Genomic DNA, 65,043 nt, shown 5'->3' on the forward strand with positions numbered 1-65,043 from the left:
AGCTGCGGTCACTGCTTCTATGACAAACTCACCGTGGTGCCAGGTGCAATCTGCAGCCTGGAAACTGAGCATTGCATCGAGTTGTACGTATGTAGTACAGTGTACAGTGGCCTCCCCCAGTGCCCAGTACCCAGTGCCCTATACAATGGCTATGTTCAAGGCCCACTGCCCACTGCCCACTGCCCTGTAACCTGTGACTCTAGATCTACATGTACCACTGCAGGGGCAATGTCGGAGGGTAATTTAGTGTGGTACAGTCAGCCATCTGAAGTACAATTCACTCGTGTGGGAGGGGTGACTGAGGCGAAGTTTTTGGGAAATTAGAGCCCAAATCAGTGCATTTTATTGATTCACAGGGTACTTGGGGCAAATAGTGGTACGTACGGTCAATACCGTAGTGACCGTACCGTGTCCGACACCCCTGCACTGCTATACCTAATGCTAGTGTTGAAAGGAGCGTATATAACAAACGAGCGATCAGTTCCACTAACGAGCAAGCTATCGAGCGAGCTAACGAGTTTCATTGATGTGGCAAATATGATTTTTTGAATATAGTTTTTTCCAAGTTTGATTTTTTCAGCTGGTTCAAAATAATTATCACCGCCGGCATGTATTTGGGGTTGCTGCTGCTTCACTTCGGACTGCTGTTTGGTGTCGAGATGTCTTTTCAGCGCCGTCGTTGAGTACAGTAAGATCGGGCGCCGAAGAACGCAGGGGCTCGAGCGCAGCCTAGGAAAGTTCTTAAATTTTTGATTCTAGCCAGACCGTTCTTATTCACACGCGCGCGGCGAGTCGAGTGACGTCATGACGTTTGTCATGTACATGTAGTGCAATGTAGTACTTCTAAACTAGTGGGTGTCGTAAATGGGAATGACTGTACATGTAGCAGTTACTGTTTACACGTGTACATGACATGTACTCACCTCCCATACATTATTATTATGTACAGGTGTTGTGGCGAGCTCAAAGCCGATCAGTTAAATACTGCACTCATGTGGAAATTCCAAATTTTAAAAGTGTTCTTAAATCTGATAATTCTAGCCTGGACTGTTCTTAAATTTTGCCGGTTTTCCAGCCTGGGTGTTCTTCGGCGAGGTGTTCTTCGGCGCCCGATCTTACTGTAGCCTTTGTAAGAACAGACCGTTTTGCAAAGATTGCAAGTAGCCCTGGTCTTCGCTGCATCGCGGGAGAAAACTTCCAAACGACTGAGCGTAACTTTCACTCGAATGGAGAGGTGACTGAAGTATATCCTGCAACAGGTCAGCAGATGCGGAACAAGACATCAGTAGAGTCCACCAAAGCTGCAACGACAACTGAAACAACTCAAGTGTCATGCAGGCATACAGTCACTGTAACTGCGAGCGATTTTCACTTTGCGCGGGACTGGACTCTCGATCGACCAGGGAGTCGTAAAGTATTTTACGACTCCCCGGTCGACATGTACTGCCATGTGTACGGAGTACGGTGTACGGTGTTCGTTAGTGCAAACGAGCTGGCCGCACAAACGAGCCGAGTTTCTGGCGAGCGAGCTAACGAGTACCCGGTGAGATCGTTTCAACACTATATTAGGTGTAGACAGCAAGCTGTTAGGACCAGTTAGGCCTCATTAGTACAGCTACGGGCTTTAAGTAAGCCGAGCTACCGGCTATGGTGCAAAGGAGGCACCACAGACATTAAGATCGGTCGTTGCTCTAGCGCCAGAGTGCTCTAACTACGAAAGGTAGCGAGCGATGCGTAATGCAGCGTACTGCTGATGTATGTATTTCTTACTGCGTACCCATCTCCCCCGCCCCACGCACATGACAATATGTGGTATTGGATGTTCAACAGTTGCGCGCGTGTGCGTATGTACTGTGTGTGTGTGTGTGTGTGTGTATGTGTGCGTGTGTGTGTACTGTGTGTGCGTGTGTGTGTGTGTGTGTGTGTGTGTGTGTGTGTGTGTGTGCGTGCGTACTGTGCGTGCGTGTGACCTATGTCATGGTGTTGCCCTCCAGGTTGAGTATTATTGCTACCGGACTGGAGCGCTGCTGCTGCTAGCTGTTGGGTTCAGTTGATGTTTGCTCGGTGTTCGCTTGACTTCACGGCACAGTGTGGTGTGATAAGGACTATCTCTGCGTCGTTGAGTGTTGTGTTACGATGGCTTCGTCAACAAGATGCACACTGCTGTTAGTGTTGCACACTGCTGTTAGTACCGGGGCATGTGCACTGCTGGCCAGCCTCATCGTATACCTGCATATCGGTTGTGTGATCAGCTGGAGACTGTACGTATACCTGCATATCATTAGTGTGATCAGCTGGAGACTGTACGTATACCTGCATATCATTAGTGTGATCAGCTGGAGACTGTACGTATACCTGCATATCATTAGTGTGATCAGCTGGAGACTGTACGTATACCTGCATATCATTAGTGTGATCAGCTGGAGACTGTACGTATACCTGCATATCATTAGTGTGATCAGCTGGAGACTGTACGTGTGCATGTACATGCGACTGGTGTGGCTCTACGGCCCAGTGTCTTTCGGACTGTCTGCGGCGGTGACAGGAAGCTGCGTTTGCGAGTATCATCACTCCTCTGCCCACTGCCTGTGATGTCATAACAACATTCAACTCAGCCAGCGGATGGTATTGTCCTTCTTGACAGCCTCCAGCTCAGCCGTCAGATGGCATTACCCATGAACAATGACGTAATTGCCCTTGAACAATGACTTTATTGCCCGTCAGCAATGATGTCATGACTCATGACTACCTTCAGCTCAACCAGCAGTGGCAGGAAGCTGTGTTGGCTAGCAACAGCATGGCAGCATTGCCCTTCACTGCCCCTGAGCAATGACGTCATTGGCATTCTACCGGCGGGAGCTGAGCTGTGCTGACGGATAAGTACGCATCAGTACCATCACCTGGACTATCAGCTGTGTGCCATACTGCTGTTGTGGCTCCACCAATAAATGTACCTTGTACTGTGCCCTACTGCTGTCACTACTCCACCAGTGAAAGTACCTTGCACTTTGCCATATTGCCGTCAAGACTCCACCAGTACATGTGTTAGAGTGTGCCTTTCTGCTGCCGTCACACCTCCACTACTAAGCATACATGTAGCTTACACTGCGTCCCTGCTGCCGTCGTGGCTCCACCGACCGGTACACAGGTTAGTGTGTACCGGTGCTACATGGTGCAGTGCTGCCGTCGTCGTGATGCCACCAGTATGTACGTGTAGTACATGCATTGTAGTAGTTGCATTGCACTGTGTTGTGCCGTTGCAGTGACTCGATCAGTAAGTACGTTACGCTGTGCCTTACCTGGCTGCCGTGGTGATTCCACCAGTGTGTGTAGTAGTTGCATTGCACTGTGTTGTGCCGTTGCAGTGACTCGATCAGTAAGTACGTTACGCTGTGCCTTACCTGGCTGCCATGGTGATTCCACCAGTGTGTGTAGTAGTTGCGTTGCACTGTGTTGTGCAGTTGCAGTGACTCGATCAGTAAGTACGTTACGCTGTGCCTTACCTGGCTGCCGTGGTGACTCCACCAGTGTGTGTAGTAGTTGCGTTGCACTGTGTTGTGCAGTTGCAGTGACTCGATCAGTAAGTGTGTTACGCTGTGCCTTACCTGGCTGCCATGGTGATTCCACCAGTGTGTGTAGTAGTTGCGTTGCACTGTGTTGTGCAGTTGCAGTGACTCGATCAGTAAGTGTGTTACGCTGTGCCTTACCTGGCTGCCGTGGTGACTCCACCAGTGTGTGTAGTAGTTGCGTTGCACTGTGTTGTGCAGTTGCAGTGACTCGATCAGTAAGTACGTTACGCTGTGCCTTACCTGGCTGCCATGGTGATTCCACCAGTGTGTGTAGTAGTTGCGTTGCACTGTGTTGTGCAGTTGCAGTGACTCGATCAGTAAGTGTGTTACGCTGTGCCTTACCTGGCTGCCATGGTGATTCCACCAGTGTGTGTAGTAGTTGCGTTGCACTGTGTTGTGCAGTTGCAGTGACTCGATCAGTAAGTGTGTTACGCTGTGCCTTACCTGGCTGCCGTGGTGACTCCACCAGTGTGTGTAGTAGTTGCGTTGCACTGTGTTGTGCAGTTGCAGTGACTCGATCAGTAAGTACGTTACGCTGTGCCTTACCTAGCTGCCGTCGTGACTCCACCAGTATGTGTAGTAGTAGTTGCATTGCACTGTGTTGTGCCGTTGCAGTGACTCGATCAGTAAGTACGTTACGCTGTGCCTTACCTGGCTGCCGTGGTGACTCCGCCAGTGTGTGTCGTAGATGCATTGCACTGGCGAAGGACTAAAGGGACCGTCACTTAATTTTTGCCGACTACCCGCCAAAAAAATCTTTTCGTTTCACGTGTCACTGACACGTCCGCGGACCGCGAGCGCGTACGACTCGTACTCGCGCTACCTTTCACGTCAAGCAATCTGTTCACGCCACATGGCTGGATAGCGCGTACATGGAAACATGATTGAAGACTTGCAAAATCAATTTTTTTTCCAAGTCCAGGCGCTAGGCCTAGGGCTAGGCAGTACTAATGCCTAATCAATGCCCAGGCAGCTGACTTTATTTTCGGAAAAACACTACTCATTGTAGTAAAAAGTAACAATGAATAGCGATATCATCTACATGTAGGAAGGATCGCTACCCTAACGCGAAGGGGTAATCATGCAGTTTAGGGTCCCAAATTATTTCGCACTTTCCCAGTGTTCAGTGTACTGTCACACGCGTTTTCAGTGTACTTTCACTATGCTTCTTCTTTTCTCGTGTGAAAGTTTTGTTTCCTTTGTCAAAGTTTTGTTTCCTGTGGATTCTGCCTGGCTCACGCATCATCTCTGATGGCTGGGCCGCATACGCGCAGATCAGGAACATCGACGGTGGCGTATACCAGCACGATGTCGTCGTCCACGACGACAACTTTGTTGATCCGGACGACCGAACGATCCACACCAACAACGTGGAAAACATGTGGATGCGGGCCAAGCGCCAGCTGAAGCGCAACTTCGGCACCTCGCGAGAGTTGTTCCCGACGTACCTCTGCGAGTTCGTGAGGAGACAGAGAGTTCGCGCGGAAGACAACACGTTCGGCTCCCTGCTCCGCAGTGTTCACCAGCAGTACCCAGTCTGATCTGTCCTCGGTTTTCATGAAAATAAAGTTCATGATGTGAAAGTACACTGAAAACGCGTGTGACAGTACACTGAACACTGGGAAAGTGCGAAATAATTTGGGACCCTAAACTGCATGATTACCCGCGAAGGAAAGGCCTTGCGCGGCTGCTCTACGAAGTGTTGAAGAAAGACTCATCAAAGTTAGTTGGTGGACGAACAACTCGCTGGCGCCGGAAAACTTGGCCCCCAACGATGGTGTTTGGTGAATCATCAAGCATAATGTCTTGTAGCAGTGTTCACCGAGGAAGGAGAACCGTGGCTCTAGACTAGTCGCTGCTGTTGTCCGTTTCATCCACGTTGGGCGTTAGTTGCACCGCGCCTATTGTGTTTTAGTATTCCATGGACGCACATTAGCATTCAGAGCGATTGTGGAGCCACAATTTACTTCACACAGCGTTGTATTGTCCACGAGCGCAAACTTAATTATCAGCAGGACCTGTTACTCTTCATCCTACATGTAGACTTGGAGTATACACGGCCTTGTCACGACAGCGACAGCTCTACAGATCATGCAGAGTGTTCAAGTGAGAAACATTAATTTCTATTGTTGGTGGACGAATAAATGGCTGGTTCCGAAAAAACGCGGCCTGCACCGATGGTGTTTGGTGGATCATCAAACAGGGTGACCAGCAGTGTTCACCGAGGAAGGAGAATGCACTCGCCACCACTCCGATTCATCCAAGTGGGCGTTAGCTGCGCCGCGCCTATTGTGTTTTAGTATTCCATGGACGCACACTAGCGTTCTCAGCGATTGTGGAGCCACAACATATCTTCATGCGGCGTTGCACTGTCCAAGAGCAGAAACGTCAGCAGTGACCCATCATCATACATGTAGATTTGGAGTATACACACCATGCGCCAATGGGCCTCGGCACAACAGCGGCAGCTCTACGGAGTGTTCAAGTGAGAAACATTTGTTTCGACTTTTGGTGGACGAACAAATCGTCGGTGCCGAAAAACGTGGCCTGCGCCGATGGTGCTTGAAACATCAAGCATGGTATGTGGTGACTGTCAGTGTTGATCGAGGAAGGAGAACACTCAGGCCGTCGACCGTTCATCCATTTTGTTAGCTGCACCAAGCCTATTGTGTCCTTGTATTCCATGGGCACACAATCATGAAGCATGGCGTCTGAGCTGTGTTCACAGAGCGGGGAGATGCTCTTGCTGCTATCTTATCTGTCCTGTGTATTCCCAAGTGCCGAAGGCTCACAACGATGGTGTTGGACAAGTCAGATAAAATAGAGTCAACGTAAGTACGCATGTGTACTCTTACTGACTGAAACATAAGTGGGGTGTAAGAGCTAATTCAAATGGTGTCGCGACATTCTCATGTACGAGGTTAGTGTGTAGTACTTGTTACGTACTGAATTCTGCGACTTTGTTTTGTCTCCATATACTGCATGCATTCACGTTTCACAGTTATCAGTTTGACCCTGAGTTCATGTCTGTTATCCCGTGTCTCCTCTACTTATTTTTGTTTCCACACGGTTCATGGTGTAGTGCGGCACGTGTTCCGTCAGTTTGAACTTCAGCATAAATCGCAACTACTTGTACTTTCAGACATGTCACGTGATTGTTGCCAGGGTTTGAGCCAATCAGAGCGTTTACAGGCAGGGCCTGAACCCCTGATCATGCCTTGCCTGCCAGCTCTACTACGATATTATATGTCACGTACCCGCGCGCGCGCACGCTTCTCCTGCGCTTGGGCTTGCTTTCCCTTGGTAGTTGGAAGTCAGTGGCTGTTTTAGTACTCTTAGATTATGTACAGAAAGTGGTGGACATCACGCAACTGCAGTGTAAATTAAAGGGTGGTTGTCAACTGACAACCGCATAATTTTTCGACATAATAAATAAAAGAATTTTTATCTAAAGAGTGAAAAGCAACTAAATAGAGCGATTGTCGGTTGACAACCCCCCTTTTATTTAGATTATGTATCTGAAGTAAACACAACGTAGAAATATCACAATTGTCTCTTGTGTATTATATCCGTCTGATGTCACCAGATCATCACACGGTGCTGTGACCAAGATACGGATCATGCCGAACGCTGATTCAACTGGACGAATCGCGAGGCTTTTCAGATGCAGGGACACAATGGAAACTGAATGACTTCAGAACAGCACTGAAGCGTTATGTTATCATGCAAGACGCCTTTCTGCGCCGCACAAACACAGGCGGTACTACAGCAGAAGATGTCACTCACTATTCTGCAGGTGCACTGGTGACAGGCGCGTGCAAGTTCACCAGAAGGAAGCGGTCTGATGTTAACTGGAATGCCAGCAGTATGACAGGGTGTGCATTCTGCGGCGGATCTCACCTGGACAAGAGCTGCGCGAAATACACAACAGTAGCACAGCGGAAAGAATAACTGATTGAACAGAAGCGTTGCTTTGTGTGTTTGCGCACAGGGCACCGGTCAACTCAGTGCAAGGCCACCCGCAAGTGTAATGTGTGTTCTCGCATGGGTCACCAATCAGAGTCAACATCATGTCACGATCTGCCCTGAATCTCAACAGAAATCTGACAGCAGTACCAACATAGTAGCTGACCAGCCTGTAGCTGACGAGGTACCAGCATCTAGCGCAACAGCAGCTAGTGCAGCATCAACCAGTATCGCCATTGACCGTAAGATAGTCAGTCGTCTTGATCGGTGCAGATTTCCTCTGGGAGTCTTGACGGGGAGCACCAGAGGACTTCCGCCAGGACTACAGTTTCTGCCTACCACAGTCAGTTTTGTGGTGACTGGCCGGCCACGTCACTCCAAGCACTCAGCTACGCCGATGAGCAGCCATGCCAGCTATCGTTTCTCTAACTGATGCAACTTCCGACTCCTGCACCATCCCAGATCTGTGGGACCTAGACTGTGTTGACATCTAGGATTCAGGCAATCTTACTAACAACGACCTAGCCATTAGGCAATTCATCATTGTTCTACGATTTTGCCTGCCACCAATCGTCATGACCTGCGATACTGAGAAGGCCATTTTACAAATCAGTGCCAACCCAGCATACAGAGATGCGACACGATTTCTGTGGTTCGCCAACTCCGACAGTCCATCAGTCACCCCATCCAGCCTGTTCACGCTCATAAGCAGTCCATTTCTGCTTAGCGCGTCTATACAGCATCATTTGGCACAGCAAGGTGACAAAACAGCTAGCAGTGGCTATTGGTGAGAACATAGGGTCTTCTGGCGTATGGTATAATTATATGAGCAGCATGAGAGTGAAGTAAAAGACTATTAGCTCAAACATTCAGTCTTTTAAGAGTAGGTGTTTCATCACGGAATAGGTTCTGCAGTTCACATACACACTGCAACAATGGACCAGCAGTGTCCAGCATACAATAGAGTCATGTGAATATGTACCGTATGCATACTCACAGCTGCAAGGCCAGCGCCCCGTGGCTGCTTGACTTCTCAATCGATATAAATTTTCACAACAGTAAGACTCTGTGATCAATCAGAGCTGTGCTTCGAAGTAGTCACAAATGCCCCATGATCAGTCACAAAACAAAACTTTGCAACCAGTCACAGCTTCCATGGTGCCCCAAGACCAGTCACCAGAAATGACCGTGGTAAATCTGCAGGGAGTTCCATAATCTGTTCATTGCACAGTTCACTATGCTATGATTCAAGAGGGGGGGGGGGGGGGGGGGGGGGGGGGGGTAGCGTTCCTGCGGATGCGGAAAACTTGGCTGGAACCCGAGTGTCACGTGAACCCTGATTTTTAAGACTTTTATTATTTGTTTTACGATGAGCCTATTATACGCGATACAGGCTCAGAACACACTTTTCATCTAGTTGGCATATCAGGGATATAGGGCGGAGCAGCCCATATCCCCAATTATGACACGCGAGTAATAGTGAAATACGATTGGTGTATTGTGCTGGACTGACTGCGGTAATGTAAAGCTAAAATAAAGCAGTCAGTTTGCCCTTAGCATGGCCTTGTCATGAGGGTGCCACATCCGTGGAAAGGCAACATGCCGGCTAATCTCCCTGAGAAGTTGAGTGGTTATCAGCAGGCGATGACGCTGTGTCGATGATGACCTGTTGATGCCCGACAGGAACCTTGCGAGGAGAGTTATTGGGCCTGACGGGTAGGTAAAGCCAACTTCCACATGAAGTTTGCGGATGGCCGACATGTAGACATGAACAGATCGGGGCTGAAAAGTTCTGAACAACTCGGCAGCAAAATAACACATAAAGTAAAAAGTCATCACCTGGCAATGGATTCCAGTTATGCCCTTGACAGAACTGGAAGTAACGGGTATCGGCGGAAAAATATTTCCGGCTGGTGCCAGTGCCGCTAGCTGCAGCACGGAGTCCGGCAACTGAGAGTTGGCAAGACTGGCTGATCTGGCTCAGCTGCTGCTTCCGGAGCCCTCGATGGTTCAAACACCATCGGCGCAGGCCACGTTTTTCGGCACCGACGATTTGTTCGTCCACCAAAAGTCGAAACAAATGTTTCTCACTTGAACACTCCGTAGAGCTGCCGCTGTTGTGCCGAGGCCCATTGGCGCATGGTGTGTATACTCCAAATCTACATGTATGATGATGGGTCACTGCTGACGTTTCTGCTCTTGGACAGTGCAACGCCGCATGAAGATATGTTGTGGCTCCACAATCGCTGAGAACGCTAGTGTGCGTCCATGGAATACTAAAACACAATAGGCGCGGCGCAGCTAACGCCCACTTGGATGAATCGGAGTGGTGGCGAGTGCATTCTCCTTCCTCGGTGAACACTGCTGGTCACCCTGTTTGATGATCCACCAAACACCATCGGTGCAGGCCGCGTTTTTTCGGAACCAGCCATTTATTCGTCCACCAACAATAGAAATTAATGTTTCTCACTTGAACACTCTGCATGATCTGTAGAGCTGTCGCTGTCGTGACAAGGCCGTGTATACTCCAAGTCTACATGTAGGATGAAGAGTAACAGGTACTGCTGATAATTAAGTTTGCGCTCGTGGACAATACAACGCTGTGTGAAGTAAATTGTGGCTCCACAATCGCTCTGAATGCTAATGTGCGTCCATGGAATACTAAAACACAATAGGCGCGGTGCAACTAACGCCCAACGTGGATGAAACGGACAACAGCAGCGACTAGTCTAGAGCGTTCTCCTTCCTCGGTGAACACTGCTACAAGACATTATGCTTGATGATTCACCAAACACCATCGTTGGGGGCCAAGTTTTCCGGCGCCAGCGAGTTGTTCGTCCACCAACTAACTTTGATGAGTCTTTCTTCAACACTTCGTAGAGCAGCCGCGCAAGGCCTTTCCTTCGCGTTAGGGTAGCGATCCTTCCTACATGTAGATGATATCGCTATTCATTGTTACTTTTTACTACAATGAGTAGTGTTTTTCCGAAAATAAAGTCAGCTGCCTGGGCATTGGTTAGGCATTAGTACTGCCTAGCCCTAGGCCTAGCGCCTGGACTTGGAAAAAAATTGATTTTGCAAGTCTTCAATCATGTTTCCATGTACGCGCTATCCAGCCATGTGGCGTGAACAGATTGCTTGACGTGAAAGGTAGCGCGAGTACGAGTCGTACGCGCTCGCGGTCCGCGGACGTGTCAGTGACACGTGAAACGAAAAGATTTTTTTGGCGGGTAGCCGGCAAAAATTAAGTGACGGTCCCTTTAGTCCTTCGCCATTGCACTGCGGTGTGCCGTTGTCATGACTCGATCAGTAAGTGTGTTACGCTGTGTCTTACCTGGCTGCCGTGGTGACTCCACCAGTATGTGTAGTACATGATTGTATTGCCCTGCGCCATGCCTGTGTCGTGGCTCTACCAGTACGCCGCGCGTGTTGTTGCTCTGTACCTCCCGGTACTACGGTGACAGCAGCAGCAGCAGCGGTGCGTGTGGTACTACTGTACATGCATTGCACACCCTACTGAGTACTGTACATGCATTGCACACCGTCACGCCTGTGTGCCGTGGCTCTCCCAGTACTACCTGTATTATAGCAATAAAAACTGCTTTATGGCAGTTTTCTAAAAAACGTTATTGTGTTCTAGTCCATGGACCCCGTCTAAAAAGTAAGAAATTAACGAAATGTGATAGCTGAAAATTAAAATTTCACACAAAACCTCACAATAATCACAACACTTGAAATGCTGCTTTCAACACTAAACTTGTACTCCACCAACAATTGGCAACATGCATGCATAGGAAAGAGGATCACGAGAGGAAAAGGTCTTCTGCATGTAGCATTTCATTCTGTGTGTGATTATTGTGAGGTTTTGTGTGAAATTTTAATTTTCAGCTATCACATTTCGTTAATTTCTTACTTTTTAGACGGGGTCCATGGACTAGAACACAATAACGTTTTTTAGAAAACTGCCATAAAGCAGTTTTTATTGCTATAATTTCTTTTGTTTTTTCTGTCACCATGTACCAATCAATGGAATGCCCTATATCAATATGTAAATGATGGCCTTCACATCATATCAATACCATATTATACGCATTGATGTGCAAGCCTTTTCTTGCAGAAAATGGCACTAGCATAATGCATATTCTTCTGCATGTGAGCAGTGGTGGTGATACTTTTTTTTATACGGAGGCCATTCTGTGCATCATGCATGTTGCTGTTGCAGAATTTCATGACTCTGTCATAAAATTGTCTTGCCTTTCAGATTTCTCCACCCTCAATCAGATTTATTTGAGAAATGTAGCCATGCGCCAGGTGCGTGTCCCAGATGTTTTTGTTGATTCTGTGTTTATAATGGTTTATAATCATGGTTATCGTGATAAGGTCATCCAGCATCATATTGAAACTGAAATCGTAATCCTGTCGATGTCGATACAACTATTGGAAGTAGTTCAATGACTTCAAACTGTTAGTCCACGATTGTCTAAAACACATCAAAGGAGGAACAATAAACATGTATTAAAATGTAAACGAATACATTGCTGAGTCCAACACCTCGTTCCAACGACTACACTGATCCTGAGGAGAAAAGGGGCAAGGCTATGGTTGGAGGTACTGAGAGATAAACAAGGCACTCCACAATAATAAAATCTTACACATCTTTTGGTGAGTATGAATGATATCCAGTCGAACCTCTTTAGGACGAACACCAAGGGAACGATGGTATTTATTCTGTGAGCTTAACCTATTTTATAACCAGAGAATACAATTATATCTCCAATAGACATACGAATAGATTTCTTCTACAGCGAAAGATTCTAAGCCACACCGACTCATCGACTCGTCTCGTATGAAACAATTGAGTCACTAGAGAGATTCTGCAAAACGAAATGCGTACAAACTTTCGCTCTACATCATGAAGTGCGAAACTTGCAGGGAACGCGAAATGAACTGTCGTAGGAAATTTCGTGAGATCGGGTCATGGTGTACGTGCACTTGGCCCGCGCAAACTACGAAAATGTGCAGAACGCAAAGTTCGTGCAAAAATTCGCACACACTTTCGCAAGGACTGTCGCGAAACTTCGTTCGAATTTTCGTTTTGCAGAACCTCTCTACTGAACCTTTCTTTAGCAACATGACGGCAACTGAGAAAGTACGATACATGTACTCCACATTCTTACAGGTACTACAAACAGATTGCAGATCGCAATTCTTGCTTTGGCGGCACGAAACTTTATTTGGGGCAGTGCAATCTCGGCGGTACTCACAAATCAAACAGCCCAGACTTGAGTAAACAAAATAATCCAATCATGCAAGTACGAGATTTTCACGAGACGAGACTGCACCCATTGGCTTGTTTCGTATGAAACAAACAAGTTACTGAACCTCTCCACAATAGAGATTTCCCCTGATATGCGAATTTATTTTGCAAACTCGGTCAATTGGTACTTGAACCTTTCCCTCCAGATTGGGAACTGCCAACGATAGGATGCCACTGACCAGTGCCTTACTTGTAACGTACCAATGTACAATGAATATGAGTATTTCGACAACACATCTAACAATAAGCCTTACCGTCAAGAAGTTGAACTCGCGTTCTTCGCACACTGTAGACAAGGGCAAAGAGATAAAAATGGATCTAAATCCGAATAAAATCAGCACACGTTTCCGTAAATGAAAGGTGAACATAAGCACATGAATCGAAGGAAACCGGTCAACTAAGAGATCACCTGTCATCGAGTATTCCGTAAAAGGAGGCCTCGCAGCTCGGCAGCAGAAGAGCAAAATTTAGAAAAGAGATCCTGTCAACTTTTCCATTATTAAATTCCGCCCCAAAATCAGCACACTTTTCCTGAATGAAAGAGTCAACACAAGCAGAATCAAAGGCAACTGGTCAACTCACCTATCATTGAGTAATATTCCGCGAAAGGAGGTCTCAGCAGCGCCGAAACGAAATAAGCCAGGCCAGGAGACGAAATATCCGAAACAGTTCATGCAAGAAGCAGTTCCAAAGAAGGAAGTAAAGTTCCTCGCGCATGCACATCCGAACACGGATCCGCGGACTGCATGCATGCACTGAACACAATGTCTGCCGTGCACGTGCACAGCACGCGGCTACCACGCGTTGGTAGATCTAATACCGAGCACCTTACGTAGAGACTTACGTAGCTTAAGTGAAATACCGAGCACCTTACGTAGAAACTTACGTAGCATAGCGATGTCGTTTTTTCTGCCATGTGAACACAATAATAGAAAAGCTGACAGGATCGCTTTTCTAAATTATGCTGTGCCATGTCGTGTCGTCCTCACTCCACACTGTGCTACGCACGGCCTTCCATCAAATGCAAACTGTACACGACGAACACATGTTATCATAATTGTTACAAAGGAGTGTCGCTATCGGTGTGTTTTGCGTACTTCGAAGTAGCAAGTTTGCCGGACTTTTTTTGTAGTGCTTGCGTTCGTATTCAGCAATTTGTGTCGACTCTCTTTCGTTATTAGATTATCTTCTTTTCCTTTACACCACCCGAACTCCCTGCGTCTTTCTGCTTCAATCAAGTTTTCTTCGGGAGGTTCTTTTTCGCCCCCCCCCTTTTTCTTTCTTAGATCTCACAGTTTCTCTCTCTCTCTCTCTCTTTAACCAAGTTTCGGTAGACAGGACAGAAATGGCCAAGTTTCGGTAGACAGGACAGAAATGACCAAGTTTTGGTGGACAGGACAGAACTGGTGGCCAGGTTTACTGCCGGAAAACCCAGCAGGAGATTCTGGGCTTTTCTTTAGGGCGCGTTCAGACTGGCGTGAATAGCCGCCGGAAAGCTGCAGCGTGAATCCGGGAATCGCAATCACACTCAACGTGTATCCCGCTGGAATGGCCAGTACATGTGAAGCTTCGACATTTGAAAAATTTGAGTTGACTCAGTTTGAGTTGGATATCAAAATAAACTAATTCAGTCTGTTGAGATACTGGATCATTGTGCTTTTGCTTGTCGACGGAAAGAATACTATGTCCGGAGTGTTTGGTGCTTGGGTGGCATTCATCCGCTCCGCGATCAGAGTATGCTTCTCGTTCGCAGTAACGTTTTGCCTGCAGAGCGGCCCGCAAAAATCACCACGTACAGCTCCATGAACTCCCTCTCCATTGCTGAGTCGAACAAAGATTTCGGCATGATGGGAGAAGTTGGCAGTCTAGAAGTCAAAACTCAAAAGCATGCAGTCAGACTGCAAGAGTAGAGGCTGAAATAAAACGAAAAGACGGAACATGTGCTGCAAGGATATCAAAAGCGCTCCGCGTGCCGCCGGAATCTGCATTCCACTGGCCTGCAGAGTGGTGGGAAACCTTTTCCGTGTTTACGCTGGCGGGAACGTCACGTGAGCGATTCACCTTGACAACTTTCACATTCCGCTTGTTTTTTACGCCAGTCTGAACGCGCCCTTACTGCCAGAAAACCCAGCAGGTTTGGGGGGTTTCTTTACTGCCGGAAATATCCTGCAGGATGGTTTAGTTGTTTCTTTACTGGGGTATGGTTTGACATGTATGAGTATGGTTGACATGTATGGGTATGGTTGACATGTATGGGTATGGTTGACATGTATGGGTATGGTTGACATGTATGGGTATGGTTTGACATGTATGAGTATGGTTGACATGTATGGGTATGGTTGACATGTAATGGGTATGGTTGACATGTAATGGGTATAGTTGACATGATTGTATGGGTATGGTTGATATGTATGGGTATGGTTGGCATGTGTGGGTGCATACCACAGAAGCTGGAGGGGAGGATTCCCACCCCGCACTGTACCTTTCAAATGGTGCAGAGAATGTACGGCAGTAGGTTGTCGTTATCCTCATAGTTGTGTCATTTCGTGGAGATGAATAATTATGTCATATTTCCGGTGGTGATGGCGAAGACAATGCGCAATTATGAAAACTTAGAGTAGAGGGGGAAGATGTGCATGTTTGGTCGCCTTATCCGAGCAAATCTTATATCACCAGCAAATCCTATATAAATTATAGGACTTGGTTTCCGGCTAAATAATTTTGATAAACAACCTATAAAAAATAAAAACCTACTCAATCTGCGGACAGCATGCTGTTTCGTTTTTTTTTAACTCATCAGCGCAGCACAGAGGAAATGAGGCCGAACCTGATAGCAATGGAAATAAAAATTTCCAATCAGGCCCGAACGTACCTTGCCAGAGTGCTCAAACTGACAAGTCAGTGAGCTCTGCATAACGCAAACAGCAAAGGCACTACCCCACGCAAGAGTGCTCAACTGCTACAAGAGCAGGAGCGAAATACTCAATCTGCGGACAGCATGCTGTTTCGTTCTTTTTGAACTCATCAGCGCAGCACAGAGGAAATGAGGCCGAACCTGATAGCAATGGAAATAAAAATTTCCAATCAGGCCCGAACGTACCTTGCCAGAGTGCTCAAACTGACAAGTCAGTGAGCTCTGCATAACCATGATAACGCAAACAGCAAAGGCACTACCCCACGCAAGAGTGCTCAACTGCTACAAGAGCAATATAAAATAAAAACCAATATAGATTGATGAAAATTTATGAGTTTCATGAGGTGTTTGGAACTGTTTTCAATGCACTCCCATAGGAATTTCAAGCCGATCAGCCACTTTTCCGGGTGAAACTTCCGCCATAGTACAGTTAAAAGCACTACATGTGTCAACCTGTGGAAGTACTCTCCTCAATACATCACACTGTGACATCTATTTCATGTACTTATTCAGTATACCCAGTATTTCTATAGTTACTTGCCCTGCCAGTTCTATCATCATCAGCTGCATCCATCACAACACTCTGGATAATGCAGAACACTCAAAAACCTTTTACTATAGGATCTCTCAAAACCCCAAAAAGTCCTCCCTAAAACGTCTCTGTCAAGCGATAATACTGGCACTCCTGAAAACTTCTGAAGAGAGCCAACTGATGCTGCTCTAACACCTTACAATACAATTTAGGCACACAACTTATCCTGGGCGGTGGCATGGTCATGATCATGGACAAAATATCTTATATATTGGGATGGACAAAGATGGAGAGCCAAGGTTTAATTTATACAATAATTATACAAAAGAGAAAGACCAAGGAACTACAAGTTACGCTGACCGTCGGTCAGTGTCGTGCAATGTTATCGCATGGGCTGATTGTTTAGTAACTGGTGGTGTTAGTGGACAGTATAGCGTAGCTTGTAGTTCCTTGGTCTTTCTCTTTTGTATAAATTATTATATTGGGAGTTGACAATTTAAGAGATATGGATTCCATTGAGGTGGGCCGGTGCTGCGAGGGATCCGAATACGGGTTTTTCCGGAAATTAGTGCTGGTCTTTGATTACTGCCTGTCTGCAACAAGCGCCACATCATTTCAGGGATTTTGTGTGGAAAAGTGTGTTCCCTTACTATCGCCGAAGTCGAACCAACCTCTTCTTCACATTTGTGTGTGGATGTTTATAAAATGAGGAAATTTTAGGGCACGCTAACTACTAAGTGCCTGGGCCAGTATTGCGGAAAATATGGCAACCGGCACTCTATCGATTCTTGAAAACTTGAAAAGCCAAGACCCATCTTTTCTAAGGGGCCAAGAGACAATTCCGTTCTGGATTGCGAAAAAGACGCACAACATAACAATACACAATGCATTCCCATTCTGGATTGCGATTGCAACACACTAAAGCAGGACTATTAACATCCCATTCCTATTCTGGATTGTGATCGAAACACACTACAGCAGGACTATTAACATCCCATTCCCATTCTGGATTGCGATTGAAACACTACAATACAGAGGATTAGCAAGACGAAATTCGCGTTCGCGTTCACTCTCCAGGAAAGTCGAACTCAGTGACGGAATTCGCGTTATGAGAAGGATTAGCAAACAGAATTCGCACATGCATGACGTTGACACGACGTACATTGTGTACAGACAGTACAGCGTGGTAAATGTATGACTGCCCTGACACGAATCCGCGATTCGTGTTCCGACTACTTTTCCGAACGAAAAATGCGACAGTTCGAAAAATGTTTGCGAATGCGAACGCGAATTTCGTCTTGCTAATCCTCCGCAATGTAGCTGCTCTACACAATTGGGGAAAGTCTGACTCTATACTTAATTCATAACGCATACTCTTCTTGAAGTAATAAAAGCCAACTGTGTGACTGAGGCAGTGTTTGAAGGGGAATCTTGAATCCTCCGGAGGTTCAGCCCCGGTTGAGTTGCACAGGCCCCGCACGGAGAGTGACGGGAGCATTACACCTGGGTTGAAAGCTAAACAAACAAACAAATGTATACCCTGTATACCCATACAGGGTTACATGTGTACTGGAGAGCTAAGGAGCAGTCGGCCGGGAACTGGGGTGCATGGGATGTTATCGCCAACAGCATTTTTGTGGGGAAAGCCGCTCTTTGTGTACACAAGACACCGACAATTTGAAAGCATATCAATCTGTAGTACATGCTAGAAACAGAGAACAGCATCAATCACGGCAGGTGTTTTAAAAGCATTCCCAAGTTCTAATGTTTGGGCAGTTGAGACCGGCATCTCAGCGGCTGTATAACATCCAAAACGACAGTCTTTCTCCGTGTTCTAACTCGGACACTGATACTGAGCCCATTATTGGCATTAAAGAAAACGCATAGGAACGATTTGTGAAGCAACTGCCCACGAGTGTAACGATTATGCAGTCAGATACTGAAGTGTGATAACAGGGCTACTGAGGCTACTGAGGGGTCGTTTACATGAGAAAAACAAGCCAGGGCCTCTTCAACCCTCAGGCTTACAATAAGCCCGCCTTGATCTGTCACCCAGTCATTTCAGAGCACGCGCTTACATGGTGAGGCGGGCTTATTCAGCTCGCCCCGATCTGAACTAGCCCTACCCTTGACCCCCGAGCTTATCCAACCCCCAGGACTTATAAGCAAATTTTCCCGTACCTTTCGATTTTGCTTGGTGACTCGACCAGAGAGGATGTCGCCGTGGACAGTGCGTCCCCTTTGTTTCTTCTGATTTTTTTTGTTCAGTGGAAGGCCGGTCCTTCACCTTCCCAAAAATAAGTGACAATCGGAAGGCAGTAGAAGCGTGAGTCGGCATGTCTTGATCCAAATTTCATTATACACGAACATTTACCACTGTGTTCATGAGCGATTTGAAAAGAGAGCCAATAACATGCATGATGAGCTAGGCAAAAAAGCATAGCGTAGGGCCCTGACCTTCCAAGCTCCCTCGTTTGAAATAACACAAATTCAACTCAACATCGTGCGTTTTCAGATCCTCGCAAAGTCACTGCCTGTGTGTGGTCTTCCTGTGCCATGCGAAACTCTTACCAGGCTCATCTGTCCTCTACCTTCACCTTTTCTTGAACAACAAACATAACAATTCAGGAATGTTTTGCCATGAGAAATACAGCTATCTGGAGCTGGAAAAAAGAATAAAATTGTCCTCAGAATTACACACCAGGGAGTCGTCAAATACTTGTAGCACTGTATTTGACGACTTCCTGATACACATGTAAACATGAAGAAGCTCTTTGTCGTAGCACTCTTAATTTTTCAACTGAAATTATGATCCTGCTGTTTTTCTTTGTGGTTGCCATGTCTATTGCTATGACGATGCCGTATCGGCACTTTTTTTCTGTCTCCGCCTTTCAGTACTGTATACTCTCTGATGGCCTGTAGCAGACCTTTTGTGAGGGTGTAGGAGAAATATCTTAATTGTTCCTGTTTTGATAATGATAGCACATCAATATACATTGTGGTCATAATGTGTTGGCATTTGGGCTAGTTTCAACAGTGGCCCAATGCCAATGGTCTGCTCTGTGGGCCATGTGATAAAATTAATTTGTTATCACATGGTTGCTGCGGGCCTTATGGCATATTATTACCCCTCGAGGTTAGCCCTCGGGCCTATGGCCCTCGGGCTAACCTCGAGGGGCAAAGTATGCCATAAGGCCCTCGCAACCATGCGATAACATAATTATACATACTTAGCTATGGCAAATGAAAATGAATTTGAGAAATTGATCACTATAGCCGGTATATTACTATAGCCAGTATATTACTATAGCCGCCAACCTGACTGTACCATCAAAGCTCCTAGTCCTATCAAAAAAGGTGACTCATCCAATTCGTGAAAAATAGGGCTTTCGTGACGTTTCGTCAATAAAATAATGTCCATTTTCGGCCAAGTACCCCCCCCCCCCCCATCTGGCCGGACCACCTGAAATTCCAATGCTACAGCCCAGGCCACACTTACCTGTATCATGTGTATGGCATAATGATAATGACACCAACAACTACGACAACAGCAGCAACAGCAGCAACATTCATCGCTGAACAAGAAACGTCACCAAAACTGTATTGCTTTCTACAGCACAGGAAGCACTTACCCGAGCAAGGATGTCCGGACAGCTTTCGTCCAACTAACTAGTTTACTTCAGTTATCGACAGTATTGGACGGTTTGACGGATGCACAGCTGTCAGAGAGCTACTAGTAGTCGCTTTCGATTCTGCCAGCCGACGACCGTAACGGCGTAACCGTTCTGACCGCTGTGCCTCTGCACTGAGCAGCCTACGCATTCGACATGATAGTACTGTACTATTACGATAGGTGCAGAGCCCAGGCCCAGGGATTGGCTATTTTGAAGTATTTTCTTGGACTAGACGTCCACCGGCATCATACTCCAACCCCGAACTTCTTGCAGGCCTGGCTACGCTGCTCATTTCGCCTCGCCGTCACCGTGTCAGCTTCGCGTCCGGCAGGCCAGCCGAGTCTAGTACTAGTAGCAACAAGCCGCCACCAAACGTTTGCCAACAGTTAGTATTGTAATGGCCAGGCCTAAACTGAGCGAGGAAAATAATGTTGTGCCAGTAACTTCAAGTGCCCGGGATAAATCAGCCAGGAGGAACTAATTACTTTGTCGGTACCCATTCATGGCTAAGCGAAACTCAGCTCCTTGGTCTAGGGTGTCCTGGACAGAATATGCCCAGAACAGAATGAAGAATGTGAGCAGAAAGATCTACTTGCACTAGTGGAATCACTCCTATCAAGCGTTCAAACTAGTCGAGGTCTTGTTCTGCAGCCTGTGTAGGGTAGAGAAGGAGCGTCCAGGACGAAGGACGTGTAGACCTACCGGCCGCTGGCACAATATTATTATTAACAATAAAGATAAGGACGAGAGATGGTCCTGCCGCCGTGCCGTGCCGGTGATTTGAGCATGCGGGGTGTTTGGTTGGCACCCCGTGGGGCGCTACTGCGTGTAGATCTACCATGGCATGTGTTGTGTATAACTACGCCTTGTACTTGTAGTTGTAGGTCGCAGTAGGTGTGAACATGGTGAAGGACCAGGTTGTGTTGTGAACTCTGTAGCTGTATCTGATTCTGTGAAACCACACAGACTGTCAGTAGATCTGCTCATGCCAGTCATCTGTCCCCGGGGAAAATTGCGGAAAAAAATCGCAAAAAACGCGGGGAAAAACGCGGCATAATATGGCATAATTTGCGGTGAATTTGCGGTAAATATGCGGTAAATATGCGGTGAATAATATTGATGTGCGGCAATTTTCAGTGAGTATGTAGTGAAATCAATCAGTTACAAGTTTCTGGTGTAAGCACTCGTCATATTTGAGTAAAAAGCCGCCACGATGAGACGTTGCTGACCGAACAGTGCACTGTGTGTACGTGTAGTGTAACAAAAAAGTTCAAAAACGCGGGAAAATCGCGGAAAATGCGGTCTTTTAAAAAATCGCAAAAACGCGGAAAAAAACGCGGCCGCGGAATTGCAATTTTCCCCGGGGACAGAGTCATGGTTCTTGCGCCTTGGCTTGAGTTCGTCTGGTGACCGCACGTACCGGCGTGGTGAGTCTGAACTACTGTCTGTAGCGGACATGGAAATCCAGTCGATTGACCGGGGCCGGCGCCCTCAGCGCGCGTACAGAACGCTGCGTGTGCGTGCAGTGCACATGTTGATCCGATGCAACGAGCGCGCTGCAGCGCATAAATGCATGTGTGTGCAGCTTGTCCACGGCTGCATGACCAGCGCCCTGGGGCCGCTAGACGTGCGACCGGATTTCCATGTCCACGACAGTACATGTTTTTTTTTTTTTTTTTTGTTTTTTTTTTACAAGATAACCACATACCATCATGATGCAAACGCCGGCAAAAGCGCACAGAGATGCACATACATGTAGCGATGGCATGCCGGCAGCCGAAGCAAGACCGCCTGCCGCAGCCACAGCAGCGAGCAATGTCCTTGGCACGCGAGAAGGGCGGGTCCAGTATCCTGATCACCGTCCCTATGGCTGAGCACGGTTTCAGCTTTGATGTGAAGGGTGATTTCCACGATCATATCCGGCTCCGGTACTGTTGGCTTCTGGACAACCGGCCAGCATCCTGTCCCTGTGGCTCAGGGTTCTCAGTTGACCATGCCCAAATTTGCAAGCTGTCGGGATTCATCAACATGCGACACAATGATCCCACCGACTTCCTCGCGTCGTGCATGACGGAACTCCATCATGATGTGGAGGTGGAGCCACCATTGCAGTCCCTAACTGGCGAAACCTTTCACCATCGGTCAGCCAACACTAATCCTGATGCCGGTGCCGACCTGCGCGTGAAGGGATTCTGGACCGATAGCCGCAACGCATTCTTTGATACAAGGGTGTTTTATCCCCACGCGTCAAGCTATCGGTCCAGGTCTCTCCCCTCCCTCTACCGAAGGTTTGAAGGAGAGAAGAAGCGTGCTTACGGTGAACGTGTCAATGAGGTTGAGCATGGCTCCTTAACACCGTTAGTCTTCTCCTCCTGTGGTGGGATGGGCTCTGAAGCAGCCGTAGTAGTCAAGAGGCGGGCGCATGGCTTGGCCACCAAACGCAACGCTGCGTATAGCCGGGTTGTAGCTTGGCTGCGGTGCTGCTTGGCATTTTCTCTTGCCAGATCTGCCATCCGTTGCGTCCGTGGATCGCGCTCTGTTCGCCGTCGTCGCTTCGACGTCGCGCCTGTCGACCTTGTCCAGGCTGAGGCGCGTCTGGCTCGGCATAAGACTGTATTCACAGAGATTTATCTCCTGTTCTTCATGTTGTTTAATTACTGGCCGGCGTGTTTTTACCGCCATATTGCCAGGTGCGTGTTTACCACCATAAATATGAATAAAGTTTTGTGAGTAGCATGCATAATAAAAACACTTTCCACTATGCCGCTGCATGGGAGATATAGGCCTTGGCGGATAATGCCGGCAGAAAAATTGGCAGAATTCGGTACTTTTTCTGGTAAGTTTCATGCATGTTTGGTATGTGGATAAAGAAATGGAGCAGAATTCGAGGAATTGCCCGCCATAAGGTTTGTATGGTTCTGCCAATTTCGGTGCAAAAAAAGCAGAATCTGCCACCTTTTCGAGCATTATCCGCCAAGGCCTAGGGAGATATTGGAGCCGATTGGAGGAGAATCGCCTAGATAACGAGCTTACCTTCATGTGGTTGAAATCAAGGACACTGAAACCTTCAACTGAAGGCATGATTATGACAGCACAAGACCAATCCCTCAAAACGAAAAATTACCAATACGCCATAATGAAGTCAATTCCTCGAACTGATGCCAATTGCAGGCTTTGCAAGGGCAGCTTAGAAACAATTGACCACAGTGTCAATGCCTGCCCAGTTCTTGCTCGGACCAGTTACATTGAACGACATAACCGGATAGTAAAGTATGTGCACTTCGAAATGTGTAGAGCACGAGATCTACCTACTGGTGCTTCACGCTTTGACCACCAGCTTAAACTAAGTTAACTTAAAGGAACCACACTTAGCGCATACATTGCCATGGACAATGGACAGCCTTGAGTCGTACCTTCCTCTGACGAGAGTTTCCATCTGTGACGAATAGTCTAGCTGGTGACCGGTAGATGTTACCGAGAATAGTGGCAAGTGGAGGGCAGATGAACTGAATGTTGTAGAGAGCGACAGCACGTTGAAGACATTGTCGGCATCCACGAGCAGCACAGCATCAGTGCCCATGGAGGCAAAGACTTGGCGCAGGGCATGGATTGCCGCCTCGCACCCGGCAGGATGGCCTGCACAAACCTGCGAGACCCCGGCAGCTTGCGTGATGTCTTTCCCGAGGACAGTCATGACGGAGTTGCCAATAGTCCGCCGCAAGACCTCACCGATCCCAACAGGCCGGACCCCAGGATCCGTGTCCAATGGAATTAGCCGGTTGTTGAGGAGAGGGTTGAGTCCCACCAGGTCAACAAGTGCTGTAGCCAGATGCCTTGAGACTTCTGCCACCGCATGGCAAAGCTCCGTTGATGCTGCCTTGAAAGACACTAGCATGCGCCTCCAGACGTAGGCATCGCCCATAGAGGGGCCCGCAGCTCCCCGTATGGCAAGTGCGGTTTCGCGGACCACTTCGCCTGTGAGGGTCTCAAAGAGAATGGGGTGGACTGTGGGTACCTCGCCTTGTATTAGTACGTCAGGATCCACTGGCCGGGCGTTGGGGTGCTTGGCTTTCAGAGCTTCACGGACCTGCGGAGTTAGTTCCAGTACTCCTCCCTTTCCATGCTCGGTGATGAGTGAGAGGGCAGCATGGATTTCTCCCTTGCTGATCAGATCGGCAAAGCGACGGTTTAGGTCATGGGTGGTCATATCCCGTGGCATGTCATGCTGCGGAAGTCGCGCCTGTATGGTCAGTGCCTCATCCAGCAGCTCCTCAATCTTCCCAGCCTTCCATCGTGCAAGACGACGGGAGGGATGTTGGCCGAAGTCCTTGGCGCCTGCCAATGCATGTGGTTTCTGTAACAAAAGGCTCGGCATTACCATAATGTCCCGCAGTGCTACACTCTCCAGAGGTGTTCCATCCTTGTAGGCCCGGAGCAATCTAGTAATAGTAGTATGCTCCCTGACATACTCAGTCCCTGCATGACCAGATGGTGGAGAGAAGGTGTTTTCGCGCATCCCGGCTAGCTCCTCATATGCCCTCGAAATGGCTTCGCAGATTGTTTGGCCTTCATACTCTCCCCAACGGAAAGATGTCCTGCTGACGGGTCTGAAGGTTTGAGTTGTTTCGGGATTGCCTGCTTGGACGCATATCAGTACTCGTATGGGCTCCTCAGCCTCCTGGGTGTCACCCAGTGACGCTAGCAGGTGTGCGGCTTGGCTGTCACTGATGCGGGCGGCGGAAACCTCCATCAGTTGGGTGACGCTTGGTTCCGCATGCATGCTTGCATGCACTACGTACGCACACACACACGTATGCAGGCACACACCACACACGCACACACTTCGAGGTATTTTAATGCAAACCAGCATCCCACACTGGCCGTGAACTGCATGACTTTGTACAGTCAGATTCAGAAGCATTTTTGTAAGGATAGTCAGCTTGTACTTGTGTAAGTAATTAGTTGTGTAAGTAATTAGTTGTGCACATAGGATGTGGCACGTGCAGCCTCTTGGGTCCATGCACCCATGCCATGGCCCAGCGGCCAGGTTCTCCACATAACAGCAACATGCAAGATCTTGTGCATGTTTCACCCTAGCCCTCACTCGCGCGGCCTCAGCAGCATTGGTTCTGTTACTTGTTAGTGGCAAGAGAACACCCATCATGGTCTACTTCAGCTCTGCCACTTCACACTCACAGTCCGTCCTTGTTTTCATTTCCCAGCTGAGCGACTGGCTCCCTAGGCCCTGCGAATCACCTCAGTCTCCAGGTATTTGTATTCGTATTTATGGAAGTTCTCCACAGGCCTTAGGCCGCGGTCACACCGAGCTCGATTCAGCCGTTCAGCCGAAACAAGCGCTTGTTTACGTCACTATTACCATGGAAATGGCTGAAAAATGTCCTACAAGCGACTTTCAGCCGTGGCTGACTCTCAGCCGTTTTTTTCCGGCTTGTTTCAGCCACAGCTTGTACAAGCGGCTGAAAGCCGAAATTCAAAAAATAATTTGAGTGCGCTTGGAGCACACCATGTAGCTAGTTGACATGATGAACTGATATTGATGTTCTTTCTTGTGTCCGTGGAACCGTGCTATCCCTGCGCCTTTGGTTTTGACCGTGACTCAGTCTGTCTATCCAACTACACTGTATTCAGTTTGATTTGGATTTTTCCGACGACCATGGATTTCTGCCGCTGTGCCTCTAGACTGCTGCGTAGATTGTTGGAGCTGTGGTTTGAGGCCAAGACAAGGCACCACACTCACGACCGAATTCATGAAGAAAGCCGGGTACGAAGAAGAGAGTGGATTGCAACTGAGTTGAAGAACGGCAACCGGCGGGGCAGAAAGCTCGACATCAGGAAACACCACCCGAACCATCGCGTCCATGCACACCGAACAAATAAAAAGAGCACGACTTCGCAATTCAGAATCCGGGCTTCCTTTGCTTCTTCATCAAAACTGAACACAAGAACAAGTATAGTTTTAGATCGCGAACGTTCTGCTTTCCGGTTTCTTGCAAACATTGGTGTGCTTCGAGATATTCAAAATTTGGCGGGTAAGAAAAACAAGCCATTCAATTTCAAGCTTTGCAGTCAAGGTCTGGTGTGACCGCGTCACAGGGACCACGCAAGCCAGCTGAGCGCCAGCGATAACAAGCCCAAAGTGGCTTGTTTCGGTGTGACCGGGGCCTTAAAGGGGAAGTGCATCGATTTTTCAAGTAGGGCTCAGATGAAAGACAATTGGATATCGGTTCCGATGGTATATCTCTCGCTTGCGTACGGCAAGGGAAACTTGCCATATTGCCGATTTCCTGATCCCGTTTCCATGGCGACTACAGGTGATGACGCACATTCTGCTTAGCTCCGTGAGAGAGAAGGTCGATCACTGCAGAATTGTGTCATTTTCAGTTGTCTTCTTGTATTCAGGAAGTGAAAGAAGTACTGTGTTCAATGCTGTTAGTGCCGTGAACTGTTTATTAGTAGTCCTCTCCGTTGTGTACTGGGACGTGACACCGACAGGGGAAAGCTGGAGTGCGGAGACGTTAGCTGGCAAGCGAAAATCGTGACGAACCAAGTGCTGAAATCTTGGTTGGGACAAATCAAACGTTCAGCATTTACCTCAACCAAGGACCATGCCGTTTGCTCTTTCCACTTCCTGAAGATGGATGCGCTGCCTGCTGGAGACTCTCCTATCTCTCGTAACATCTTCTGAAGCCAGGTGAGACGACGAGTAGTGGAGATTAGTGAACGAAATAATGTCGTATGTTTTGAAATTTTTGCTGAACATTTCTCAGGAGAGATGGCGAATACCAAGTATCTTCTCCTAGTCTAGAGAAACCATTTCGTAGGCTACATTCCGCCTAGGGAAATGGCTGGGGAGGACACACTTGGAGGAGAACGAAGTAAGTGATCTTGTTTATGTTGTTCTTTGGTATTGCAATCTTATGTTTGACGAACATACGGCATGGTGCATAGTTGGTCGTTGAGTGCCTGCATGTGCATGTATAAGTGTGTGCTGATAAACACCGTCCTATGCAAGAATCTGACACTCATGCTCTCTTTCTTTCTTGCAGTATGTGCGCACGTGTGTGTGTGTGTGCGAGTGTATGTGTGTGTGTGTGTGTGTGTGTGTGTGTGAGAGAGAGAGAGAGAGAGAGAGAGAGAGAGAGAGAGAGAGAGAGAGAGAGAGAGAGAGAGAGAGAGAGAGAGAGAGAGAGAGGGAGAGAGTGTGTGCAGGAGCAGCGTGGAGCATGCCAGTGTGATCGCTGTGGCCGTTGCTTTCTTAGCTGTGGCGTTCTTGCCCGTCACAAGTGTGTGGCTCAGCCCCCAACGGCAGTGGAGCCGTGTTGTGGTGAATACTGTGTGTCCCGCGACCGCTGCTTCCGTTCGGTCCAGGGCAGGAATAGACACCGCTGCTGAAGCTCTCCCCGGCCGTACGTCAGTCTCGTGGCAGATGACCCGAACTCTCATTTTGTGTGTGTGTGTGTCGTGTATGTATATGTATGTGTGTTGCTCCCTACGTAGACGGACAAACTCTTGTTTTTGTGTCCCGGGCGCCATGGGGCGGCGTTCTCCCATTCTCTCTCCACTGCCCCTCCGGGCCCACGTGGCTGTGACTCGACAGGGCAGGGCAAGTGTGTGTATGGCGCATGGTGTGTGCTGGCATGTCTGTATAAATATGTTGGACAGGAATTTGTTCACCCACAACGGTGACGGAAAACCATGCTAGGTGCTGCTGGAATGTATGGAGTCTGCGAGCAGTTACAATAACTTACGTCATGTCACAACAAAGAACGGTGCAGTGTTTGACCCTCATGTAAACATGATGCTGATTGATGGTGATGGTACCTCACCTAAGCTACCCATGAAGCTAGAAAGAACATCAGGTCAACAAAATTGTACCAGAGGAAAGCATCTATTGCCCGAACTTCTTCATATGAAATGAACAATACCCTTCTCCATAGAGACAACATGCAGATGAAGTGTATGGACAAATAATATAATTATAAATAGGCCATTCACTGAGGGCATGGAATGATCTCTACGTGTAGATTGGATAGACACATGCACGTCTGCAAGGAAAGCATTTGTTCATGGGTTAGTTCATGGGCTGATTGAGTTCACATGGACTAAGTTCATATAATGCCATCTCTCCTGAGCAGCAAAATTTCAAAACATACGACATTATTTCGTTCACTAATCTCCACTACTCGTCGTCTCACCTGGCTTCAGAAGATGTTACGAGAGATAGGAGAGTCTCCAGCAGGCAGCGCATCCATCTTCAGGAAATGGAAAGAGCAAACGGCATGGTCCTTGGTTGAGGTAAATGCTGAACGTTTGATTTGTCCCAACCAAGATTTCAGCACTTGGTTCGTCACGATTTTCGCTTGCCAGCTAACGTCTCCGCACTCCAGCTTTCCCCTGTCGGTGTCACGTCCCAGTACACAACGGAGAGGACTACTAATAAACAGTTCACGGCACTAACAGCATTGAACACAGTACTTCTTTCACTTCCTGAATACAAGAAGACAACTGAAAATGACACAATTCTGCAGTGATCGACCTTCTCTCTCACGGAGCTAAGCAGAATGTGCGTCATCACCTGTAGTCGCCATGGAAACGGGATCAGGAAATCGGCGATATGGCAAGTTTCCCTTGCCGTACGCAAGCGAGAGATATACCATCGGAACCGATATCCAATTGTCTTTCATCTGAGCCCTACTTGAAAAATCGATGCACTTCCCCTTTAAGCCTGGTTCACACTAGGCCGATTTTCCGGCCGACATGGACTCGTACGAAAAATCCTCAAGATCGGGGCGAAAATTGCGTAGTGTGAACGGTGTTGTCGTACAGGGTTCCGACAAATCTGCGACGATTTTCTTGTCGCACTAGTTTTCGGCCAAGTATCGACTGGTCGATATTTAGCCGAAAAGCCGGCCGAATTTTAGCGCTTGCGCGTGATGGAGCATGCACCGGACCAATCACTGTAGGCTTTTCACCATGACAGCGGAGAGCGTTGGTGCAGACCGTGAACCATGTGAACTGGCTGCACTGGATCGCTACTACAGTACTAGTACTAGTAGCACTGTACTAGACGCTAGCCCTTTCACACCTTTGCCGCTTTGGCTTTGTGGCTCGTGTAAAAACTATCTCATTTCCGCTGTCTAGCTAGCTAGCTAGCGTCTACTAGTACTACGGTCTAGTGGCAGTGCGGCTGTGTACCGCGTGTCCGTGTGTAACAGACAAGCCTACATGTACAACTAAAGTACAAACGAAATTGCCCACCTTTGTGTGTGAACAGCTAGTCCGACTCATCCGACACAGTCGGCAGACTCCGTGTCGGAGTCGGTGTCGGAGTATCGGCCGGAAAATCGGCCTAGTGTGAACCAGGCTTTAGCCTAAATCGAGGGACTCTCTGTCAAGAAAGGGTCTGCTCCCCACATCGGAGCTCGCGCTATTCCGCCGACTTTACTTGACACTTGACTGACTCACGACTGCCATCCAGAGCACACGAGAAGTCCATCTGGATGGCAGTCGTGAGTCAGTCAAGTGTCAAGTAAAGTCGGCGCGAGCTCCGGTGTAGGGAGCAAACCCTTTCTTACAAATCATCGCCGAAGTCGCAACCACTACTTCTCTGCGGCTTATGAAAAAGAAGCTGAGGAGAGAAATAAAATTAAAAATACATGTAGGAGATGAATGTGTTTTTGCCTCCCCTTCTTCAATGCCCTGATGAGGCCCAATAGGCGAAACATTGGCAAAGTTATTTATTTGGTGCAGCTGAGAGCCTGTTGCCGGAATGGCGGTGTTTTCAAGTGGAGATGAATGGGTGGTAGTAATAATATCACTACCACCCATTATAACACTAGCCAGTGCAGGCTAAATTTTATTTTTCAAGGAAACCCTTCGACAATGGTACCAATCGATTCAGCATGGCATTTTCATTCCTCCTGCAAAGTTTCAGCTGATTTGGAGTCATGACAAGGACGCTATGGCGATTTGAAGATCGAAAAACTTCACTTTTGTTTGTCAAGAAGAAAGACCATGATCGCACACAAATCATACAACCCGTGTGGCACAATGATTTTTGAACGAAGTTGATCCGCGGACCCCGTGCTTCGCGCATGCATGCATGCATACTGCATGCACACACACAGTACAGAGGCTTTTTTGAACGCGGATATGTAGTTCTTCGTCTTCTTCGAAATGTCTTCCAAATGCGTGGTGCTGGTGTTGTTCTCAGCTTCGTCAAGGCAGAATGCAGCTGCATGTGATGCTCCTGTGTGTTCATGCATGTTCTCTTTTCGCGTCTCGACATTGTAGCGTCCAGACTCAGCTCGACTGGAGAAGATTGAGCAGACTATGCTTTGATCCACATGGAAAATCGATGAAATTTGGTAATTATCGTCGGGCGCTAAAAAGCGCTGGGGAGCATGGGGCTAAAACTTCGTAGCAGTCATCCCTACCATGACAGGCATCGACTGGTATATGTTCCATTCTGTTCCCAACCACTACGGGTAGTCTGCGAAGCTTTCTTCTTCGCCGATTCTCGGACAGATCGTACGTCTTCGCACTGTATCTCTCGTCTCCCTCAACGGATCAAAACACGGTTTTCGCCAGGACGAACACAAACCCCCAGATTTCGCGGCGGCAACAACTTCGAGTAGGGAAAAGCTAGCAGCTAACCAGGAATCACCAAAAAACACGTGTAATACTCAGTGTGATTTGCGACAGCTGTCATTGTGCCGTCGCACCATGCGCCATTGCATGTACCATGCACGGGAATGGAACACGGATGAGTCGTTTTATTACGACAGCCTGCACTGGCTAATAACACTGTGCTCTATGACATCGCTACACTACGTGGAATGAAACCAGAGGGCTCATAAGGGGTGATAGCTAAAGTGTGTGCGGACAAGAGCGGTAAAACATTTTAGGCTGGATACAGTACGAATAGCAGCCGGGAGGGAGTTCCATGTGGCAGTGGTGACAAAGACTGTCCCTGCGGGAATTTGCGGAAAAAACTCTCGAAAACTTGCACAAGAAATTGCGGCAGAAAACAACAAAAATGCGACGAAAAGTGCGGAATGATGCAGAACTTGCCAGGAATTCGCGGAATTATTTGCAGAAAATTGCGGATTTGGGCCAAATCTCGAAATTTGTTGCATCGTTTATCTACTCCGAAGTAGTATGAGTCATACTGTGCAAGTAACCTACAGGATCATGGAAAGCACTGTGTGAAACACGTGAGATATAGTGCAGAAAACAACCAAAAACGTGGGAAATCGCGGATTTTGCTGAAAATCGCGGGTTTGGGCCAAAATCGCGAAATTTGTTGCATCCGTGGAATCGCGATTTCCTGGAGGGACAGCAAAGAGAAAGGTGGCACGGGTGTGTGTGTGTGTGCTGGCTCTAGCAGAGGGGAGTAGATGTTGGGGGCGCCTGGCGCTGTTTGATATTGTGTAGCCTAGGTCCTCCAGGGTCGTCATCTGGCTATTGGTCCGGCAGGCCCTTTGGCCTCAATTTCTAGTCTCTTGGCCTCGATCTGCTCCCGCTGCTTCTCCTCCATCTCCAGTTTCTCGGCCTCCTTCTTCTTTTGCAGCGCTCCAGCCACGTTCTTCTTGGGCTCATACTGGGCTAGGCTGTCGCTGTCTTTCCTAATCCAGTGCTCGATGAGATCCATTTCATACTTGCAGTTCTCGAACACCTCAGGATTGAAGTTTATGGACGACGAGGGTGCTTCTGCATCGCTACTTTCAGAGAAAAAGTTGAAGATCTTCCCGGGTATCGTCGACTTGCCTTGTTTGCTCCTTGCTACGCTCTGGAAGAGGTAAAAGGAAAGAGTTCGCATGTGCAGGAAGCAGCCGTGCGAAATTTGCACTTTGCTCTTCAGTTGGTCCTTCTGTTTGTTCATCTCGCTCTTCAGTTGGTCCTTCAGTTCGTTTTTCTCGCTCGTCAGCAGCGCTGTCTTGTCTCTGATTTTGATGTCGCACTCAAGCCCCTGTCTCTTGATCTCCGTGTCCACATAGAACTTGCACAGGACAGCGGAAAACGTTCCGACTAAGAGCACTGTTAGTACGACGGTCACACAGGCGGACGGACCTCCCCGATCCCCCTGAGGGTGGGCTTGCTGCGGGTGCCCACCTCGCTCACCTCGTCCGAACGCTTGCAGAGCCATCTTCCAAAGTTGAGTGGTTTGAAAGCGGTTGTGGAGCGACCTGTGGTCCACTGATTGACGGCAAGCAAGCCACTGCAGCGCTGGTGAAGATCTGGCAGTTGCCACAGCACTTGCTTCGATCGCTGCACTTTCCGAGCGAAGCCTGTGGCGAATGAGCGCCAGTCTTTTGAAGTAAAGTTTCTTCTAGAAAGTCTTTTCGTCCCTTTCGCAGCAAGCGAAAAGCCAGAGATAGGATTGCATGTACTTTCAAGTTAGTTTATACGTACAATCATAGGTCTTCAAGTACCGGTACATCATGGTACATGACTTGCGAGTCGGCTGCTTGTACGGATGCACTAGACCGTGCGAGTGCCCTGCACTAACACTTGTAACACTTATTCCGCGTCAAGTAACTACTTTAGTTTCGATGACCATGCCTATGCATATATGCCTACATGTATGGCTAGTATGGCTACTACGGCCCACTCGCGGGGAAAGTCTGAGTCGATTGTTGGAAGTAGAGGAGTCCTTTGCACTCACTCATTACGTATCTAATATTGACTGAGTACGAGGTCAATATAGGAAATAAAAGCCGAGTAAAAGACCGAGGCGAAGCCGAGGTCTTTTACGAGGTCTTTTATTTCCTATACTGACCAAGTACGAAGTCAATATTAGATTTATCACGACTATTCAAAGCCTGTGTTCAATCGCTAAAAAGGAGTCAAATATAAGCGGTCAATATACATGTAGCCCTAAGGAGTGAAATATGCAGGAATATTTGACTGCTTAGGTATGGCAAAAATCTATGTGAGTCAATACTATTTAAAGGGAGTGATAAGTATTAGTAATATTGACTGAGTACGAGGTCAAACAAGTACGAGGTCAATATGAAATAAAAGCCGAGTAAAAGACGGAGGCGAAGCCGAGGTCTTTTAGGCTGCAACCACACTAGGTACAAAACTGCGTAAACGCAACTTTTCTGCTTGTGTCGTCAAGGAAACGCGTACGAAACGCAAAACGTACTGCGTTTCGTTTCAGCAAACCGGGTACCCCTGTAGAAAGCAACTTTTCGCCTTTTCCTTGCGTTTCGCTCGGTTCTTCATACGGGTAGATGTTTCTTGTTGAGGCTTGCACTGTGTCCGTAGTAGACCGTGACGGCTTCCTTGTCAGTGCAGTTTGTAGTATTTGAGATTTCATCTGCCAGGGCTTTGCTTTCAGTATAATTTCCGGACAGTCCCGTTGCTTGCTGTTGTTAGTTCGAGATGCCGCGCAACTACATTGTATTTCGCTGATAATCTCGAATTGAGAAGCTCATGCAGCTTGGGGCAGCGTACCATGAAGACGAAGCAGGGCCAGATGACAGCCTGGAGCGGACAATCCGAGAGAAGGAGATGACCGAGGCCTTGAACGTGTATGTCAAGGCGCTCGCGACTCTTTTTCAAACTACTACTACTACATGTAGTACATACATTTTCACAGCGCTATTTTTTCTGGGACCCAGAAATGTAGACAAAACGCAAGGATTCCTTGCGCATGAAATGGCAGTGTGGATTCGACTTTGCGTTATCTAAAAGCTGAACGCAAACGCGTACTTGATTTTGTACATAGTGTGGTTGCAGCCTTACGAGGTCTTTCATTTCCGAAGACTTACAATTGTAGTTAAAGGGGAAGTTAAGGCAAAAATTAAAATTTCACCAGTTGTAGTCTTCGGGGTGCTGAGTCGAATGGTCTTGGTCCGAGAAAGCTGAGACGCTCCCTTCCTACTTGAATCCCAATCGAACTCGCGCACTTCCACCGAAACTGTGTGACTGCGCCCTACTAGATGGGGATTTGTATGCAAAATGTCACTAAAAGCGCCATTTCGTTCTTATAAAAGCACGGATGACCGCCATTGGCCCATATGTTGTAGTCTTTTGGACGCTGAGTCGACTGGTTTTGGTCCGAAAAGGCTGCGATGCAGCGTTCCTCCTTTATTCCCAATCGAACATGGTTGAAGAAGCGGTCACGTGGTCCTGAGTGCCCAAATCACCTGGTCACCACGCCAGCAGGCGACAACTTTCACACCAAGGTTCAACTCGAGTGACAGGACTGCACCCAAAAAAGGTCAAACAGGCTAGTAAGTTGTACCCTGCAGGCACGGTGACCAGGTGACTGGCGTACGCAGCAGCACGTGACCGCTTGTTCAACCATGTTCGATTGGGAATAAAGGAGGAACGCTGCATCGCAGCCTTTTCGGACCAAAACCAGTCGACTCAGCGTCCAAAAGACTACAACATATGGGCCAATCGCGGTCATCCGTGCTTTTATAAGAACGAAATGGCGCTTTTAGTGACATTTTGCATACCAATCCCCATCTCGTAGGGCGCAGTCACCCAGTTTCGGTGGAAGTGCGCGAGTTCGATTGGGATTCAAGTAGGAAGGGAGCGTCTCAGCTTCCTCGGACCACGACCATTCGACTCAGCACCCCGAAGACTACAACTGGTGAAATTTTAATTTTTGCCTTAACTTCCCCTTTAATATTAGATTTAGCACCAGCGGTTTACCGACCATTCACCGAATGACAATTCACCGAAAGACACTTACCGAAAGACACTTCACCGAAAGACAAATCATCGAATGGACAATCCACCGACTGGACAATTCACCGAAAGACACTTCACAGAAAGACATTTCACTGAATGGCTATATCACTGACAAGACAGCTCACCGAAATTCTACTGTAAATTGTAATGACTGGTTTGAAGTCAGGCTAACTTCACTGGCGCTCAGTTTCGCAGGGCTGAAATGCTCACACTGACGTACTGGCGCTGGTTGCACGTTATGTGGCAAATATAGTACATGTACAGTCAGTCGTCGCATAACCAGTGAGTGCATGTGTCGGGTTTGCGTGTAAAAATTACTACATTTCCACGGTCAAGTTGTGACCAAAATGGTAAGCACAAAAATTACAAAAATGGAAGAATAGCTCTGAAAAGCAGCGAGTTTTTACTGAATTAATCCCTTATTGCAATCATCACCACTGGTCCACTGGTATGAGTAAAACACTGTGTTAGCTGGTTGAAACATCAACAGTAAGGGTTCAATTTAGTACGTTTTGCGTGTAAAATATCAGACAATCAAAACCGTAACGATTAGCTGGATCTACCGCTTTTTGGTATAATCGTTTCAACCTGATTAAACATTACACGAACGTGTAAACATTACACATTGACTACAGTGCTGGTCAATGAAATCCGATAAAAAGCTCTGTGGTGGCGAGGTCTGACTGTATATCAACCAGCCTTCTATTGTCAAGCTTCCTTTGTACTTCGAGTTTTTTTTTTACTAGAGCCACGTTAAGAAGAGGCTAGCACAATGGAACCTGATTTTGTGGGAAAGACACAACGAGGCGGTATGAAGGTTGTTCACAACGGTTATGCCTATGTCAAGGATAAGTCTGGCAATGGAGGTGTCACTTACTGGAGATGCGAGGAAAAGGACGGACTGAGCTGCAAAGGAAGATTGAAAACGGATCAAGGGGCCGTTACAGCTGCTACCGGAACGCACTGCCACGCACCTGATGCCACAAGAAGAGACACTATAAGAATAAGGGACACCATCACAGAGCGAGCGGCAACAACACAAGAATCAACCCACACCATCGTGCAAGCAGCGGTAGGAGCCGTCTCGCAAGAAGCAGCGACTCAGCTTCCTTCTGTGCGTTAAAGCGGAAAGCCCAGCGAGAACGGGCGAAAGCACACAATGCCCCGCCCAATCCTGGGTCGCTCCAGGAAATCATTCTGCCTGATGCGTATACCATGACCTCCGGGGGAGACATGTTCCTGCTGCATGACAGTGGCGCGGAGACCGCACAGCAGAGGTTTCTAGTTTTCTCGACTTCAGATAATATTGATTTGCTGGTGAGACATGATAATTGGCACGCAGATGGGGCATTCAAAATGGTGCCGCTGTTGTTCCACCAGATCTACACAATATCAGTGCGCGTCGACTCCGTCGAGGGGTCCTTCCTTCCACTGGTTTACGCACTTTTGCCCAACAAGACGCAAGCGATCTATGAGGAGCTACTGCAGGTGCTAATTGGCCACACGGAGGCTTTGGAGCCAACCACCGTCGTTACCGACTTTGAATTGGCAGCTATCAAAGCCTTTAAGATGAAGTTTCCTGATGTAGTGACAAGAGGATGCTATTTTCACCTCTGCCAAAATATCTATCGGCATGTGCAGGCGTATGGCCTTCAAGAACGGTACGGCCAAAATCCTCAGTTCGCTGTGCAAATTCGGATGTTGGCGGCATTAGCGTTTGTGCCCACAGGCGATGTTGTACATTATTTCGAGCTACTGGAGGACTTTCTGCCAGATGAGGCGGGGGAAGTCGTTGCCTACTTTGAGCAATATTACATCGGAACTCTAAGAGGAAATGGACAACGACGGACGCCAATGTTCCCGATCCCCCTGTGGAACGTTTACGAACGCACCCTTGGTGGAGAGGACAGGACTAACAACGCTCATGAAGGATGGCACAGGAGATTCGCCTCAGTTGTTTCGTGCCATCACCCAACGATATGGAAAGTTATCGACGCATTTGTCCAGGAACAAAGCTCAACGGAACGGGAGGGCGAGAGGCTGGTGGCTGGCCACGGTGCAGCGAAAAGAAAGAAGAAATACGCAGACTGTGACAGAAGGCTGAGGACCCTACTTCACTCATTCGAGGCACGACCACCTCTGGAATTCCTCAGAGGAATTGCACACAACCTGACCTTCAACGCTGTGGAGTGATTAGCTGGAACTGCAACATTTTCGCTGCTTGTCTATTGTTCCTCATTGATCTGCTCACCTCTGTACACAAATGGAGACCGCCTCGATAGTTAATGGCCTCTGAGGAATCCTTGAAAAAATATTAAAAAATTCAAAATACTTCAACGTTGTGGAGTGATTGCCGCTTAACATTTTCGCTGCTTGTCTATTATTCTTCATTGATCTGCTCACCTCTGTACACAAATGGAGACCGCCTCGATAGGCTTTTAATGGCCTCTGGGGAATCCTTGAAATATATTTAAAAATTCAAAATTCTTCAACGTTGTGGAGTGATTGCAACATTTTCGCTGCTTGTCTATTGTTCTTCATTGATCTGCTCGCCTCTGTACACAAATGGAGACCGCCTCGATAGTTAATGGCCTCTGGGGAATCCTTGAAATATATTTAAAAATTCAAAATTCTCTCCGTCCTTCTTTGTTTTTTCTTTCTTTCGGTGAAATGTCTGTTCGGCGAATTGGCCGCTCGGTGAACTGTCATTCTGTGAGTTGTGCATTCGGTGAAATGTACACGACCAACTAATGTACTATATCTATAATGCACCACCACCACTGGTACCCCTACCTGCTGAGCAATTTGCCTACCGCAGAGGCCACTCCTGCGAGGACTTGCTCACGCCCGTGATCAACGACTGGATGCTCTCCTTGGACAAGGGTGATTATGTCGTAGCTGCCTTTCTAGACATGTCTAAGGCATTCGACACAGTTAGTCATGCAGTTCTACTGAGTGAACTTCTGGAGATCGGTGTCGGTGGTACTGCCTTGCAGTGGTTCCGTAGCTACCTTACCCACAGGAAGCAACGTGTAGTCACCAAGACACAACACGGCCTAGAATATAGCAGCAACAGGGGGGTTCCGCAAGGCTCCGTCTTGGGGCCCTCTCTCTTCAATCTGTCAGTCAGAAAGCTCCCCTCTGTACCCCAGCACTGCAAGGCTCGACAGTACGCGGACGATGTCTCCCTTTACAAAGCTGGCAAGAACGTCGAACAGTTGTGCAAGGAGCTGACGGAAGACATTGTAAAAGTGAAAGAGTTCTTGGCGGCCAGAGGCTTACTGCTGAATCCTTCCAAGACGCAGTTTGTCGTGTTCAGGTCAAAGTGCAAGCCCCTTGACCCCAGCGTCGCTCTACAGCTGGGTGAGGTCACAATCAACCCTAGTGCACACATTCGATACCTTGGCGTTGTACTCGACGAACATCTCTCCTTCGGAGAGCACGTTAGCCAACTAGAGCGGAAAGTTGGAAGTAAGTTAGCCATGTTCAGAAAGGTCCGAGATCATATGACGGTAACTGCGAAGCGTGCCTTTTACATTTGTTCCATTCAGACAGTACTCGAGTATGGGAGTAACTCATTTGCTCATTGCTTGTCAGTAACTCTTCATGACCGTCTAGTCCGTCTTAGTAATAGAGCTCTACGCATTGTGTTCAGTATGCCTCGCTTTTCTGACGTATCCCTTGTTAATGCACGCCATCACATTCTCCCTTTGTCTGTGCGCTATCAGTTCAAACTCTATATCTTAGTGTTTCGTGTCCTGAATCAGTTAACTACTACTCTCCTTACTGATTGCTTTTGCCTTCGTTCTACTTCTACTCGTACCAATTCCTGCACTCGCTCCCAGGTATCTTCGTCTGTCACTCTACCAAAAGCTAAAACTCGTTTCGGTCTCTTTTCAGTTTCTTTCATCGGTTCCGACCGTTGGAATGCACTCCCCGCTGCAGTCCGCTTATGCTCTTCACTGCACCTATTCCGTAATTCAGTACTTTCATTTCTAGGGTACCCTGTAAGAAGGCCTTAGGCCTGTGGGGATTGCCCTATCAAAAATTTGATAATAATAATAATAATAATAAAATAAATGGGCATTCTGTGAACTCGGTATTCGGTGAGCTGTCGTTCGGTGAGCTGTCGGTCGGTGAACTGTCGCTCCGTGAATTGTCGTTCGGTGATATGTCGGCTGCCGGCTGCACGACTAACCAAAGCATGTGTTCAATCGCTAAAAAGGAGTCAAATTTAAGCGGTCAATATACATGTACATGTACATGATATACAATGTAGGCCTAAGGAGTAGGCATTTCCCAAATCGGCCGTCCGAAAAATTCGCCGAAAACTGTGGTTTTGAAGAAACCACCGATTTTTTGGCCGAATATGCATTTTTCGCACTGAATTCGCCGAAAGACGACGAGATCAATGGTTGTGAAGAATAGCCGATAATTGCGCCGAATTTGCAAATTTTGGACTGAATTCGCCGAAAATCGATGTTTTAGTGCCTCTAAAGCGTGCATGTACATGTAAATGTACACTGTATTACGAGCGGTGAATTCAAGTACTGCTTTGAGCCGAATTCTGACTTTGGGGCTCATAATTATGGCCGAATTTGGACATTCTCTTAGCCGATCGAAAAGCCGAGTAGGCGAAAAAAACGGGCCGATTTGGGAAATGCCAACTAAGGAGTGAAATATGCAGGAATATTTTGACTGCTTAGGTACATGTATACAGTAGCACAAATCTATGGGAGTCAATAATAAGGAGTAAGGGAGTGATAATACTAGTACTACATCAGTACATGACATGTACATGTATACTCCTCAAAACGGGTTCATTCAAACAATCGACATGGAAAGAAGGAAGAAAACCAAAAATACAAGGGATGAAACTCCCCAGAGGTTTCATCCCTACATGTACAAGTACATGTACGTCATGTAGTGCTAGCCATAGTGCACTGCGCCTTCCACTGAGTCTGGCATTGAGTCTGACAGGTAGGGGTGTGCGGATAGTGCTCGAAAAGGTGGCAGATTCTGCTCGAAAAGCAGTGAATTTGGCAGAACCATACAAACGTTATGGCGGGCAATTCCTCGAAATCTGCTCCATTTCTTTATCCACATACCAAACATGCATGAACTTACCGGAAAAAGTACCGAATTCTGCCAACCAATTCTGCGGCATTATCCGCCAAGGCCTACTGACAGGCACATACATGACTGTACATGTGCATGTGTCATGACCGGGCCGGGGTGTTGGCCAGACATACTCTCAGCATTCTACAATTCCAGGTTCTTTACGGAAATATACCAGGAGCCCAGATACCCATTCCTCACCCTCACCACACAAGAAGACCAAAGCTTCACTCTAGGACCAAGTAAGTTCCAAGCAACAGAGAAGCAACAAGAACAAGAACAACAACCGATCGACGCCAAGCATCGACCTATTATACTGCTATATGACTGTACTAGTACTAGTAGTAGCGTGCAAGCTGAAGGAGCGAAGCGAGCGAGCAGCCAGCACAGCATGGGTAGTGATAGGTTTCCCAACGCTATTCATAGACGAGACACATCGACGCCACGGCAAACACTTGCCAAAGATACATGTAGGAGCAGACGGAATACTAGGGGGAATTTAATACAATACAGATAGCAACACACGGACACAACACATGTGTACCTGGCAGTCACACTGTAGTCTGTACTGCATGCACTGAAGTTCTGAACGTCTGAACTACTGAAGATCGAGTCATAGGCTCATACTGTCATACATGTACATGTACATGTACATGTACATGTACATGTAGCAGGAGGAACGTTTGTAGACTGCACTCGTCCTCTTCTTGACTTCATCATGAAAGTAAAATCTCTTGCCAGTCTTGACTGTAGACTGTAGTGTAGACCATGGTAGACTGTAGATCGACTGCATGCACTCGTGCTCTTGAGACTTCACTCCATCATGAAAGACTTACCTTTGGGGAATCCATAAATAAAAAAGTAATATTATTAGTGCAGTTAGGAGTATAATCGATGCAGACATGGCCAGACAACAACGAGTTCATGGAATTTTTAAGGATTTTTATGTTATTCAAAATCGATTTTCGTGTTCCGCTCATCAGTGAATAGTATCGGAACTGAGGGTACTGTGTACAAAAATAGAACATTTTATAACAGCATAATTAATTAAAAGTGTGAACAACAAAGGAAGTGCTACAGCATTACATAATAGGTGTCAAACATAGTGCTAACGTATATAACTGAGTGCAGCAACAAAGCAAGAGGTGATACAGTGCAACATGACACAACATTTACATCTGATAACCAGCTACGAGCTACAGCACGTGACGCGGAGCAGCGGTCAAACGACTTGTGATGCTGGTGGAGATGATGGAGCCATATTGGAGGCTGATAAGGAGTGCAGTGAGACTGAGCATCAAACGGATGATGAGGAAGTGACTGATGATGATGATGGTGGTGGTGGTGGGGACGATGATGATGAAGATGAGACGGAGGACGAGGATAAGGCGGAGGAGGTCGAAGGAAAGGAGCGGGATGAGACGGAAGAGAGCGACGTGAGCAAAAAGTCAGCTGTATTTTGTCACTTGTTATCACGTCCAGATTGTCTTAGTGTGTACGATGATTCTCACTTTTCTGTTTTGTGCCGTGCAAGTTATGTTAAGCAGTTGAAGGTTCTGGAAGCTGTATGTATTCGTGTGCATAATCCTGTTCTTTGTAAACAAAAGAAGCATGTAGTCGCGCTAAAGTTGTTCTCGTAGCTGGTTATCAGATGTAAATGTTGTGTCATGTTGCACAGTATCACCTCTTGCTTTGTGGCTGCACTCAGTTATATACGTTAGCACTATGTTTGACACCTACATGTATTATGTAATGCTGTAGCACTTCCTTTGTTGTTCACACTTTTAATTAATTATGCTGTTATAAAATGTTCTATTTTTGTACACAGTACCCTCAGTTCCGATACTATTCACTGATGAGCGGAACACGAAAATCGATTTTGAATAACATAAAAATCCTTAAAAATTCCATGAACTCGTTGTTGTCTGGCCATGTCTGCATCGATTATACTCCTAATTGCACTAATAAAATTGCTTTCTCCACGCCGACTCTTTAAAAAAGTAATAGTTCACATGGTTCGCGCCTCTTGCCAGTCTTGGATAGTCTTTGACGTTGTGCAGGCCACCATGCATAAGTCCATTCTTGAGTAGTGGTGCATTATCCATGAAGGCATGATATTGATAATATCCATGATATCAAGAGTACAATCATAACGGTTTATGTACTCTTACTCTTAGCCTTGTCTTGATGATATCCATGCGCCAGGCCGCAGGCCAGGCATGGCAGCCTAGCTGGCGGATCGAAGGGAAACTGGTAGGGGAATTCCCGGGGGCTGCCATGGTCCCACCGTGCTGGCGCGAGCTGAGCTCGAGGTAGATCTACTTGACGCTGCAGCGCTGCGCAGTGCGCACTATCTACACTACATGTAGATCTACGTGTAGAGTGTAGTGTACTGTCTGTATGTACATACATGTAGTGCATAAGCAGTGTAGCTACAGTAGCTTCTAAATCATTCTAATCTAAGTAATAATTATTAGTTCTAGCTAGCTGCACACTGCAGTAATACTGGGTGCATGCATGCCGTGTGGTCTGTACAGCTGTATGCAAGCTGTATGTGTATCAGAAACTGACCATGCTTCATCCGATATCCTGAGTCATCCATGGCATGCGCGCGCGTGGCATGGCAGGAAAGCCTAAACTCTAAGCCAAGAAAAGACGCAAGATCAAGATAAAGAAGGTCGAATCGCTCATTGAAATATTTCTTCATGCACCATAGCCTGGTTGTTCATGTTGCGGAGCGAAGAGGCACATGCATTCTGCTTCACTGTGTGCCAGTCCGGGAGAGATTATTATATTTTGCCTTACCTACACCACTAGCCGCTAATCAACAGCTAGCGTGCGTGCCGTCGCCAGAGTTCAGACGAGATAATTCGTAATTTCACTGGTTTCCCCTTAGCAGTTTGCGAGGAAACAACACACGTACGTAGCTCGATGACCAGCCCGTCGCGGCGACACAGGAGGGCCTCGCAGGAGGAGGTACGGGATGTGGATGTTTATCGTGATCAGCCAAGGGTTGCGTACGGCGGTGGAGGTGGAGGTGGAGGTGGATGTGGCTTAGCTGCCTGCCTAGCGGTCCTGCTGACTGCGGTGTGCGTGGGGCTGGCGGCCTTTGCGCTGGGCAAGGTCTACGTGGATAGCGTGCAGAACGCCCTCAACCTGCAGTGCACCATCGACCTGAAAGACTCCACCGCTGGCGCAGTCGCCGAGTACGGCCAGATGAAATCGAGGCTGAAGAGAGACTTGCAAACGGCCTATGGCTGCTACCTGCACGTGCGAACGCTCTCCTATTTCCTGATGCAGAACGCACCGAAAACTAAGCAGTCCAAATCCACTGTCGGCAAGATCATGAAGATGTTCGCAGGAGAGGATGATTCAGCGACAGCAGCCCAGTCTGACAGCAGCTTTGACCCCCAGGTGTTCCAGGATTGTATGCTGGAGATGGAAGTGATCGAGCATTGGCTGCAGGAAGACAGCGGCAGCAGGGCGCAGTTCAAGCCCAAAGATCGCGTCGCCGACGTCCTGGAGAGAGAGAGGAAAGCGAAGATGATGGAGATTGCACAAGGTAAGGAGACGGGTGTCGACGAGAACTGAGAGCATCTCAGTCCCATCCTTGGTTATGTAGTCGACGGTGCTGACCCGTTCAGCAAGGGCAATACCACGCATCACTGTACGCGGAGATTTAGGAACAACCGCCAATAACAATCGTCTCACCTGTTGACAGAGGACGGCCCATTCCATGCTCGGCTGCATGGTCAGTTTATGCATTCCCGCCATGCCTCCCTTCCCGGCTTTGATTCATGTTTAGCTTAGATTCCTTGGACCACTGTTGCAGTATGTCTGGACACGTACATGTACGTTTTGCTTTAGTACCCGGAAAAAAACCCCTAGGGTGCTTCCAATTCAACTCCACTATTAAATTTCAAGGTCAATTGCTGCAGGTGGAGCGACCGTTCGCGGTATGTGCGCTGGAATTTGCCAATTATTTCGTAGGGCTAGATCTGTCTTATGCGATCGCTCACTACCGGCAATGATCCCGGTGGCAACGTGGAGTTTAGCACACCATCTGTGTACGTTAGCGGCGTGTGACACCTATTGCTATTGCTGTTTGTCAGCGAGGTCTGTAGTTTTTTTTTACATAGAACTTTTAGAAAATGTATGCTCCACTGGTATCTTCAAAAACTCACTATCCCTGTGCGTGAGCGTATGTCCCCTGTTGTTATCGCTGTTGGGTTTGTTCAATACTCCCAGTGTATATCCTTTTCGACTCATTGCAGTGATGTATTGATTTGCAGAGTGCGCTAGTCCCAGACTAAAACATCCCTTGACACACAGACCCACAGGGACGCTCAGCCGGTTCCCAGAGCGATGATAAACACCGCGTTAGCACAAGGCAACAGTGTGCGTCGAGGTCGCACGTGGAGTTGTGAATACAGACGCTGAGGGTCATGTGTGCAGTACTTAGCGGTATACGAGTACATTTTCCTATGATCTGCTGGTCCTCTCTACACTGTTGTGCGCGTACAGTCCTGCTCAATGAAATCCAGTCACGTCACTCAAGTACGCGCCGGGCGTTGCGCAGCCCTGGACCTGCGAACACTGGGCTGCGACATGCATGGTGCAAGGCGCAAACTTGAGCACTTGAGTACTCTAATTTCAGAAATTTTCGGTGCTCAATATTTTCGGTATGCTGAGGGCAATATGCTAGGTTAGGTGAACAGAAATTGTCGGTACAGAGAAGCAGTTCCCTATTGGTTTATGTGTGTTAGTGTTTTTTTCGGTGTATGGAAATTTTAGGTGTAAAATAGGCGCACCGAAAGTACCGAAAATAAAAGTGCACCGAAAATTTGTGAAATTACAGTACTCGTACTTGAGTGCCACGACTGGATTTCATTGTGCCATACTGTGCATGTATTGTACATGTACATGATGATTGTACAGTCATGCATGCATGGCTAGTAGTAGATCTACCAGGGAGTAGTACGTATGATTTACTGCACGAGTACAAACGAGTACAAGGGCAATAGGGCTTGAAAGTGCTACGTCACTCCATAGCAATGGCATAGCAACAATTTGAAAAATTCGAAAACTGGATCCACCTGGATCCAGTTTTTGTATGGATCCAAGCACATTTCAAGCGGTCTCACTCACAGCAAGGTGATGTTGCCAGTGAAACTGACTGATTTGGCTAGTGGGGGCGGGGTGACAACTGGTGGCGAAGTAAAAGTTGCACCTGCATACGACATGAGTGGGTTGCTATGCACCCACATACTGAGGCAATAGCAAAGTCACACCTTAGTGGATCCAAAATAGAAATCTGATGTCAATTTACTACTCCCAGGCCGTTTTTGACGTCATCACTTTCAAGCCCTATACAGGTCTGCTCTCGATATAACAACTCTCACTTGTACATAAACCTCGCTAGTACATAAAAAAATCAAATCCCGCGCCGAAACAGCATCACTCCCATACAAATTTTGTTCTACACAACATAATCCTACATAACATAAACCTCGACATAACACACGCTACGGCGGTCCCCGACGTGCGCACTCTCGATACAACATAAATTCACTTGCACGGTACGATCAAGCGGTAGCTGTAGCTAGGCAGTTTAGGCCAGTTTAGTCCTACATAACGTAAACCTCGGCATAACGCACCCTACGGCGCAGTCCCCGACGTGTGCACTTTCGATACAACGTAGATTCACGTGCGCGGTACAATCAAGCTGTAGCCGTAGCTAGCCAGTTTAGTCTTATTGTTCATAATATTCTGCGGCATTGATGGTATCTGATGTCGATGGTGGTACAGTGTGTATATGTTTGCAAGGTTGAACCCGCCTTGTAATACCCTTCATTTTGAGGTGCATCTTGTATTTTACACACGGTTTTCTACATAACATAACTCTCGATATAACATACTTTTTGCGTGGTCCCAGAGATTACGTTATATGGAGAGTAGACCTGTACCGGCTGATACATGACCGAACGGCGCCAGCCGTGAGGTCATGTATCAAGCCGGTATTGCCCGTGTACGAGTGCGTACGAGGCGCAGTAAATCATTTATTGCATGCTTGACTCAAACATTCCAGAAAATGGAGTGAAACCTTTCCGACTTTCTCAGTCTCCCGACACACTTGTTCAGTGGTAAACGTCGTTTGTGGTTTTGAAATTCTCTATTTCTTTACGATATCGATGGTGTTGGTGTTCGTGATTGAGCACTGCGTGTAGGAACAGGAACTGAAACTGGGCTGGGCTCCACAACTTCGTCTCGAACGCATTCAGTTCTTCAAGTAGTTCGTCGGCTGCTCATCAACGCATCGATATCGATGTCAAGGTTGCATTCACCTGCTGAGGCGGCTGGTTCAGGTGGCTGGAACAAGTAAGTTATTGTCAGCTCAGGTACATGCGCGAGTGTGTGGTCTGTCATTCTCGTGCTTTGTAGTTTGTAGTCAGATCAAGTTGCTGTTTTGTGTTTCAAATTTGAAACTCCGAACAGTAAAAACTTGATCTGATCACGAACCCCAAAGTACAGTCAGTATCGCCTATAGCGTTGGTGTTTGAAACTGAGCATTTTATCACTATAAGCGATATATTACTATGACCGATACTGCATGCAATGACTGCGAGTGGGGTGTCAAACGACTCAGCGCGCCGTGCACATACGCACTACATACATGTACAATGTCATGTAGCTGGCTGTAGCTCCGGACACACAAAAACCAGCATTTCCTCATGATGGAGGCATATTTTGGCAACTTGTACGAGCTAAACTCACCAAACAACACTCACTGGGCAAGTTCTTCACGAAGAATTAACACCCTGTTCTCCTCTGCCATCACTTGATTTTACATCAATCACTATAACCGATGCAATAATAATGTAATAAAGGTCTTTTGAAATAAGAATTTGATCACTATAGGCGATATATTACTATAGACGATTATTACTATACGCGATAACTGTGTATACTTAGTTATGGCAAATGAAAATGAATTTGAGAAATTGATCACTATACCCGGTATATTACTATAGCCGCCAACCTTATAGGCGATACGGACTGTACAAGAATGACAGTCCGCATGCGCGTACATGTAACTGAGCGGGCAATAACTTGCCGGGCAATACCGAGAAATACAGACCGCTGAGCAAGAGCGCTCATTGGCTGTAGTACAGACAACCCTCACGTGACATGCAATAAAATACGTCGTATGGTATTGACTACTACTACCAAGAGTACATAACCCCCCAGAGTGTGCAACGCCGATCCAGCTCTGGTGTAGGGTCTTGGTCGAGCGGAATCGGATCTTCTGATGTCATGCGTACACTTCACACCAGCGCAAGGCCGGTCTCGAGACAGGGCACCATTGTTTTTGATCCAAGAGTACCCGCGACTCCCCGGGTTCCCCTCAGATGTGTACGGTATTATGACGCAAAGATCCGATTCCGCTCGACCAAGACCCTATCGGCCTATGCAGAGCTGGATCAGGCGTTGCACACTCTGGGGGGTTATGTACTCTTGCTACTACTGTACTGTAGCGACCTGACTCACTGAGTATTACGTCATTCTACATACGCATGCGCAAGAAATAAAATCATTCTCTTTGGTCACAACTTCTTCGTTGTCCGGTTGGCCAAAGCAGTCGATGCGCCAGAGCGAAAAAAAGCCCTTTTTTATTATCCCGGTCAGCTCATTTTGTACAGAGGTGAAGATGACGATTCCGTGAAGAAGTAATGGCTGACGTTGTCGAACATTCAGACCCACTGGAGGCGTTCCACAGCCTGGAGCCCGCCGATAAGGAATTCGATGTGACTTGAGTAAGTACTAAAGTAATCCGTAATATTTTTGGGGTCAGCTATTGAGCCATTGGGAAGTTTCGTGTCGTCGTTTTCTTACAGTACAGTCGTAGAAATTTCCTCCCTTCTTTGGTATTCAGCCAGTAATGGACTCCATCAAATCTTACACAATATCCGAGATAGCAGAAAGATAGTCCCAACCAACCTGTGTAAAGATCTGGTCATGTCTATGTCCAGACCTACTGCTAACTCAAATGGCACGAAATGAAAGAATTTTTTTGTGATACGTGTAAAATCCACGAAAGTGACATTTCATCACACCTAAGTTTCAAAATATCCCAGGTTACAGTAGTTTCTCGCCCATATAGCAGCAGATGGATTGTGTTCCCGGTATATCACCTTTTTCAGTGGAAGTATTGTGTTCCACGTCTATCCATGCTCATTGAAACTCAGGCAAATGTGTATATTTGTGTATTTCAGGTCAGAATTCGTAGTGCATTCCATGTTTCTAGCATATTATGCCATAATTCCAGTAAACGATAACACGCACGCATCACCTGTGTGCACATTGACTCAATCTTGGTCCAATTCGTTGCTGGTTTCTTGCTTTTCAGTCTCCTCAAATGAAACAACCTTTTGCTTACTGGAACTGTCGCATTCTTCCCTCGCGGCGCGGAGGTGTTGTTGAACAGAAAGTGTGGCATTTTAGCCCTGGCCTGCATAACAGATTTGCCTTTTGCACTCGCATTGTATGATCCTGCAGCGGACTTGCATCCACAGCCTTTTGTCAGGCCTGTGACAGGCTGTCTGACTGCTGCAAGATGTTTGTCAGAGCCCCACAACATGACCAGGTCATTGGTTCTTCATAATCCCTACCTTGAAGAGGTGGGTAGTTGATAGTAGATTTTGTTGCTTAAATTAAGCGATAATCAGAGACAACAATTATTCCAGTGTAGCTGAATTCCACTTGTAAGTTTTACGGCACCGCCATCCATGGACTCTTGGTACTACTCCATACTGAAGTTTCACTGTGTGTGGAACCCGCCTGTCTGTGTTAGTGTTTTGCTTTGACGTCGCTTCGTCTCAGTTTCTTCCTCAGTGCTTGTTGTGATTGGCATGTGGCAGGCAAATGGCCATGGAACTTCAACTGTGGTACTTGCATCAATTGGGCTAGTGTGACCAGTGGATGGTAGTTGATTTACATGTTGGACTGGTGTGCCACGTAGCCTTCTGCTGGCATCCAGGCACTACATTTGTTGCCAGGGTACCTCTTTGTCGATTTTGTCCACAGACACCACGCTCACACTCGGCATGTATACATGGAGCTGCAGGTCTTGAATGCCCTTCCCTTTTGCTATGTTCACCATTGTCATTCTGTATGTATTGTAGGTATTATGGCCAGCCGTTACTCCCCGTTGAGAAAAGATCCCTGCAAGCGTACTTGACTGGCTGTATGCGTCTAATACGTCTGCAAGCACCAACTGAAGTGGGTGAGTGCGAACTGGATGACTTACTGTAATGTCGTGTATGAAAGCCAGGCGTATTTCTGTAGAAGCCGGTGTGGTGGCTAGGCCTCTATTTACATTATGTTGCATTATGTTTGTAGTCAAACCAAACTTTTTATGGTTGCCGATGCAAAATCCACATTATTGTGCTAGTTGCATATCTTGAAACTCAGGCTTGTGTTCAGAACAGGCTTCTGCATAAGACAGGCTTTTATACAAAGCAGTGGAGTAAGTGAAGGACTGTTCCTACTTCTTGTAGACACCACAGGTACTACAGGTATGTGTGTGAAGCTTCACTCCAGGGGAGAAAACGAGAGCGAGGTGGAATTGTGACCATCCAGTATTGTCCACCCTCATGACCATAGTTTGGGGTGGATAGTCCTGTCCCCAGGGAAAATCGCGGAAAAAATCCCAGAGTTTGCGGTAACTTGCAGGTAAATACGGCATAATTTGCGGTGAATTTGCGGTAAATATGCGGTGAATATTATTGATATGCGGCATTTTTACCGGGGAGCCGGTCATGTGCCATGTGTATGCTAGGGAGCGCGCGCCCTACACGTAGACTCTCTACTTGACGTCAACGGCTCACAACGGTCAACCGAACAGTGCACTGTGTGTACGTGTAGCGCAACAAAAAAGTTCAAAAAACGCGGGAAAATCGCGGAAAACGCGGTCTTTTAAAAAATTGCAAAAAAACCCGGCCGTGGAATCGCGATTTTCCCCGGAAACAGATAGTCTGACAAGCAGACGATAAGTCCTTTATTCTTAGTTTCTCGGTACTCTCCTCCACTGTACTTTGGCCTGCTGTAGGTCAATTTGGTGGATAACTTTGACAGCTGTGTCCATGGACTTGCCCTTTACTACATCGTGTTTTGGGGTTGCATTCGTCCTCCAGGGTTGTGTGTAGGCACCTGGACAGAGCCCGGTGCAGAGCTTGGGTGGTACCCAACTGGCTCACATGAGCATGATGCCACCTTTCTTAGCTTTGGGGTATGCAGTAGGAATGTGTGCCACTAGTCCCTCCTGCATCAGGGACAGTAGAGTTGGTAATGCTTGTAGCGGGAATGTTATGTGTCGGGTATTCGTCAAAGTAATAATATATTTTTGCCATTTTAGCAAATAATGTTGCTTCATTGTGTAACAGTTTGTCTGCTACTTATTATACTCCGTCAAGCATTTCATCTTCTGCATGATATTGTACTGCTTTGTCTGGTTTATTGCTGTCAGGTGCTGCACAATGTCAATGATCGATGCACGTAATCATTACCCACAGCACTGAGTGGTGTCGGTCAGTGGTGTAACTACCTTCCTCAACAATCACCAGCTGCTGGCTTGTGACAGTTTTGACGAAAATTAGTCGGTCTCTCTCATTCCGTTATCCCTTTGTCGACTCTGAGGAGATGCTCGACAACCACATAATTTGGTACTTCCCGTACAGCCTAGTATTTGCAGTATTTGCTTCCTACACCAGCCACAGACTCACAGTGCTTTTCTTCCCACGTTCTTTTTTCCGCTGGTCGGTTTGGGATTATCTTTTGTTACGTTCTTTCGTTTTCTGTTACATCCTTTTCCTGTTCTTGTGTGTTAACGTTTCAGTGGAATGGTGCAATGCATTTCCAACCAATGCAGTCATTCTGGTCTAAATTGGATTGAACTGTACAGGTTTCCAATGTGTATGGCATATTACTGATGTATTCTCAGTCATATTGAGGGCACATGGGTGGGTAAACCGCTTACAGGGCGGTTCTCATCGGCAGCAGCAGGTACACTGGGACCCACGTGGAGATTGTGGGTGGTGTCCAACTAAAGCTTTCGTGCTTTGGCCTATGCCAAGGGCATGATACGTACCCTGTGCATGGAAAGACGACGAAAATCAGCAGCTTTGCAAATGCACCTCTACAGCCTGTTTCCGCAGTGACACACATTGTGGCTGTTTTTGATCCGTTAGTACACTATGTTTGCTGCCGCAGACATGTGTCAGTGTTGTCCGGTGCTACTGCTAACTCAAATGGCACGAAATGACAGGTTTCTCGTCGCTCGTCAATGGCGGAAGCCTTTCTTCTTACAAACCCGCCCGCCATGCGAACGGTTTAGCAAAACCACCACCCTCGCTCATGTAAACACTAGGGCACACGTATAGTATCAACGGAAAATGCACAACAATGCCTCTGAATACTCTTCTTCTTGAGAAAATTGGCATTGACTGCCCGACTGTCGATAAAAAATACGTCTCCAAAATGCAGCTGTTTGCATTTGAATTTTCCCGCGCTTTGGCATTTGGGATAATAAAACTACCTCTAAACGTCGACTTTTCGCAAAACGGCGCATCGCCTGAAAGTAGCCGTCGTCTAGGGCCCGACGTAAAACCCTAAATTGGTGACCCCTGACGCTGCGCTCTTCGGAGTTTTGACTTTTGAGCATGCCATCCCTGAGCTCGGCCCGCCGCAGTTTCTTGCTCGCCTCAACTCTCGGGATCCCGTCAATCGCCGGCTGTTGACGTAAAACTTGAGCCTCACCACCACTCGTCACTGGATCCGCCTCGGAGCTGCTGTGGCCCCTGCCACCCTCCCGGCCCACCTGGATACCCCGCTATTCTGCCATCCTGCCATCGTCCAGTCGTCTTCGTCCTGGTTGGTTTTGGTTGGTTTTTATTTCACTTCGCACATTCAAACGGGATGACGACCCAATAAAATGACGGCGAAGGCTTAGCCTAGAAGTGGCTATGGAAGAACATAGTAAAAGCTATGGAAGCACATAGTAAGAGAATAGGATACTAATAACTGCGGGTAAACGGGGGGGGGGGGGGGGGAGAGAAAGAATACGATGTATCTGTGATACTACGTGCGGGTTACTGAGCTGCACGGGGAGGGAGAGCAGAGCGATCATCAGCAACTCGAACTACTCCCTACAGGCGTATGGTACACATGCATGCTTAAACTCAGGTAGCCGGGTAATTGTGCGGACCTCACCAGGGAGAGCGTTCCACAGCAGAGCACCAGCCTGGCCTCAAGCTGGAAATTGGCCACCTCCACCCGTCTTATCAGCTCACTCACTGTGCACGCACGCAGGCACGCGCCCGGCACCGGACCCCATGGAGCTGCGCTCGCCTCCATCTGTCCCCGCCTCAGTCGGCACGCCTCGCCCCAGTGCAGCGCTCCTGCTGGTATCCCGCCAAGCCTGCAACATGCAGCCGCCTCTGACATGATAATCCTCCTCTGTCACGCGTACATTTCCTTTCTTTCCGCCTCTGACACGATAACACTCCTCTGTCATGCGCATGCGTACGTTTCCTCTTTTCTGTCTTTCTGCCTCTGACATGCTCTCTACCTCTGTCACGTTAACACACCTCTGACATGTTAACCCGCCTCTGTCATGCATCTCTCTCATTTCCGCTTTCTGCATTTTTGATTTTGTTTCGGCCTTTGTTGCCACGTCACAAACAAATTTCATACACGCAGCGCTCTCGCTTGCACAGTCTGTATCGGCTATAGAGTGACCGGATATAAGAATATATCGGCTACAGTGATATTGGTACGAAATATCAAAAGCAAAACGTATTTTATCCAGTACAAATATCACTATAACCAATATTATCGGATATAATGATACAGTAGGTATCGGTTATAGCGTGGGTGTTTGAAAAACGACTTTCTATTCTTATTTCCGATATTTCTTACACACGATAAATCAAGTGTGACATATCATGTGCATGTGCGCAGAGGCAGGAAGATCATCGTACATACAAGGTAGTGCTACTGTGCATGCGGCTGGTCACAATTACATAGGCTTACCATGTGGCTATGCAACATGAGTTACATGACCAAAATAGTTGAACCTGCAGCACTACGACCCAAAGCGAGTCAGATCAGAACTGCTTTGGACGGATGTTTTCACTACAGGCGATATACTTTGTACTGATCTGGCATGTTTCGCTACACAAAGTCCATTCTTAGGACCGATATATTCTACTGTACGATAAAATTGCTTGTAAGAATAAATGTGCACATGAAATCCATGTTATGATTATGAAAACATGAGAGTTCATTCTTGTAGGCAGTATATTCTTTTACCCGACCACGCTATAACCGATACGCACTGTATATCGGATATTATGATGGCAACATAGAATCAAAACATGCATAACACACTACATTATAATCGGCTATAGTGATAACTTTAAAATACATGTTGCAATAATATCAAAGGCCCTATTTTTTTACTTTCTTCACGTTGCCGGCTTATTTTGATAGTGACACATGTACATGTACATAACAGAATTTTTATGGAAATGCGGGCACTGTCAACTATGCAGCATGCTCATTTGTCAAAACGCCATGCTGGAAATATTTCCTTGCCTTTCAAGTTTCATGTGTCGCTCGAAAAAATCGATCGTATCGCATATAGTGATGCATCGGTTATCAGGTCTGGGAAATCGCCTAGTTAGGGCATCGGAGGTTTCCTTGGAAATCACGTACGGTGCGTACGCGTCTGCAAGCGTCATATTTTTTTCTGCACAAAGTGAACATGGATTTGTAAGCACCGTGAATCAGCAAATTTCTTTCCCTTGCATGTCCAATGCGGAAAAACCTGCTGAGTTGCGGAGATTCTGTGCATGCGGAGATGAGAGTAATAGGACTCCTTGAGATATCCAGTGAAAAAAAAATTCACTTTCATGTGCCGATTTTTCAAAAAGTGAAGAAAATAGATCGCTTGGAACGAATTTATCACAATTTGTCGTAGTTTATTGAGCTGAGGCAATGAAGAAGAGTGGTATCCAGACGCGGCGCTCTAAGCGTAGAGTTAGTGTTACTCCTGGACACTACTCTTGTCCTAACCCTTTCCATTCGGATTGTGAAAGCCCTTCCTCGTCCGCCAAGGACACGATAACGAGAAGGGCTGTGCTGAACGTCCTCTCCAGTATTGCTCGACGTCCTGTTTCCTCGATCTGCAGAGGGTGCAGAGCTGTGGCCGACTGCAAGCCAGAAGTCGTCCAGCACGAGCTGTATGCACCAGCAAGGACGTCCGCAGACTCGCTCAAGGTTCCATCTCAAAGTGAGGTACCTGCCCCACCTAGCCCACTCCCAGAAAACAAACCTGTAGGGTGTGGGGACTGTGAGGAACTAAGAGATTTAGTGGAGAAGTTGCAGAAGGAGGTTGAGGGGTTGCTGAAGTCAAGGAAATTTTTAGATGAGCTTCTTGCGACAGAGCATGGTAGGGTAAAGGTAGTTAATGAGATATGTAAGATAGAGAATAAGTTTCTGTTTGCGGAAACTCTAGACGCCATTAGCCACTCAAAGGAGAGTAGGAAAGTGGAGTCATTGCTGGGCATCCCCGCTGGGCGCATCACTTCCCGCTCCTATAATCCCGTAGTAGAGGCTTTTGTGTGTGGCATGACGGCGCCACTTTCAGTGCAGTCGTCCGCAGGGGCAGCAAAACGTAGCATGCGCCAAATGTAGCAATTCAGAGTGTGCAGTCACAAACATCAGGGCTGCTATCGCAGAAGCAGCGGTCTTTCTCGAGTGTCCCGGACTAAAGTTCTCCGTCTTCCGTCTTCCCCGACAGTGGGTGCAGGATCGCACTTGTAGCAGACAGTGGCTGGGTTAATGTAGGGCGGGTTAGGGCAACACGCTCAGTGCAGTTGGATTCTCCTCCTGTCCCTCCGGCAAATGTAGGATTGCTTGAGCCTGTCTTTGTGAACCCAGTTCACATGAGGCAGTGCGTGTTCTCCTGAGGGAAATTGGGACAAGTGCAGGTGTGAAACAATGTGTTGGTGAGCAGGGCTGTAGCGAGTGGCTTACCATTGTCTGTGATGGCCTTCCATATTCGCTGATGCGTACCACCATTGCTCAAAGTAGAGACGAGGCCAGGAAAGCAGCGTACCATGCCGCGGGCATTTTAGATGTAGGTAGCATGACCAAGGAGTCGTTGGTGGGCTACTGTAGGCAGCACTCTTTGAATGTGTCTGGCAGCCTAGCATCATTGCATAGCCGTGTAAGCACTCATGTACAGGGCATGGTAGCGAGTGGAGATTTGAATGTGCTGGGTAGCATCCCTGCAGGTGAGTTCGACTGGGTTGTGTCGCAAAGTGGAGGCCTTCACTGGGAGATGAACTTAATCCAGGCCATTGTCAAGACTCTTTGGCCTTTTGTGTACAAAGAGTTTTGTTTCAGTCAAGGCTACACTTCTTCTTCGCCGCATCAGCTGGACTGGGCCCACAAGGCCAAGGACCACCACCGCACTTATGATGAACTTAGTCGCTTCACAGAATCTGATGGATGCATGGATGAGCTGCTACGCCGCTATGTTGTGTCGTGTGCAAGTGATTGTGCCCCCACTGCCGGTGATTTTGTCATAAATTTTGAGCACCTTCGTTTATTATCTTCATCAACAATGATAAACTATGTTTTTTTACTAAGAATCCCTCGTTTCAACTCCAAATGTGTGCCTTTGACGATATGGCATAATTATGGTATTCTCACATGCCACATTCTAGAACAAAATCAGAATATACATGGTGAATCAACTCGTAATAATATTTGTACATGATGGTGAGTCAATTTTTACTGGTAAGAGTTTGGGCGTGCTATGCATGCGACTGGAGTAAAGCTAGGCTTAGTGCATGATAAGGTGGGAGTTGGTGGTGTGGGAGTTGTAGGGGCAGGAGGTGGGGAATTCGATTTTTTAATTGCTGGAAAGAAGTCGTCTACCGGACTGCTGCTATATAGGTGCTTAACACCTGATGGAGATATCACCAGAACTAGCACTTTGGCGTGTGTAGCTTCGTGAAGCTCCATGCCCTGCGTCAACACAAAGATGCAAACACAAGAAACTTATCAGGTGAAAGTTCGCAATGTACAACAAGGTAGAGGATAGAGGATACTTACCGCTCGAATCAAGCCATTTTTACGTTTGCTGAGGCAGCTCAGGCGCTTGACTTTGTCGGCGATAGCCAGTTATCTTTCGAGTCGACGGGGATGAGGAGTTGAGTGACATTGTACAATCAAAAACGGAAGTAAAACAAATGCTGGACGAAAGGAAAGGAACGGAGATTTTTTGAAAAAAGTTCATTTTCCCTTTTGTTATGACCACCGCGTGCTGTGAGACAGGGTCCAGCTCCGCCTTGGCGTTATATTTCTCCTTCTGACGTAATGTTTTCATCACGTGGGACCCGTACATACACATTGTCCTAACTAGGCGATTTCCAGGACTGATCTGGAGGAGCAAGAGTACGTGTGTTTATGTACTCTTGGTTATAGTGATAAAATCACGGAAATCAAAAGGGTACGCTATAGCCGATACAGACTGTACATACAGTGTTGGCCAGAAGTTTGGGTCTACCTATAAATTTTTGGGGTTTGGCACAATACAGTGGTGCTGCCAGGTTGTGTATCTTCAAACCTGCTGCAAGCCCGATGAAAACGCGTGAGATAAGTTTTCTACAGCGCACGTGCGCTTCAAAACAAATTTTCAGGTGAAAATCATGAAAAAGCTAGGCCCAAATTTTTGGCCAAAATATTTGAATTTGTACGGTACCGTACGGTACAAAAATGTGTGATGCAAAACCAGCGGGAAATTCAACTGCACAACACGTGGTGGTCCTCACGACACGAACAACAAGTTTTAGTTGCTGTTTTTGACATTTTTCCTTCACCATGGGTCGATCCAAGCACCTTTGGCTCTGACGTGAGGGAGTTGACAGTGACGATGAATAATGATGGCCTCTCTTCGAATGATATCGCCAATTTGACCCGCGTTTGTGTACGCACGGTGAGAAAACTGTCACCAGGTTCGCAGTGATGCAAAGCTGCAAGAATTAGCCTCGTTCTGGTCATCCAAGGCTGACGTCTGCTCGTGACGACAGGTACCTCAAGGTGATAACTCTGGCTAGCAGAAGGACTTTGTCGTGGGAGCTCAAGACAGACTGGTGCAAAACCGTGGCAAACATGTCCCGAGCCGTACGGAACGTCCCAGACTGCTGAAAGCTGGCCTGAGAGGCTGCAGGACCACAAAAAAAACCGTATATCAACCAGAAAATTGAAGAAACAACTGGTCTTTGCCAGGGCCCACCAAGGATATACTGTGGACCAGTGGAGCAACGTACTGTGGCCCCACGAGTTTAAATTTAATATGAGAGCATCAGATGGTGTGGTGTATTTCAGTTGTTGACCAGGTGAACAACTTGTGCCAGAGTGTACTGTTGGCACAGTCAAGCACAGTGGTGGCTGCATCATGATACGGGACCGCGTCGCCGGCAACGGGGTCGGGCGGCTCTACAACGTTAACGGAGCGATGAAAGCAGACCAATACCAAGGAATACTGCAGAACAGTATGCAGCCGTCCATGGTCAATGCGTTGCGCAGTCTGGATGATGTATTTGCGCGCGCACACGTGATAAAGGCGTAATTGGCGGACCGCCCATATCGCGCACTGGGGCGGCCGACGCAGTCGCCGGACCTATATCCGACTGAGGATTTGTGGGAAATACTGAATTGTCTCTGCCATGATGTTCCCCAAGTCCCATCAACTGAAACACAGCCTGGGGAAGTGTGCAAGACAGCGTGGTGGAAGATCAGCAGGGACAAGTACGCGAAACCCGTCTCGACCATCCCGGCGCGCATGGAGGCTGTCGTCAAGGCAAAGAGAGGACCTACTAAGTGGTAAAATTGGGCAAACAGTTCACTGATAGGTTCTTAGCAAGGAAACAAATCATTTCGATTAGATTTAGTTGATATCTATTAGCTAGTCACCTGGATTTTGCTGTTTTTTAATTTTGGCCGTAAGTTTGGGCCTACGCTTTTTCCATTAAATTGACTTTATTTTATTTTACAACTATCTAGCCTTCGAAAGATGGATCAGAGTATGATCTCTTCGGTAGATAGTCAACTTCAGTAGTTTTGTTCGTGCACTATACAAAGATTCTCTCTAGAAACCTGTTTTCTCTTGGGTAGGCCCAAACATTTGGCCAACACTGTATGTATCATATTATTATATTTTTGCCTTTCCGCCTTGTACATGCTGCGCTTTCCTTTCTCTTCTCTTTCTTGTTTCTTGTTTATCGTGCTTCGCTCCTTCCGACCTCACCACTGGCGGGGGAGTACTGTAGCGACCTGACTCACTGAGTATTACGTCATTCTACATACGCATGCGCAAGAAATAAAATCATTCTCTTTGACTTTGGTCACAACTTCTTCGTTGTCCGGTTGGCCAAAGTAGCCGTCGTCTAGGGCCCGACGTAAAACCCTTAAGTACTACTCCCTGGTACTAGCGATGTCGTGGACATGGAAATCCAGTCCGGCCCCTCAGCGCGTACAGAACAGCGCTTGATCCGATGCGACCAGCGGGCTGCATGCATGCAGCATGCGTGCACTGCTTACCCACGGCTGCATGGCCAGCGCCCTGGGGGGGGGGGGGGGGGGGGGGGCATGGGGGGCCGCTAGCCGTGCGACCGGATTCCCAGGTCCACGACAGTACGTAGTACTAGTAGCATGAGCACACAACAATGCAAGAGTGTGCAACTCCCGGCCCGCATAGCAGGCGCATACCCTGCTGTGGCAGTGCTGTCCCAACAGAATTTCAAGGTGACATCATTAATTTTTTTGATGCAATGCTTCTTTCACCAGTGATTTACGATTATTTTCAATGGGGAGCTCGAGAGCAGGCAGGCATAGTGATTAGTGGGATGATGGTCTAAGACGATGATTGACAAACAGAGAGTACGTATACCAGGTTCATGACCTGCTTGGAAGTGGAAGAATGTTTTCCAGCCGTGCGTGCTGGCGCGAGGAAAACATGGATGCAGTGAATGGGATGTTCGGTCTTTGACCTCTTGCTGCGCTGGTGAGCTGCCGTCATGACCTACGTAGCTTGCAGCGCGTTGATCCTTGATTCGGCGTGCACGCGTGGCACATGGTGGCGTTCCTACGGATGCGGAAAACTCGGCCTCTAGCCGAGTCTGACGCGAACCGTGATTTTTTTGCCAGACCAAAAGGCGTACATGTACATGTACAGAAGTCCTGTATAGTATTAGTAGTATTGAACCCTTGCAGAGGGTTAACTTTTTTCATTTGCAAGTTTATTGTTGGTGTTATTTCTCTAACTAACTTCGGTTTTCTACAATACTAGTAGTAGTTCAATTTTGTTTCAGTGTCCTTTAGACTAGAACAACGACGATTCCTAATGACGTGTTGTACGAAAACTACTTGTTTGAATCCTAATTTTTCTCTACACTCTTTCTTTCTATTTCCATCGTTTTATTGCACATTGTCTCCACCGTTTTTACATTACATGAATAAATTAAAATTAAAAACAATTTCACGGTTCGCGTGAGACTCGGCTGGAAGCCGAGTTTTCCGCATCCGCCGTGGGAATGCCACGTCGTTGCCACCACCCACTAGGATCAAGGCGCAGATGCAGCGCCTAAAGCGGTGGGAGGTGAGTAGATCAGAACCACCACCAAGTGGTCAAAGACCGAAATCCCAATAGCTGCATCCATGTTACCCTCGTGCCAGGCCACGAGTTCCCAATTAACTGTGGGTCGCAGCACGGCTGGAAAAATTCCTTTCGCTTCCAAGCAGGACTTGAACCTGGTACCCTCTGTTTCTCAATCATGGTCTTAGACCATCCCACTATGCCTGCCTGCATTACATGAATAAATACACACAAATGTCGATTCAGCTTGTCTTATTGATTGCGGTTATTTTCATGGTATCTCTATTTTTCACCTGTCAACAAAAACTTACTCATCCATAAACACTTCTCTCTCTCTCTGATCACCATTTCGACTTGTCTGCAGCAAATGCTCGTGCTCCTTCAAGGTCGCTGGCATTCTTCAAAGGGATGTCGTGCCCTGCCAGGTCCTTCATGATGGTGGTAGGGAGAGTAGCTGCGGGACCGCCCCTTCGTCCACGTGACCCCGCTTGAAAATAGCAAGACATCGCAAGGCAAGGGGGTGACTGCTCACTCATCCTCAGCACATGGCCAGAGAGGCTACGGCGTCGCTTGGCAGCAAGTCCGACAGTGGCTGCGAGCCACATCTGGAATACAGATCATCATTTGTAATTCTGTCTGGATATCGCACTCCCATAAGGTTTCTGACTTCTGAGCTGTTGGCGGTGAAAACTGTCCAGTCGCTGAAAGACTGCCTGGGGCACTCTCCATGATTACTTTTTGTTAGCCGCTGGTAAATGTGGTAACCATGGTAACGCGGACGTGCCAGCTTTACTTACATGTACATGTGTACTAGGCGATTCAGACTACGGCCAACCGTGACCACGTTTCTACGACTCAGACGTACATGTACATGTATTTGATCAGGGATTGTGCATAAAATTTGAAGCACGGCTGCATCACCATGGAAATTCAAGTTTACACGCGTGATTTTGTCCGTAGAACGAATCGCCTATTACTACGGAGTAAGTCAATGCAATGAGATTTGCCAGTTGGCATCTGACAGAGATGCCTGGCAGTAACACTGTGCATCTACTGCTTACACAGCTGCATAATGCCGTTTATTATTATTATTTTTTAAATTTTACTATTATTATTTTTTTCGGCAACGCGGATGATGATGATCGATGATGAATTGATGATGAAGTCAATGCAGAATGGAGATAGCCATGCGATCGCGCGACCGCATTCACCCACAGGCCACAGACCTGCACGTACAGACTCAGTGCTGCTCAATGAAATCCGGTCGCATCACTCAAGTCAAGACAAGTAGCAAGTCTGCGCCTTGCATCATTTCGCACCCCAGTGTTTGCAGGTCGAGGGCTGCGCAACGCCTGGCGCGTACTTGAGCAACACTGTCATTGTACTGTCGTGGACATGGAAATCCGGTCGCACGGCTTGCGGCCCCAGGGCGCTGGCCATGCAGCTGTGAATCGGGGTATACTGGTCAAATTGTGATACAGAGATTGTAAACCATTCGAGGTACAAGAAAAAGCCATTAATAAAAAAATAAAAAGAGGAAGAAAAGTTTATTGTACCATCCCAGACGGGCTGAGACGGTCATTTACCAATTCTAGTAGATAAAGTATTAGTCACGCACCTACAAAATACTAGACTGTATGCAGGATACTAGTACTATTAAAATTGCCTAGCATGCCTACAAATCCGCAGAACATGCCAATATTAAATAGGCCAACATACATGTACATGTACATGTACATGTACATGTACATGTACAATGTACAATGTATGAATAACGGAGGCGGTTACATGGACAAAAGGCGGCATCGGTCGAGAAAAGATGGGTAGCCATTGGCGGACTATGCTCGGCCAATCGTCAAATTATGCTTTTGATTATGGCACAACTACATGTATGCCAACAAATATGCTGAATTATGCTCGGTTCCACTATGTATTCACGCTGTACATAGAGGATTGAGAAACCACGCCTACACACACGGCCATGCCCTAAGCATAATTTTTGTCTAAACCGAAAGATTATGCCGACCTTACACGTTGGAATCCGTATATTATGCCGGAGCATAATTTTTGGACTAAATCCCAAGATTATGCCAAATATCATGCCGGCATAATCCGCCAAGGGCTATGACAAGGAGTCGTAACTGGGGTATTTAAAAAAAAACATCTGCAGGCTTTCTGACAAAGCTGTATTATGCCCCTAAGCATAATAATTTTTTGTCTAAACCGAAAGATTATGCCGACCTTACACGTTGGAATCCGTATATTATGCCGAAGCATAGTTTTTTGACGAAATCCCAAGATTATGCCAAATATTATGCCGGCATAATCCGCCAAGGGCTAAAGATGGGCCTATTCTCTTCCGCAAGTAATAAGACGCCCTGCAACCACGAAGGCACGAGATTGACCACCTCAGCAAAACAAATGCAATTTTGCAGCGTACCTGCGCCATCACTGCCGGGTCCTGGAGGTCACTACATGTACATGTACATGTATGCTTGTTAACCACCAGCTGGACAATGTTCTTCAATGCACGAGAGCACTCCGTGCCACATACATGTACAGGTACAGGGTATGCCGTTTGTCGAAAATACGAGCGGAGTGAATGACCCCCCCCCTCTAGGCCTTGACAGATTATGCTAGCATAATTTTTCGCATAATTCCTACCAAAAGGCAAAATCGAATAATCGCATAATTCGAGGCAAATTGCATACGAATCGCATAAAATTGGAATAATCCGCCTGTTCGCATCAAATTCCATACAGTTGTACATGTTCTACAAGTATAAGACTAGTAAGTAGTATAAGTGAGCGGACAAGGTAGAAATGGAACGTTAGCTGCATGACATCATTTTGAGATACAAGCGTTTGAAGTTTGGCGAACTGTGGCTTATTTTTACCTAGGTTAGAGGGCTCTATTTGCATCAAGCGCTTGTGCCTCGTTCAGTACAAAGTTCAAGGTCCAGCACTCAAAATTTGAAGTGAATCCGTTATGGCTGAAGGAAGATATGGCAGCTAGTTGTGCGACGGGTGGCGTATTTGACGGGCGAATTTGGAGGTGACGGCGATCAGCTGATAGCCTGCTGTCAGGTGCTGAGGGCTTCTCTGATTCTGAGAGCGTTTCAGAGTCAGGTAGTCACTAGTAGTCGAGAGCGTCTTCCACGACGCCGAAAACGACGTGCCGATCAGCGTTTTGTTTCCTGCTGGTAAAGCTTGAGTGCGGTACAAAAAAGACATAGGGAAGAAATGAGATGGATCTCTCAGATGCAGGCGAACGTGGTGACAGCAGTGATGATGATAACACCAATGAAGGGGAACGTTCCTGTGGATGCTGAGTTGTACTGAATGTATACGCCGAACTGACTTCAGACCTCTGAAGCACACAGCGCAGGAGCTGAAGAAGCAATAGCGTCGTGCACCACAGGGGAACGTATACAGGGACTTAATAGCCCAGAACAACTAGCTAGCTGTTGCCCAATGCATTGGATGCAAGTGGCAGACCTGCATCGTGCACTGTCTGGAAATGAGTGTTTTAAGAATTGAGATACACAGAATGGTCAAGGCTGGTGAACATGAGCTGAGTGGAAAGAAGTCAAATCGGGCCTCGGATTGCGGACTGATGTGTAACGTTACGTTAAGTACAGTTTCTCAAGTCGGTGGACTCGTCCTGCTTCGCCAATGGGCACCGTATTGGTGGTGCGTCTCCGGAATATTATTTCGATGCTGTGTGTTCAAGTGCTGTCTGTCTCCTGCCAAAAATGTTACAAACTATATTACCAAGGTGCGCCGCTCAGTCGTCGGAAGCCTCAGTGCATCAGAGCAGAGTCCGGGGTCACCAACAGTATACGATGAGAGCGTGCACACATGGCTGAAGCAAAAACGCACTGGAATTACCATTTGTCCGCCAAATTCTTCTATTTTTGACATTTGTGTAGTGTTATTTGATGTGTGGATTGAGTACCAGCTTCAACAGTCCTATTATTTTGCCTTGCATCACGAGTTACTCTGGAGCTGATTTTCCGGCTTCGGCTGTTTTTAGTTATGTGGTTTTGTTGCTTGGTTCCACCTCAAACCAGTCTTATGTGTGTGATCAGCTCATCTTTTACACTGATATACACCTGTGGAGAAATACAGGGCAAGATAATGAGTTTTTGTTCAGTGTTTCGGTTGTACTGAAGGGTGGACTGTTTAAATCACCCCGAAACAGACGTTAAAATACCGACCGGCACCTAGAAAATGGTGTATGTAAGGCACTTCCCACCATAGTATCAGCCTGAAACTTTGGGATCTGAAGAACAGATAGTTGTAGGTGACCTTCATGCAAAAAAAAAACAGTTTTTGCCAGGCTGCAGTTAACATTCCATTTCTACCTTGTCCGCTCACAATTATTATTTTAAGTAGATGCACCAGAAAGTTGTAGGTTTACGACTCCCTTGATAACATGTCCAGTCCACTACAATCAGTGACGGTCGTAGCTATACTACTACTAGGTCGGACGGTGCGTTGACCCCGTTGAACCTTTGCTACTACAGTACAACGCCCTCTGCAAAAAATTCCCCTGTTATTTTGCACAGAACCATTATACATTAGCAGCATATGTAAGCATAATGCGGCATAATATGATAACTTTTAGCATAAAAATAGCATAATTCTGCAATTTTTCAGCAATGCGAAAAGTATAATGTCACGAAAATATTAGCATAATCTGTCAAGGCCTACCCCCCCCCCCCCCCCCCCTCTCTACATCGACAACACGCTGAAGATAGGCCCGCTTCTTCTGATGTTCATTCCGAGAAATCTGTGCAAGGACTTCCTGTCGCGACAGCAAAGACGCCGAGTGGTGAGTAACCCTCGCATCAAAGAATGCATCTTGCTGTGGCGACCAAAACTTGGCAAAAGCCCCTTGCACGGATATCCAAGCCGAAGCGAGCCTCTTCAGCACGATAAGCGGTAGTACCATGAGTACGGTAGGGCCGTAACGTTACGTCGTTACTGAGTTAGTTGCAGCCGTGGATAAGCGGTACACACACACACACGTGCATGCATTTTACATGATTGTACAATTACATGTATGCGCTGTAGCGCACTGGTCGCATCGGATCAACATGACATGCACTGCACGCAGCGTTCTGCACGCGCTGAGGCCGCTTGACAATGGGCCGTAACCTTGGTAACGGTTTCTTGCCAAGCTTTTGTGTTTACATTTTTTGTGTTCTATTTTTTCATTGAGGTTGTCTTTGTTTTATCTTCATGGTTTCGCCATGTACCATGTTCACGCAACTGGATTTGTGAATAGGGCTTGAAAGTGATGACGTCAACAACGCCCAGGGAGTAGTAAGTTGACATCAGATTTCTATTTTGGATCCACAAAGGTGTGACTTTGCTATTGCTTAAGTATGTGGGTGCATAGCAACCCACTCATGTCGCATGCAGGTGCGACTTTTATTTCGCCACCAGTTGTCACCCCGCCCCCATTACTCATTAGCCAAATCAGTCAGTTT

The 65,043-nt window shown here is 47.2% G+C and overlaps 2 protein-coding genes and 2 long non-coding RNA genes across 6 annotated transcripts in view; 3 read left to right on the top strand and 1 right to left on the bottom strand.

The window, feature by feature from the left end:
• The window catches only part of LOC135819492 (cap-specific mRNA (nucleoside-2'-O-)-methyltransferase 2-like), an 11,340-nt gene extending 9,220 nt beyond the window's left edge, over positions 1–2,120 (top strand). Inside the window, exon 7 of the mRNA XM_065332708.1 lies at positions 1,995–2,120. The gene's annotated coding sequence lies outside the window, so the exon portion shown is untranslated. The remainder of the gene's footprint in view (positions 1–1,994) is intronic.
• Positions 2,121–5,242: 3,122 nt separating this feature from the next.
• LOC135819491 (uncharacterized) lies at positions 5,243–8,679 on the top strand. Its single transcript, XR_010553925.1, has 2 exons — positions 5,243–6,400; positions 7,156–8,679. It is a non-coding gene; the product is annotated as an uncharacterized LOC135819491 (long non-coding RNA).
• A 22,063-nt stretch (positions 8,680–30,742) lies between these two features.
• Positions 30,743–32,366, bottom strand: LOC135819493 (uncharacterized). The gene is made up of 2 exons (XM_065332709.1): positions 31,335–32,366; positions 30,743–30,953 (listed from the first exon to the last, which is right to left on the bottom strand). Exon 1 carries the CDS (start codon positions 32,139–32,141, stop codon positions 31,449–31,451), a length of 693 nt encoding a protein of 230 aa, XP_065188781.1. The 5' UTR covers positions 32,142–32,366; the 3' UTR covers positions 30,743–30,953; positions 31,335–31,448.
• A 15,090-nt stretch (positions 32,367–47,456) lies between these two features.
• Positions 47,457–50,788, top strand: LOC135819497 (uncharacterized). Of its 3 annotated transcripts, none has more exons than XR_010553926.1 (4): positions 47,457–47,634; positions 48,377–48,498; positions 49,003–49,103; positions 50,346–50,788. It is a non-coding gene; the product is annotated as an uncharacterized LOC135819497 (long non-coding RNA). The 3 variants fall into 3 exon arrangements; XR_010553927.1 differs by having other exon boundaries at positions 48,435–48,498; XR_010553928.1 differs by lacking the exon at positions 48,377–48,498.
• Positions 50,789–65,043: the final 14,255 nt, after the last annotated feature.

The sequence above is a fragment of the Sycon ciliatum genome, chromosome 6 (genome assembly GCF_964019385.1).
Source record: "Sycon ciliatum chromosome 6, ocSycCili1.1, whole genome shotgun sequence".
NCBI lineage: Eukaryota > Metazoa > Porifera > Calcarea > Leucosolenida > Sycettidae > Sycon > Sycon ciliatum.

Excerpts from the sequence above, each read along its gene's own strand:
- LOC135819493 (XM_065332709.1), bottom strand. The coding sequence starts at position 32,141 with ATGGCTCTGCAAGCGTTCGGACGAGGTGAGCGAGGTGGGCACCCGCAG.